At 37.4% G+C, this 60,948-nt stretch overlaps 1 pseudogene; it reads right to left on the bottom strand.

Moving 5' to 3' along the window:
• Positions 1-20,258: 20,258 nt before the first annotated feature.
• On the bottom strand, positions 20,259-20,759 carry LOC113925673 (annotated as a pseudogene).
• Between the last annotated feature and the right edge of the window lie 40,189 nt (positions 20,760-60,948).

The following is a 60,948-nucleotide window of genomic DNA, read 5'->3' as shown; positions in this document are numbered from 1 at the left end:
GGATATGACTATTCTGTTGCACTCATTTTAAATTCAGCTGCTGTCTTAGAACAAAGTGAAAATTTGGACATGAGTAGCATTTTACAAAGAGTTCCAATATTGGTTCAAACTGACTTGAATATCAAAGTGAGTTGGTTCATTTATGAACCATGTAGCAGGATGGGGGCCTGCGTAGTCCAAATGTCAGGGTCCAGAGTTGTGCACACACAGAGTGTGCAGAAGCACAAAGGGAAGGCTGCTTCCCAGGTGTTAACACTCATAGTTCAACACACACACACACACACACACACACACACACACACACACACACCCTTTTGTGCTCAAGGGTGGTAAGGAAGCATCAGAGTTTCCCACTCTCCAGGGCCATGGAGTTTGCCCAGTGTAGACTGATGAATCCCAATGATCTTCCCTTTGTAAGATATCAGAAAAAGCATATCTCAATAAAGACTGAACACACATTTATTACCAATTTAGTAGTAAAGGGCATCAGAACTTATTAAAATTGATTTAGAAACATTTTTTTTTTAATGTGATGTGTCCCGTTTCTGACCATGGTGGTGGTTGTCAAATTACAGCTAATATGTATTAATTATAATAAAATTGTAGAATTGATGACAGAAATATCTAGATAGGTAACGTTTTGGCAGGATAAAAGAAGACTTTTCCTGTTATTTTACATGATGCAGGAGAGGATTAAACAGATTACTTATATTTTTCCTTTAAATTTTATCTTGAAATCATGGTTACAGAAACAAAGCTTTATTTAAAAAAAGTAGAAATAACAAGTTTTCTTCTGTTTATTTTCATATCCAGATGCTGACAATTCAACTTAAAAATGGACTTCTATAAAATAATGAATAAATGATTAAGGAGAAATTATGGTTTCATATTCTTTTAAAATACTAATGATAATATTTACTCTTAAATAACTGAATGCTATGTGCTTACAAAGAGAAGAGATATAAAATTGAAAGAGTAAGAATAAAAGTGAAGGGAAACAAAAAATAGTAAAAATGAAAAATAAAAAGATAGAAATTTTAAAAATTTACGCAATTTTTAAAAAGCGATTGCTTTCAGTTCTTCCAATCATAGTTTGAACTTTCTTCCTATGTTTACCCAAGTGAAATTAAGTGGGAAATCCTTAGTGACCTGTAACACCTAGTATATATTTGGTGTTCACAACCTATCGTCTTTGCCTCTCCTCTCTAGCATGTGCACGTGTGCATACATATGTGTGCGCATGTGTGTTTGTGTGTCTGTTGGTAGAGGATGCTTCAATATCAACATCCATTTTTTTTGCCTGTGTTAAGCTCTGCCCATTCCTTAGGTCATGCCTCTTGCCTAACCACTAATAAAGACAACTGAGTATCAGTTATAGGCTTAGCTGCCTCCCAGTATCTAAGATCAGTTCTGAATTTAGACAAGAGGAGAATCTCTTGTTCAACCTTCTGAGACTCATAGTAAAATTACTCTGGTCACTAGTTATATGATGACTGTCAGATAATTGTAATAGTAAGTTTATTTCATTTTCTACATCTTGTGCCCAGCTCTGGCTTTCTCCCCTAATTGCCTATTGGTTAGTCTTGGTTTAGTAGCCTGCCAAGTATATTTGGAGATACGCTTCACACACCTTTGAAGCCAGCCTGGGCAACATTCTTGATTTAAACCACCTCTACCTGCTTTTCTTCCAGTCCTTCACTTCTCAAAATGGCAACTTACCCATCCAGTGGTTTAAGCTAAAGACTTTTGTGTAATTCTTGAAATCTTTCTTTTCCTTATAAGGCCCATAATCTAGGGACAGTCCCAGTTTACGTTTATGTCCCCAGCAAAAATAACAGTCTTCATTTTCAAGGTGTTCTGACTTGGGTAAAAACTTTTATGTTCACTCAATTCCAATTGAATGGAATGTTCCATATGACACACCAAAAGTCTATTGGCATTGCCTTCAAAATGTATCCAATACCCATTCACTTCTCCCCATTTCTAACACATCATCATAGTCCATGCATAATTCTCTCTTACTTGTATCATGGAAACAGACTTCGATCTGGTCTTCCTGCTTTTATAATTGCTCTGTTATAGTCTGTTCTCCACCCAGGAGCAAGCTTACATCACTCCTTTGCTACAACATTCCAGTAGCTTTCTATCTGAGAATAAATCTTACCATCTTGTCATGCCCTTGAAAGAAAAGGCCAGAAGTGATCTTGCCTCTGTTTGTCTTTCCATATTACGGGCTAACCCTCTTCTTATCCAGTTTTTTTCCCCCCAGCTATAGTAGACTTCTTTCTGTCTTGCAAACATACTGAACTCAACTCCCATTTTCACAGTTTTAATCCTCTCTGCCTAGAGCTCTCTTCCCTGGCTCTTTGCTGGAATACAGCCCTGCCTTCATTCATGTATTTCTCCACTCAATGGTCAACTCATCTGTTAGACTTCCCTGGCCACTATTTTTTAAGTAGCTGCCCTGATTCAGTTCAGGAAACAGAAATAACTGTAGTTATTTCAGGCAGAAAGGAATCTAATTAGGAGCTTACTAAATCATTAAAAGGAAAGAAAATCAAGTCTCACCACTGGACCCCTGGCTTTGGTCATGCTACCGCAGAGTTCAGGAAATGGCTGATGCCAACATTACTTTCATGCCTGCTGCCTCACACAAAGCAGATATTAGGTAGTGGACTCTGATGCCCAGCAGTGCACATGTTCACATCTGCTGAAGTCTGCAATCAGTTGTCACTAGTGCAGGAAAATGGCCTCTACCTCCCTGAATCTTCCATATCTTATGCAAAGGTGTCCCTAACTGCACTTAGTGAGTTAGCTAAAAGGGAGTCCGGGAAATGCATTCTTTATTCTTCAAATCTAGTATAACTAGAGGACATAGAAGGGACAGAACTGGAGGCAGAGTACCAAGAGACTCTATTTAGCACTCTCTTTTTGCCTTGCTTTATTTTTCTCCAGAGCACTTATCACTACCTAAAATATTTATTTGCTTGCATGTTATTCTCTGTCTTTTCTAATAGAATCTATTAGAATTCTAATAGAATCTAAAGTACAAGATGGGGACCAGAAAGATGTCTGTTGGCTCGGAGAACAGCACTTGAGAAATATGTGCTGAATGTATAAATGAATAAAAAAATCAATCAATACATATCTGCTTTGGATGGATAGTCATATTCAAAATGTTGTGAAAATAGTGTGTTCCATGTTGTATAGGAACTATTATCAGAGGATGATTCCATTGGATGGGAAAAGGGGAAGCCATTAAAAGTTAAATAAATTAAAAAAAAAGAAAATTTTAGGACGGCAAGATTTTGTGGGGAATGAAAACAATCAATTAATCATACTTTTGTAACTGTAACTGGAAATTATGTTTACTTCTTTTAGAGAAGAAAAAGGAACAGCTATCTGACACTTGGAAGTATTAGTAACTTTCCATTACTTTTTCTACCTCTCGTTGCTCTCCGGCGGGGTTTGATCTGGTTCATGGGACTGTGAAAACCCTGCCTATGCTGGCCTAGCCTTTTTTCTCTCACTCACAGGATCTGACCACTGTCAAGCCAAACGTTAGAAGCCAGCTGGGCCAAGCTCTGTCCCTGCAGGGAGGAGCCTACAACTGTGTAACTCTTGTGACCATGCCCGAGGAGTTAAGTTCAATTCATGTGCAAAGAAACAGAAAATTATTTTGACTTCAGGGATGAAACTATGTTCTTTAATAACAAAGCAGGTTTTTTTACACTTAGTTGTCTATTGTGTCTATTGTAGCAGTTTCCAAACTTACATACACATAGGAATCACTTAAGAACTTTCAAATATACACGGAGGCCTGGGTCACCTCCAGAGATGCTGATGTAATTGTTTCATGGTGCAGGCTCAAGAATTGGGATGTTTAAGAGCTCCCAGGTGATTCTAATAATCAGCCAAGGTTGCATGCCATTGTTTTATGGAAAGGAGTGTTAATTAAGATCTTCAAAACCCAACAGAACAGATTGACATTGATATGAGTTTATTGCCTATCTTATGTTATGGGTTGAATTGTGTCCCCCACAAAGATATGTTGAAGTCCCAACTCCCGGTACCTATGAAGGTGACCTTATTTGGAACTAGAGTCTTTGTACGTGTAACCAAGTTAGGATGAGACCAACTAGGGTGGGTAATCCAGCATGACTGGTGTCTGTAAGAGAAGAGGCACAGAAAGAAGATTGCAATGTGAAGACGGAAGCAGATGCTGGAGTTATCCTGTCACAAGCCAAGGAATGCCTGGGGCTACGGAACACTGAAAGGGGCAGGGAAGGATCTTCTCTTAGTACCTTTGGAGGGAGGTTTCTGAGTGGACTTCTAGCTTCAGAACTGTGAGAAAATAGATTTCTGTTGTTTTAAGCTACCCAGTTTGTGGTACTTCGCTATGGCAGCCCTAAGAAACTAATACATGTTATTTGAAAGCGCTTTTTCAAAACACTTTCAAAGACTAGCACACACTTAGAGATCTTGTAATTCCAAATATAGCGTTGAGGCAGGCTGTTGGATGTTGCTAAGCTCTTCATTAACCAGAATCTTCTTGTCATCTAGAGTCTACTATAGTTATTCCTCTGAGACTGCACTTGCAGCATCCCCTGGGCTTTCACTAAAGAAGTTATCATACTGCATCCCTCAAAAAAAGAATGGACACTTAAAAAAGGACTCAATTAATAATCCATACTCAAATATATACTAATTGCCTTTTCCCAAGTCCATCAAAACTATTAAATTCCTAATAATAGTGACCCCTATAAGTCTAGGTGGTTATTTTGTATTGATATATATATATACTCAGATATCACTTTTTTTTTTAAGATTTTATTTATTTTATTTGACAGAGAGAGAGAAAGACAGCGAGAGAGGGAACATAAGCAGGGGGAGTGGGAGAGGGAGAAGCAGGCTCCCTGCTGAGCAGGGAGCCCTATGTGGGGCTCGATCCCAGGACCCTGGGATCATGACCTGAGCTGAAGACAGCTGCTTAACGACTGAGCCACCCAGGCACCCCTCAGATGTCACTTCTATAAAATAAATCTGCCCCTCTTAGAATTTATGCTATCTAGGCACATGGTATATATATGTGCCCTCTTCCTACCTACCAGGTGATTGGACCAAAGCATCTATATGATCCAATGATAACTTGCTTAGATAAGCCTATGAAATATGTTGCATGACGAGATATAGCAAGATAATCTGAATGTATTAAATTACCTTGAGACAGTTTGAACTAAAGAAACAGGAACAGGAGAAAGACCATAAAAATCCCTGCATTTCTGAATCTGGCTTCCATGTTCTAGTTCTAGCCTATCTGTAACTTTTGATAGACTCTTTTAAGATAGTATAAGCCTCCATTTGAAACCAAAGGCCCAAATTAGAATACTGTATGTGTGGCAAGTTATTTACTTAAACGTAACCCACTACTCAAGTTCATGTATATGCAGGTCAGTGCCCTTGAGAATTTCAAAAAGGTAATTAACTAGGTATTGTATACCTTGGAGAATTTCTTCCTATTTCCAAAGTATATTGCAATAGTCTCATGCCCAAATCAAAAGTGGAAATGTTCGGCCATGGGTACAATTTCACCCACAGTGATATCTGATTGGTTTATTCTATATTTTAAATTGGACATTTGCACATAAAAAAATCTGGATTTCTGCCTTCTCTTAAAAAATTAGGCCTGAGGAAAATATGCTAACATTCCTGTGGGAAAACTGTTTCCTGGATTAGAATAGAAGCTACCTGTTTTGCATGGTGCTTGTATTTCCCAGTTTGCCATAGTGCATCTGAGTATCTGTTTCCCCTTGCAATTGGTTTAGCACTATTTGTCTTATAGTGCAGAGGCCTGTGTTTGGGTGTCTGTTAAGGATGTGGATATGAGGGTGCCTGGGTGGTTCAGTTGGTTAAGCGACTGCCTTCTGCTCAGGTCATGATCCTGGAGTCCTGGGATTGAGTCCCACATCAGGCTCCCTGCTCGGTGGGGAGTCTGCTTCTCCCTCTGACCCTCTTCCCTCTCGTGCTCTCTATCTCTCATTCTCTCTCTCTCAAGTAAATAAATAAAATCTTTAAAAAAAAAAAAGGGTGTGGATATGAATGTTCCTGAAGCAAAAAGGAGACATGTTTTTATTGTTGTTAGAGTTAAGAATATTTTTGTATACTTAATATGAAGACTGAGTATGCTTTATTTTTACTTTACTCTTACTTTTTAATTATATTAAAATGTAATTTGCAAAAGAATTAAGAAAGTTTGAGAAGGATTGGTATTGATACTTCTTTAAATGTCTGGTAGAATTCACCAGTGAAACTATCTGGTCCTGGACTTTTCTTCATTGGGAGATTTTTGTTTACTGATTCAATCTCCTTATTTGTTTTGGGTCTGTTCAGATTTTCTATTTTTTTCATGGTTCAGTCTTAGTAAGTGGTACATTTATAGAAACGTATCTCTTGTCTTCAGGCAATTGTCTAAAACAGTGTTTTCCAGGAGCTGGAACCAGTTCACAGGCCACAGCAGGATCCCTAGCTGGGACAGAGGTCTATTGGCCTATTACCCTATGCAATAGGTGATGGGAGGGAGGCTCCTCTTGGACCCCTTGGTGTGTGGTACTATATCCCATACCTTCCACAAAGGCACTTTTGTCCATGGATGGATGCCAAATATTTGTTATTGAGGGGAGACAAAAACATGGATGTCTCATACTGCCATGATGCTGAAATCACCTCCTGGAGCTGTATTGAAATCATCCATTCTTTTTTTTTTTTTTAAGATTTTATTTATTTATTTGTCAGAGAGAGAGAGAGAAAGCACACAAGCAGGGGGAGGGGCAAGGGAGAGGGAGAAGCAGATTCCTTGCTGAGCAGTGAGCCCAATGTGGGACTCTATTCCAGGACCCTGAGATCAGGACCTGAACCGAAGGCAGATGCTCAACAGATTGGGACACCCAGGCACCTCTGAAATCATCCATTCTTTTTTTTTTTTTTAAAGATTTTATTTATTTATTTGAGAGAGAGAGAGAATGAGAGAGAGCACGAGAGGGAAGAGGGTCAGAGGGAGAAGCAGACTCCCTGCTGAGCAGGGAGCCCGATGCGGGACTCGATCCCGGGACTCCAGGATCATGACCTGAGCCGAAGGCAGTCACTTAACCAACTGAGCCACCCAGGCGCCCGAAATCATCCATTCTTTAAAGGTTACATAAAACTTGACTGTTAACTCACCTGGTCCTTGTGACAATTGCAATGGATACTTTATGATATTAGATGAATTCTAGTTTCCCAATTATTTTTTGTATTAATTCTTATCATTTATAGTTTATTAGGAAATTGACCATTTCCTCTAGATTTAAAAATTTGGGGCATAGCATTACATTCCTAAACTCATATTATTTTATTCTGTCTCAACTTTTGTGTAATAAGCTTATCACATTAATGAGATTTTAATATTTTATTTATTACCATTTATTTTCCTATTTAATTAAAGTCAGCTTGATAGATGTTCATAATCATTTACCTCTTTGATTTGGGTTCTTTTTTTTCTAAATTATTAGTACTACTTGTTTTTTTTTCTGTCTTGACCTCATTATCAAAGACATCACAGGTTGCACATTTTTACTAGGTATAGATTGTTCCTGTCTCTCAATAGTTGTATTTTCCTTTTCATCCCTCCTTATGTAATTCGTGAACTATCTTTTGACTTCTTTCCTGGTCTAAGGATTATCTTAACAACATATTTATAAAGTTCCTAATAGTTAAACTAGTAATTTTATAATTATTTATTTCTAAGCCATCAAGATCCTGAGCTAAGAATACGTCTATCTATCTATCTATCTATCTATCTATCTATAGTTAAGGGTTCTTTGTTTTCAGGTACATAATAAAATTATGTACATATTGAATAAGCTTATTTATATGTCTGTTCAATCAAATCAATTTGTGGGATTATTCTGTTTGCTTCTATCAGGTTTTTTACATTAAATCAAAACAAGTCTCCTTTTTTATGTTTTCATAAGTCTCTTCTTGTATTCTTAATCATTTTTTTTAAAAGATTTTATTTATTTGAGAGAGAGAGAATGAGAGATAGAGAGCGCACAAGAGGGAAGAGGGTCAGAGGGAGAAGCAGACTCCCCGCTGAGCAGGGAGCCCGATGTGGGACTCGATCCCAGGACTCCAGGATCATGACCTGAGCTGGAGGCAGTTGCTTAACCAACTGAGCCACCCAGGCACCCTGTATTCTTTATCATTTTGCCTTATGTACTTAGTGGGCAAGTTTTAGCGTGTGTAAGTTTATGACTATTGTGATTCCATACATTGTGCCTTTTGTGGCTAATTCTCCTGTTTTGTTTTTTCTTTCAGGACTTTTCTTTTATAGCTTAAATTGTACTCAACCTCAGATTGACACCCCCTAGTTCCTTTTTGCTGTGTGCATTTGCCTGATTCTTTTGGCCTTTATTTTCAAACTCTAACACTTTGTCTTTAGAATTTCCTGAACATAGCATGTTGCTGGGATTTATTTTTAGTCATCCCTTTCAACAGCATATTTCTGTTCAGTCTCATGTTTACTATGATGGTGAATACACTTGTTTTTCTTCCAACTTACTTGGGCTTAGTTTTAATTTTATATTTTGTTTTTCTTTTTCCCTTTCTTGTTTTCCAAATGTGAGCAAGTTTCTATTTATTTCATTTTCTTTCCTTGTTAATTTGGAAACTTAATTGTATGGTTCCATTCTGTAAATGCTTATAGTTCCTTTTCCTATTATCATAATCAAAAATATATGTTAAATACTATTATTTGGCAACAAGATAATGTGATTTTCATCCATGAAGATGCACCACTAATCCCTTACTTATCCTGTCTTTTGGTTTTAGATTATTAGAATTCCCTTTAGAGAAAGTCTTTCCTGTTTTAGAAGGAGCTATTTGTACTTATTTTCACATTCCCCAAATATCTTTATCCACTTATACTTTATTTCATAAATATTACCACCTGAAATATTGTTTGTCCTAAATATATTTCTTTTGTCCTAATGAGTAAATGCATCTCAGGTGAATACATATGTCTTGATCTTAATCTTTTTTCAGAAATTCGTAGATGTGGGGTAGCTGCCTGGCTCAGTCAGTAGAACATGCAACTCTTATTCTCAGGGTAGGTAGTGAGTTTGAAACCCATGTTGCTTGTGGAGCCTATTTAAAAAAAAGAGAGAAATTGGTAGATGCTATTTTACTACCTTCTAGTGTCCAGTGCTAGAGATGAGAAAATAATATTTTTTATTTATAGGTAATTTCATTTTTTGGTCTGCAACTTTGCATTCCTTCTAAATCTTAATGCTCAGGCATTTAACCATTTATGCAGAAGTATGCATTTTTTTTCCTACCAGTTCTGACTGGAATTGAGTGAGAACTGCAATCTGTTTTCTTTCTTCGTTTCAAGGGAAAAAAATATTTAGTTACTTTTTTCTCCTCCATCGATTCCTTTTTATTTTCCTGGAACTTTTATTATTTATATGTTTTGCTTTCTGGATCTTACATCCTAATCATTTACCTTTCCCATCATGATTTTTAGGTCTTTATATTTTTGCACAATGCTTTGAAGGAAGACTTGAATTTAGTCTTCTGAATTATTTATTCAGATCTCAGGAGTGACCAGAATTTTCAAATTGTCTACTAAATTGTTTGGAAAACTGTGTTTTGTTTTATTTTATTTTATTTTATTAAAATTTTATTTATTTTTGACAGAGAGAGATAGCACAAGCAGGGGGAGCAGCAGGCGGAGGGAGAGGGAGAAGCAGACTCCCTGCTGAGCAGAGAGCCCAATGTGGGGCTCGATGTGGGGCTCGATGTGGGGCTCGATGTGGGGCTCGATGTGGGGCTCGATGTGGGGCTCGATGTGGGGCTCGATCCCAGGACCCTGGGATCATGACCTGGGCCAAAAGCAGATGCTTAACAACTGAGCCACCCAGGTGCCCCTGTGCTGTAGTTTAAATTTCCAAAATGTCTCTTTTGGGCTAAATCTCCATAAGTGCTCTTACTATTTTCATTCAAATTATCTCTTTCTAGCAGCTCTAGTTTCCTGGCATGATTCTATTTCTTTTGTTTGATAATGCTCTCTGTGGCTTCTGGGCCCCTTAAACAGACTATTGTATTTTTTCTGTTGGCTCATTGGGGTCAAATCTTGCTGATGGAGAACCCTGAGTGACAGCAGTTATAATGACATAGTATCTCTCCCTTGGCCTGACAATGTAGAAGGTTTGCATCTTGAGGAAGCCTGCTTCCATCCTTGTACCCCTCAGGGGTAGGGAGGGCTCAGTTAGTTTATTTGGCTCCTTTGCTTTTTGGTATCAAAAATATCTGGGGCACCTGGGTGGCTCAGTCGGTTAATCGTCTGCCTTCGGCTCAGATCATGATCCCAGGGTCCTGGGATGGAGCCCTGCATTGGGCCCTCTGCTCAGTGGGGAGTCTGCTTCTCTCTCTCCCTCTGCCCTTCCCTCCATTTGTGCTGCTCTCTCTCATGCTATCCCTCTCAAATAAGTAAATAAATTCTTAAAAAAAATATATCGGTCATACTGATGCTCCAAGGGATCCACTGGATTTCTATAGGCAAACCTTTTCTCAGGATCTGTCACTTCCTGCTTTCTATTTCTTACCCAGGACCCAGTGAAAAAGCTCTGTCCGCTTGTCTCTGTCACCCTTCCTACAAAATCCAAACCTGCACTCACACGCGGCTTCCTGTAGTCACTAGCATCTAGTCCAGAGGAAGCAAGCCGGTTACAGCCGAGATGGAGAGAAAAGAGCCCGATTCATGTCACTGTGCTCAGAAGTCTTCTCCCCACACTCAGCCATATCTGAAGCAATATAGCGAGCATGTGTCATCAGCTAACTATACTATTTACTTGTTTTATTTATTTATTTATTTATTTTTGAAACACAGGAATAGGTAGAGGGAAAGGTGTTCCTCTTTTTCAGCTCAGAAGGAATAAAAACAATACTAATCCTCATAGAGCAATTAATATATTTCAGACATTATTCTAAGAGCTTTGCCCATCTTTGATGTATCCTCAATAAAAATCCTGCAAAGCAGGCTCTATCACTCTCCTCAGGTTACCAATGAGGAAATAGAGGTTAAGTTTCAAGCCCAAGGTCACATATGTGAGTGGGAGATGGGAGACAGAGCAGGATTCAAATGCTGGAAATCTGACTTCAGAACCCACACTCTTAGCCATTATTCTATTGTACTGCTGCCAATGAGGGTATCCTGTCAAAAGGAAAGGGAACAATTGACTTAAGCATCTTTTGTAGAGTGATAGGTCTTCTTTGCTAAACTGAATTGTGATTGAAGAAAGAAGAATCAAGTAAGTAAGAAGAATCAAGAAGAATCATTTACTTACTTACAAGAATCAAGTAAGTAAGATTTCATATTCCATGTAAAGCGTGATGGCAGAACCAGCCCTTGGCAACATTAGGAAACTTTAAGATGTGTTTATATTCAGCATTTTCCCAATTTCCTGAAATCGCACTTCTTCATTCTGGGATGTGGATGACAGGAATGCACCCATTTTGGACCTCTAGGCCAGCAGTTAGTACACTATGGTCTACTGGCCAATTCTTTCCACTGTCTCTCTTTTTGTAAATCAAATTTTATAAGAACACAACCATACCCATTCACTTACTTACTGTGTCTGGCTGCTTCCACACTACAAGGTCAGAAATGAGTAGTTGCAATAGAGACCAAACAGCCTGCAAAGTCTAAAATATTTACTATCTGATATTTACAGAGAAAGTTTCCTGAAACTTGCTCTAGGTTAATATATTCTTTTTAAAAATTATTCTGGGGATTTTATCTTCCTAGCATTGCAATTCACTTAATACGAGTCTTATTTCACTGGACTTTTGTTCTCTGCCTTCCAGTGACAGAGCTAGCTATCTAAAACCTAGGATATGAATATTGATGCTGGTTTTTATTGGTTCCTCTTGAAATTCTTTTATGAATTCACTCTTGGAAGATTGTGTATTTCTAGAAATGTATCCTTTTCTTCTATGTTGTTCAGTTTCTTGGTTTAAAATTATTTATAGTAGTGTCTTATGATCCATTGTATTTTTGTGTTATCAGCTGTAACTTCTCTTTCATTTCTGATTTTATTTATATGAGCCTTCTCTTTTTTTCTTCTTGAGCCTTTAGGTTTGTCAAGTTTGTTTATCCTTTCAAAGAACCAGCTTTTAGCTTCATTAATCTTTTCTATTGTTTTAGTCTCTATTTTATTTATTTCCTCTCTGATTTTAATTATTTCCTTCCTTCTATTAACTTTGGGAGTCATTTGTTCTTTCTTTTCTAGATTCTTTTGGTATAAAGTAATATTATTTATTTGAGATCTTTCTTGTTTCTTGAAGTAGGCCTGTATTGGTATAAACCTCCCAATTAGAACTACTTTTGCTGCATCCCAAAGATTTTGGATTACTGTATTTCCATTTTCATTTGTCCCAAGGTATTTTTTTATTTCCCTTTTGATTTTTTTGTTGGCCCCCAAATTTTCCAGTCTCATGTTGTTTAATCTCCACATATTTGTGATTTTTTTCAATTTTCTTTGGAACTGATTTCTAGTTTCATTTTACTGTGATCAGAAAAGATGTTTGATATGCTTTCAATATTCTTTAAATTGATTGTCTTGTTTTGAGGCCTAACATGTGGTCTATCCTGGAGAATGTTTCATGTACACCTGAGGAGAATGCGTATTTTGCTGCTTTTGGATGGAATATTCTATATGTATCTGTTAAGTTCATCTGGTCTAATGTGTCATTGAAGACTGATGTTTCCTTATTGATTTTCTGTCTGGATGATCTGTCCATTGATGTAAGTGGTGTATTAACATTCTGCACTATTATTGTATTGCTGTCAGTTTCTCTCTTTCTATTTGTGAATATTTGCTTTATGTGTTTAGGTGCTCCCATGTTGGGTGCATAAATGTTTATAAATTTTATATTATCTCATTGGATTGACCCCTTTATCATTATGTAATGCCCTTCTTTGTCTTTTATTATAGTCTTTGTTTTAAAATCCTATTTTATCTGGTATAATACAGCTGTATCAGCTTTCTTTTCATTTCCATTTGCATTGAGTATCTTTTTCTATCCCTTCACTTTCAGTCTGTTCATGTCCTTATATCTGAAATGAGTTTCTTGTAGGCAATATATAGATTAATCTCGTGTTTTTATCTATTCAGCCACTCTATGTCTTTTGATTGGAGAATTCAGTCCATTTATATTTAAAGTAATTATTGATAGGTATGTACTTATTGCCATTTTTTTCATTGTTTTCTGGCCATTTTTGCAATTCCTCTCTACTTTCTCTTCTCTTGCTCTATTCCCTTGTGATTTGATGATTTTCTTTAGTGTTGTGTTTATATTCCATTCTCATTATCTTTTGTGTATCTACTATAGGTTTTTGCTTTGTGGTTACCATGAGGTTCATATATAATAGCCTCTCTATATAACAATCTATTTTAAGTTGATAGCAACTTAAAATTGAATGCATTCTATAACCTCTAAATTTTTACTGTTCCCCCACCACATTTTATGTTTCTGATGTTGTATTTTACATCTTTTATTTTGCATATCCCTTCACTAGTTACTGTAGTTATAACTAATTTCCTACTTTTGTCTTTGAACCTTCACACTAGATTTATAAGTAATTAATCCACTACCTTTACTACAACTACCTCTACCAGTCTTGAAGGAGTAGGCTTGTGTAGGTGATGAAACTTATTGTTCAACCTTGACTTAGCTCTTGGTTGCCTTTGTGATTGTCTAAGTAAACTGATTTATTCTTGACAACCCAATTGTTGAGGGAGTACTAAGACCTGTCAGTGTTTCTAAGGGAGTGATCTTAGTACCTAATTTCAACCTGATTGGAAGCCAGATACTCAAGCAGCAGTTTTTACATACATAAATATGTACAGTCTTGTGGGACTACAGTTGTGGACCGTACTGACCTCTGGACCGAGGAGATCTGGAGGCGTCCCCTGGCCAACATTTGCAAGAACTGGAGCTTCAGACAAGTGTATAAGCTCCTGAGATGTATCACTGAGCTGTGGTATGCATGCCCAAGGCATGCCCAGGGCCAAAGGAAGTTGCAAAGATGGTATATCCCTGCCTATGTTCCCTGAAGGCACCTCTGTAGCCTCTAGATGTGCAGCAAACTTGAATCCTGTCCCTCAGGTTGAAGTTTTAAGACATGGTAATGGGCCCTTTTCACAGGCAGACTGAGGGTGAGTTTCACTCTGCTGTCTGTGCAGTACCCTGGGTGTGGTAACCTGCTCTGAACAGTCTTTCTATTGTTGTAGTCCCATGGCACCCAGGAACCCAAACCTCCTTGGCCACCAGAGCCAGGGAATCAAGAAGCATCCTCTGTGTGGACTGCACTCACCTGCCAGCTTTAGCAAGACTGGGGGAGAGTGTTGAAGGGGGGGTCATGTCCCCAACTTTAGAATAACACTTGGTGCAGGATAAGCCAGTGGCCTCAGCAAGGTAGGGAAAGATTTAGCTGGGTACAGGGCATGCTTTGTGGCTTTACTGATGCTGAAAAGTGCTGGTGGTTGAGCATGTCTGTGGCTTAAGCAATGCTGGGGAAAGAGTATTGAGAATATGGCATGCCCAAGGCTTTAGCAATGTAAGAGAGGAAGATTGAGGATGGGGAACATCTGAAGTATTAGCAAGACTGTGCCCACACACACTCACCTGTGCTAGCAAGGTATATGGAGTGCAAAAATTACACTTACCAGTGTCTCTGTCCCCAAAGAAAGCCCCAACTGGTCCCTGCACCTCTGGCAGAAGCTCTAAAATTAACAAATGTGTACCTGCCTCCTTAGAGCAGTAGGCAGCGTGTCAGTCTCATAAAATTAGCAAATGTGTATCCTTCACATATCATTCAGTCACCAGGGGTGGGGTTTTGGTGAGACCAGATCTTTGCCTCTCCCATCCATCTTGATGTAGTCCTTTTATCCCTTGTTGAGGAGGGGGCGGATGAACTAGTTTTCTGGTTTTTTTTGTTTGTTTGTTTGTTTTTTCCGTAGGAATAATTCCATATGTAGCTGTAGATTTGGTATATCTGTAAGAGATTATGAGTTTAGGGTCTTCCTATTCAACCATCTTGGACTGCCCCCTCATTTTATAATTTCAGAGCCTGCAGCGAATTAAAAAAGATCTTTCTAGTGCCCTTCTAATTACATTACTTATTCCACTTCTGATCTTATTTACCAAACACGTATTTTGTTTGCCTTGTCTAATATTTCATTCTCTGGCTGCTAGACCCTTAAATGAGTTATTATTTTTTTCTATTAGCTCATTGATTTAAGTCTGGTTGTGGGAGGACTATTACTGGCAGCAGTCACACAAGTAATGGAAAATGGCATGGCCTTTGCCTCTATGACCAGCTGTATAAAAACTACTGCCCTGCTGTTCTGTTGATTCCAGAAGAATGAGTTCATGGAATAGTTTTATTTATAATGAAAAAAAAATACGGACTGGAGGATAAATATTACCTGGCAGAAAGGAGAAGAAAAAGCTCTTCTAGTAATGACAGATGGCCTGTAACTGTAAATATTTATATAAAAAATTTTTGAGGTTTACAAAGCACTTCCAATGCTCATTTAATCTTTTCTACATTTTTGCTAATGTATTTGTATTTGTATTCCCACTTCACAAGTGAGATAACGGGCTCAAATTAAACAACTCATAAGTGAAAGAGGTAGAACAAATCTGTTTTTAGGTTCTAAATATCATGCTCTACCAGCATCTGTATTGTTTTTGTTGGAAAAGAAGTAAAGAAGCATGATGGAGAGGAATGAAGAGACTCTGTAGGGACAGGTCCAGGACAGGGAAAAACAATTTTCCTCCCTGCAGAAAAAGGCAATTTTCTTCACTGTAAGAAAAAGAAAATTAATATAATTCTTCAGTTTGTCCTTCATCTATCTGTTCATTTCTTTAACAAATACTTATTGAGAACTTATTATGTGTCAGATGTTGGCACTGGAGACACAGCAGTGAACAAAATATCTCTGTTCTCATGAAATGTATATTTGGGGGAGATGGGCAATGAAAAAGATAAACAAAATATACAGCCTATTAATCAGTGATAAGAACCAAGGAGAAAAAAAGCAGAGTAAGGGGATATAAAGTGACAGGGTATTCATTTAAGGTTTTAGAAAGAGTTGAAGAACCTGGTGGCTCAGTCAGTTAAGCATCCAACTCATGATTTCAGCTCAGGTTGTGATCTCAGGGTTGTGAGATTGAGCCCCATGTCAGGCTCCATGTCGGGCATGGAGCTTACTTGAGAGTCTCTCTCTGCCCACCTCCACCAATTAAAAAAAAATAAAAAAGAGTTTTAGAAAGAGTGGTCAAGAAAGACCTCAATGAGAAGGCAACTAAGAAATTATCTAATATACTGGAAATGTTATTTTGATCAACTTGTCTAATATTATACTTCATTTTTCCATTTTCTCTTGGGAGGTATCTAGTACCCATTGTAAGTATTACTAAAAATAAATCAATTAATTCATTATTGAGTGTTTATGGTAATTATGTCTACTAGTTAATTAATGACTTTCTTTTTTTAAGATTTTATTTATTTACTTGAGAGAGAGAGTGAGTGGGAGGGAGAGGAAGAGAGAATCTGAAGCAGACTCCACACTGAGCTCAGAGCTGGACATGGGGCTCCATCCCTTGACTGTGAGAACCTGACCTTAGCCAATACCAAGAGTCTGACATTTAATCAACTAAGCCACCAAAGGCGCCCCAATCCATGACTTTCTAATACATTATTTTAAGAAGTGACAAACTTGGTTAAGATTGAGACTCTGCATCATATTAATTCAGCAATGTTCCAGACAAACTTTTTTATGACTTTCTGTGTAAGGAGCTTGTATGTGAAAAACTGTAGCTTCCAGTGTTGTTAGAATATTAACTTGGATAAAATGAATCACCATATTGTTTTGTACAGTGGTCTTTGTAATGCCAGGAATACAGAAGTAATAGAAATATGAAAGTTAAGTTTATCACCTTCTCCTATACTAGGAGACAGTTAACACCCCATTTTCCTTCCTGCAATCAGTGGACACCCATATTTACATTCTGGAACATTCAGATAGTTTATAGCTAAAATATATCTGCTGTCCTCTTTGGGGGCTTTTGAAGCAATTTACAAAAAGAGGTAGCTGTTCTTGATATTTGATGGGGTTCACTGAATAAATAACAGTCCCTTTTTCCTATCACCTGAATTTGGAAGCAAATGAAATAGGGGTCAAAAATCCTGGCTTCATTACTGAGAAGTTGTGTGAACAATATAGCCCAGATTTACAGACAAGTATTTTTGCTACTGTTGCTCCAAAGCATTAAATTTATCCCTCAAACTATAGGACTGCCTGCCCTCCCGAGCCTACCACATGGCTGAAAGAAATAACAAATTAACCTCTCTGAAGACAATTAGGCCCCTTAAAGAAGGGCCAGATTCAGGGCCACCAATTGGAATACAATATAAATGGTATTTCCATGGAGTTGTGAAAACAGAACTCCTGTCTTGAGTAAAAACATTTTCTTTATTTCCTTTGGGAAAGTGTGAAATTTCAGGGGAAGAGTGAGTACCAGAACAGAGAGGCTGGAGTGTTACTGTAATGGAGTTCCTTTGATATGGAAACATCAGTACAGGGAAGATTAGAGTTCCTCCCTAAAGGTTTCATGTATTCTAGCAACATTTTCTCACATTACCCTTAGTGAGGGGATAGAAAAAGACTTATTATTTACTCCTGAAATTAATTTGATCTTAGTTTTAACATCATTCAGTCAATTCAGGAAGAAAGAAGATGTGCAAAGATACTTGTAAAAAAAAGGATATGTTAATATTACCCAGCAAATATTGAGTGTCAAAAAATATGCCCAGCACTGTAGTATACTAGCTTCCAAGGATACTATAGAATCAGTCATAACCTTTATTTTCAAAAAAGTTGTAATCCGGTAGTTTAGACAATAATAAATATAAAACAATAGTAAGTAATACAACACAGGGTATTAGCTGTTATTGAGTATGACAAACTAAATGCACCATAGGGATTGAGGGCAGCAGGACATATTGTAGAAAGCCATAGCCTGAGAAGCAAGAGACCAGGATTCCTGTTTTAATAAAATCTGAGAAATTCTCAGCAAGTCTTACTTAATCTCTTTAGGTTTCAACTTCCTATTCTTTAAGATGAAGGGTTTGACTAGAACAGTCTATATTAAAAATTCATTTTTTCCAATATAATAGTACCAAAATAACGTCTGAAAATTTCAAGTTTCAACCAATTAAGTCCCACATCTTTTGTTTTCCATATCAGATGCTATAAAAGAAAAAATGAAAAGAAAATGTAAATTAGTAGAAAGGTAATAAAGAAATACACAAATAAAGATGACTAATCAAAGAAACTAAGGAGGAAATCCAATCATAAATATTTCAAAGGCCCAAATAACATTTGTTAAAAGAATGGTGATGAAGAGTTGTGTATTTTGGGTTTCTGCACTTCAGCCTATGAAGGGAAATGCATCAGCTACTCTGCAGAACAGTGTGCAGGACCCTTTCCTAGAGTGTAACTTCGTATAATCTGGGCTGGGAAGTAGAATCTGATACACAGATTTTTTTTTTGGCCTGAGCCTGGAATGCTAATGCTTCAACAGATCGAAGTGTTGTCCTTATTGTGTGCACCTTAGTAAGAAGTGATAGAAATACAGAAAGACTTTTTCTTCTCATGTCCTCCATTTTCTCTGGCACTGCTTTATATCTTATGGAATGAGGAAATAAAAATTTGGGTTTTTTCTACTGCTAAAGAAAAATAGGCAGTTTCTTGAAAAAAAAGACGATTCTGTTTAGGTGATCTTGAAAATCACTGAGAAAGGGCTGCTGTACCTGAACTTGCTAATACAGGCAGGAGGGACCCTACCATACTCTGACTGATTTGGGGAGAAATGAACCCCTTACTGGTTTTGCACCCCACCTTGCCAGCATCTCTGAGACCAGCCTCAAAATGGAGAAAGTATGTGAAATGTGAGCATTTGAGGGAACCAGGGGAAAAACAGGCAGAAGTCCTCTCTCTAAACAAACCCAAAGTCTTCTTTGTGTTTTTGTTGTAAATCTACTCCAAAATATTTTGCAATAATTTTGCAATATTTTGGACTTTTTGTGGAACTCCTGTCTGAAATCAAGAAGGCTAATATTTCTAATTTGATTTTGTGTGATAGTAAGAAATAATCAACCAACCAAATGTGATTCAGATTTTCTCAGCAAATGAAGAGAGTCAGTTTCTCAAAATTCCTTTATGCTTTCAGAGACTATCAGTGGGACAGTTTGCTGTCAATGGATTTCATCTTACATGAAAGAAAAACTTCAGTTTCAAATGTCTGTTGGTGTATTTCTTACGTTGGAGATCACAGATGGTATCTTTTGTTTAGAGAAACATTTTAATGATCCTTTTGTTATGAAGGACAAGGAAGTCAGGAAAGCTAACTTTGCTTAATAAAGTAACAGACATTTTGAGTTTTGAGTTTTGAGTTGTTGCTGGACAATGTGAAGAAGATATGATGGGATTAAAGTTGTGGAAGATAAAAACACAAAAAATAAAAAATAAGCAAACAAACAGCTTTAGAATAAGGGCAGTTGGTGGGAAGTTTTCTATGGTGGTGATGGTTCAATGCTATTAAGGCATGGATATCTTGTGATAAATTAAAAATTGTTTTCTTTTATGTACTTTTATGTACTCTGCTAGTGTTGCTTCATTCTGCCAAAACCCTGAGTAAAAACTGGTTACACCAAAAAGAATTCCAACGGGGGTTCGAAAGAAGGAACAGAGATAAGATACATCACAGAGCAATGGGACAGGAAGAAAAGAAAGAAACTATAAAAGTTAAGATGGCAGGGATCAAACCATACAGTAATAACTAGATTTAATTTTGGACATAAACATGATAAAGAGAATTACAGCACCTGATTCCAAGAACTTCAGAAATAATTTGGACAGTGATACACTGCCCAGAGTACTTGGGATAAAGGAGAATTGAACTATTCTTTTTTTTTAATTCCCAAGCCAAGGCCCAGTTTTATTTACACTCATCCCGGAGCACATGGTTTGGGGCTACTGGACACGTCTCTGGGGAAATGAGGCTGAACGCCAGAGGGCAGTGATGGGGTGTAGAAGAAATAGACAACAAAGATGGATGGGTCCCCCCTCTTCGAGTGTCCTCCATAGGCTCCCACGTATCCCTGGGCAGAGGCGGAGGTGCAGTCTCATTCAGGATTTGGACTTGGACACAGAAAGTCTGATGAGTCCAGCCAGACCCGCCACGCCCAGGGCCATGCCTCCAACAATGGCCATGCCCACTAGTCCATCTTTATTCATGGCCTTGTCAATGAGCCGTTCCAGTTCCTTGGCCTGGTTGTTCTGGGGCTCTGTCTGCAACAGGCCCCGCACATACTTTAATGCCTTCTCATATTCCTTGAGCCGGTAGTTCCCCACAGCCAGGTAGAAGACATAATCCCGCTATTCCTCTTTGCTCCCTTTGGGCAGCAGCTCCTCCAGCAGGGCGATGCTTTTCCGGATGTCATCGTTGTACTTGCTTCGCACCACGCACCAGGCATACTCAAACTGTGTGCTCTTGGACACGGAGCCTGCTGCCTTCTCAGACTGAAATTTCTTTTCAAACTTCAGCAGGTCTTCCTCGTTCAGTATGGCCTCCATGGCCGCCGCCCCACACCTAGGTCGCTACTGCGCCACGGTCTCCATGGCCTATGGGCAGGGCTGGAGAGAATTGAACTGTTCTGAAAAGGGAAGAATCCCAGGAAGTTGGAGGGCTTGGAGCCACTTGGGTAACACTTTCCCTTTAGTGTCTATGGTATACAGAATCTCTCAGGCTCCAGTGCCCAGATCTCGCTTTTGATATAGAGTTATTTGTTAAGCATAGATAAGCAAACACAATGCAAATTATTGTCAGGAGAATATACATAAGTAAATGCAATATATTCAAAATGACATCTTTACTTTGGGTAATGATTTTGCTCTTCTTGGAGTTACATAAATTTTATCCAACATCCAGTGAGTCACCAAACATTATTGCTAATAGTTCAGAAATTGGGATTTGAATTTTATAGATTGAAATAATTTTGTTTGTTCTTCCTGTATGTGTGCAGGTGAGTGTATATGCATATATACCAGTGTGGGTGCATGCACTTTAGCAAAGAAGAAGTTAAATTAGCCCACTGAACTAGAAAACTCAGGTTCTTCTCTCTCCCACCTAATGTATGGAATGTCAACCTGAAGCCAGGGGTTTTTAATATGGCTAGATGAACCCTTGTGTTGCTTATACATTATTCATGGTAAATTCTGGAATTTCAGTGCTTGGCACTGCTGTCAGAAGAAAATGAAATACATAGATCAAAATGGGCATTAACTATTTTTTTACATTGTTATAGTTGTTCCTTTTTCAATTTTTAAAAATTGTATTACTGAGCTATGTCTCTAATATGAGATTTCCTCAAAAATAATATTCTTTGGGGACACTATTCCCTTTATGGACATATTTGATACCGACGTTCACAGACTGTGGTTTATACTTCCTACTGCTCAGCCATCTCAAATGGCTTTGTTTTCAGAAATGCCATGTAAATGGGGTATATAAACAATACAAAATCTGTCAAGTTGGGTTTCTTTTAACGTATTCTTGCCTACTACATTTAAACTGTATCAGTATTGTAATATGCTTACATATAATACTTTAATTTTAACTTACCTTTAAAAAAATCTATTAACATCTCTTTCATTTTATTATTGTTTTCAAACATAAATATGCAGCTAGTTTCTCCTAATTTGCATTAATGAAGCAACACTGATTAGTTCAGTCTTAATATATCCTTATATATAATATATCTCTATATAACATACCTATTTATATATATTATTTCCATGCTAATGGGTTAATTACATAACTGTAGTTGTATTCAAAGCTATGGAATCAGTTGTGGAGAGAAACAGTCTCAAACAGGGAAGTCATAGAAGAACCTGTCCATTGGTATGAATGAATGATAAAGTTGTCACATGTTTATATTTTTAAAGAAAATTGGACAGGGGTGCCTGGGTGGCTCAGTAGGTTGGGCGTCAGACTCTTGGTTTTGGCTCAGGCATGATCTCATGGGTCATGAGATGGAGCCCTGTGTAGGTGGCCCAGCACTCAGTGGAGAGTCTGCTTGAGATTCTCTGTCTCTGCCCTTCTGCCTGCTCATTCTCTCTCTCTCTCAAGTAAATAAATAAAAAAAATAAAATCTTAAAAAAAAAGAAAATTGGATATAACTGTCATTTTCTCATTGTCCTGGATTTGAGGGTGGAAGTAAAATGATGTAATAAAAAGAGCATGAATGTTGAAGTTTTGAGCTTTGGGTCCAAATATTAGCTCTCTATTTTACCACTTACATTACTTTAGACAATTTGTTAATCTTTTTGAACCTTAATTTCCTCATCGGCAATGTGGAGCTAATACTATTCAAATTATACACTTGTGAGAATTATCTAAGATTATGAAAAGAAAAGGGTCTAATATAATAGAGGCCCTCAGCAGTTATTATTCTTGGTGTGATTTCTTGCCTTATTGGTTTCTAAAGCTCAGCTCCATCTTTGCCTTGGCTTCAACTTGGTTATTCAACATTTCTTCCTGTTGCGTATTATACTAAATATCTGCATACCCCACTAGATTCTTACCTTGGAGTGCAGGGGGCCAGGGTGTTATTGTTTACCTCTGAATATCTGGCACTCAGCACAGTGTCTGATATGTTATACAATTAATAAAAAAATAATTATTTACTTATTGAATGAGTAAACTCAATAAATTTCTATTTTTTGCCTAAGCTAGTGGGGATTTTCTATATTTTTCAAATGAAGGGGTTCTGGAAAATGGAGACATTAAATACTTAGAAGTGCAATATTTAAATGTTCAATCATCAAATGCAGAGTTGCCCGACTTAAGGGAAGCAAGGAGATGGGGCGTTTCATCATGCCAGTCTGCTAAAAATTGGCAATCCTTGATATTTGATAGTGAAGCTGCTGTTTAAACTAGTTGGAGTTTTCAGGAAACATTCTAAGAAAATGTTAGGATATTGGAATTTGTTGGCCACTCTTGCCCCCTGAAGTGCTTTGAGAAAGCCAAACTTCACTTCAAACTCTAAATATCCATCTTAAAGTGGATTGGGGAACGCAGAGCAAAGATATAGGTTTAATTAAGGGAATCTTGTTTCAGGCTATACCTAAGCAATTGGGGGCAACACAGCTTCAGATAATCATTTGTCTCTTCTCATTTTATACTCTCTCTGTAGGCAATTTTATCCATATATTTGGTGTCGATTAACAGCTATATGCAAATAAATTCATATGTTTAGACCTGATTTGCTCTCTGAGCTCCAGATCTATATCAGCCATAGACTATTAACATTTTTTTTACTTGAACTTTCAGTGTACTGAAAGGTGAACTTGTCCAAAATTGAACTCTTAATTCTCGCTTCTCACTTGGCTTTCACTTGCTCACTCCCCAATTTGTTCCTATTTCAGAAAATTATGCCAATTTCCATTCATTTGTATGACACAAACAAGATTGTAACCTCGCTTTCTCTCTCTCCTTCACTCTCAGTATTAATTTTTCTATTGCTAACATAACACATTACCAAACATTATTTTATTACCACAGAGTTTTGTAGGAAAGAAGTCTAGCACAGTATGGCTGGACTCCCTCCTCAGGGTCTCATTGAGCTAAAAGCAAAGTATCAGCCAGTTCTTTGGTCCTCACCTGGTTCTCAGGGTCCCCTTCTAGGCTTACATACCTTCTGCATGGTCTCCTCCTCCTTCAAGCCAGCAATGGTGCACAGAAAGCCCTGCTTATGCATTGGCTCTCTCTGACTTCCTCTTCTGCCACATCTTCCTTCTTTGTCTTGTTCTTCTTATACGAGCCCATGTGATTACATTGGGTAGCCCTGGATAATCTTGGATATTCTCACTATTTTAAGGTCAGCTGATTAAAAATCTTAATACATCTGCAAAATTGCTTTTGCCATGTAAAGTAATGCAACCACTGGAGTAGCACCAAGGGGTGAAGATCATGGGGACCATAATTTTGTCTACAACACTCTAACTTTCAACATGAGACCTGATAATTTTTTTTCTAAATATCTTTCAAATTTGTTTACTTCTGTTGAGTTCTACTACCAATACGCTACTTCAAGTTGCCATCATTTCTCACATGGGCAAGGTAATTACCTGCTAAATTGTGGGATTGTCTCCCAAACTCAGTCTTTTAATCTTTATATTGGTATATCAGTGAAACTGGCAGAGAAGAACCTCCTAAAATTTCTTCTTCCATTGAAGCAATGAGGAAACTGGTCAAAATGGTCAGAATTAACCTTCTCAAAATTCTAGAAATTAGCCAAAAGCTTGCAGCAATCAAGGAGTGTTTATTCAATAAAAATGGCTGAATCTCGGGGCGCCAGGGTGGCTCAGCATCTGCCTTGGTTAAGCATCTGCCTTCCGCCCAGGTCATGATCCCATGGTCCGAGGATCGAGCCCTGCATTGGGCTCCCTGCTCAACGGAGAGTCTGCTTCTCCCTCTCCCTCTGCCTGCTGCTTCCCCCTACTTGTACTCTCTCTCTCTGTGTCAAATAAATAAATAAATAAATAAATAAATAAATAAATAAATAAATAAATAAAATGGCAGAATCTCAGTAAGAACAGTGAGATTTGTGGTATTTTATCTTGCCATATCTTCACCCTCTTCTCCCAAGTACTCTGGTGGCTTTGAAAAACAACAGCCCATAATCACAGTGAAAACCAGAAACCTGGCCACAACTAGAAGAAACAGAACAGGATTGGAGCTCCTTCAAAAATCTTATTCTCAGAGAATTGTCATCATTTGATCTGTGAGGTAGTTCTATGGAAAAACCCACTTTCAGAATTGTTTTTACTAGCTCTGACATGGAGTTCAACCAGTGTGAAAAGCTTCTTCCATGGGGACATTTGTTAAATTGTTAGAGACAAATGGTTTCATTTTATAGCCAGCTGAGGAGATAGATAACAGTTAGGGCAAACAATAGGTTCACCAAAAGCTTAAAAGCAAAAGTTAGGGAAGAAGATGTCCATAGCAAAGGAAAATCTTTGACATATTCCTGGGTATCTAGAAGGCCACATGCATGTGTAGAGTTGGATGCATATCCAAGGCTATGCACATACTCAGGAAAGACCTGAGAAGGCCCCAGGAACTGAACTTTTGCTGACCTTGAGGCTCTGTGCAAGCAGAAAATAAAGGCTAACATAGTATTGTCAGCTACTTGGCTTAGTATTCAAGGTGTGTCCCAACACAGAGCCCCTGGCAGAGGTTAGAAAACTTACTGGTCTCAGTAATTTGAAGAAATCTCTGTCCAATTATTAGGTGATGACTAACCAGTGGCCAGTGGCCAGTGGCTACACACAAGAAAACCATACAAGCTTTATAAAATTAGCTCTTAAAAGTCACTAAGCAAGTAACAGCAACGATAACAAATGGGTGGGGAGGGAGGATGGACTCTGACTTCCAGAGTTTACATTATGTTATCTAAAATTTCTAAGTTTTTAACAAAAATTAAAAGACTTGCAAAGAAACAAGACAGTATGGCCTATATACAGAAAAAAAAACAATCCATGGCATCAGTAGAAATCAATCTCTTGTCCCTAAGGAAGCTGAGACATTGGACTTACTAGAAAAAAAAATATTTAGATCAGCTATTTCACATAGGTTTAAAGAACTAATCTTTGAATAATTTCTTTATTCATGCAATTCACACTCATTTATTTTTTTAAATATATTCTTTATTTTTATATCCCTATACCCTGCTTCAGATTCTCTGCATCCTTGAGGCAAGGTCATTTGTGGTCCTTCTCATTTTTTTCACCCCATTTTACCTAACATTCCTGTGGACTCTTCCAAGATACAATGCTGGATACCCTAGGTACTCTTGGTACTCTGATAGTGCCACCTGATTCTCTCCTCACCCTATGCAACTTATCCTTTAACAATAGTTTTGCACTTTTCACAGTGCCTAGAAGAGGGTGTCCCATAGTTACTGTTCAACAAATGCTTTCAAACTGAAGTAAGATATGAGCTATTTACTTTCTGTAAATTTTTGCCTTTCTGTTTTTTATCACAATTTCAAAATAGAAGCACATGTAGGTGGGAGATTATAGAGGATATATTACTCATAGGGGAATATTTTCTTCTCTCTCTGTATTTCTGAAGTTCCCCAAAGTGTCATTCTCATCCTTTTAGGAATATTCAGAAGTGAACTCCTGCTCTTATTTATTCCTTATTTTCTGTTCTTAATTGGTGGAACAGGTGCATGCATGGCCCTGACTCATTTCTTCCCCTGCTTGCAATCACGTTTGCTCTTCATTACTCTTGCTTCTGCAGTGTACTAAGTCAGTTGGAGAAAATGTGCTTCTACTAGAGATTTCCAGGTGTCCAGCTGTGCCATCTAGGAATGTTTGGACAAGGCCAACTTGGGGAAGAGTTGTAGAACTTAGCTGTGTCTCTCCAATCCAGCTTCTTTAATGTCAAACTCATATTTTGACCTTTATTCAATCTTAGAGAACAAAGAGGCAAGATAAAAGGACACATTTGATTTACAATATTTTTCAGTAAAAATGATCAGAAAAAATTTGGAAACAGGTGAACAAGGAAGAGAAAAAAATAGTTTTTTTATTGTTGTTCATTGTAAGAACAGAAGTATAATGTGTTGCTTAAACATCATTTTTTCTACTTTTTCCCCAATACCAAGCAACAATAAATACATCTTCATCATCATTAACAGTCACACTGTTAAGGAATAGGTCATATCACAACATTGCTGTTTTTTTGTTTTTTTAATTTAATTTAATTTTATTACATATATATATTTAAAGATTTTATTTATGTATTTGACAGAGAGAGACACAGTGAGAGAGGGAACACAAGCAGAGGGAGTGGGAGAGGGAGAAGCAGACTTCCCACTGAGCAGAGAGCCTGACATGGGGCTTGATCCCAGGACCCTGGGATCATGACCTGAGCCGAAGGCAGAAGTCCAACGACTGAGCCACCCAGGCGCCCCAACAACATTGTTGTGTTAATTAAGGAAAGCTCTCATACATTTTGTTAGGCAGAATAATCAACTGCAGAAAGATGCTCTAATCCCTAGACCCTATGAATATGTTACTTTACATAACAAAAGGGCTTTTGCAGATCCAAGATTAAGTCAAGAATATTGAGATGAGGAGAGTATCCCAGGTTATCCAGGTGAGCCCAGTGTAGTCACAGGGTCCTGTCAGTGAAAGAGGGAGGCAGGAAGGTCAGAGTCATAGAAGGAGATGTGGTGATGGAAGCATTGTCAGAGTGGTGCAATGCCACAGGCCAAGCAATGTGGGCAGCATCTACAAGCTGGAACACAGGAGGAACTCAGCCCTGCTGATACTTTCATTTTAGCTGGTGAGACCCATTTTTGGATTTCTGACCTCTAGAATTGTAAGATAATAAATTTTAATTGCTTTTAGATTCTAAACTTGTGGTAATATTTTACAGCAATTGCATACTAATACACTCCAAATTTTGCCTCTGTATGTACTTATGGTCTTACTTTACTAAAAAATCAGAATGACTCAGAAAGTTAGAGAACAGGGTATATATGAATATGTAAATCAGTAATAATTCATTGATAATGTATTGTAGTGGAAACTGAATAGGCTCTGGAGTGACCCAAATCTACATTTGAAGATAATTTTCTTCACTTACCGGCCATGTGACCTTAGGAAATTTACTTGAACCACAGTTTCTTCACCTTGAATTAGGAAGAGTTCTAACTATATGATATTGACATTGGAAAGAATAGACATGATATCCATAAAGTGCATAGAAAAGTGGGCACATAGTAGGTGTCCAGTTACCTTTAGCTTTTGTTAGTTTCATTTTTGTAAAATTTTATTTTCATAAAATTTTCATTTTTTAACTTAATTTTATTTTCATAAATTTTTTTTCCATGAAATTCTGGTCACATATAAGTATGAAAAGTTAGAGAACTATTGAATATATTAAAATGTTGGTTGGTTTATCTATTAGTAATTCATTTATAAAGTCTAAGAAAAACAGCAGAAAACAGAAGGCTACTCTATTTCAAAAATTTCCCAAGGAGATGAGCAGCTGCTGAAGCTGGAGGAAGAAAATATAACATAGAAGGTAAAGGAAGAAACAGTGCTGGGAAAAGAAGGACTGAAACACTGCTAAGACATTCCTGTTAATAGAAAACAACTAGAATGGCCTGAATGTGAATGGTTCTGATGAGCTGGAAAGATAAAAATGAGCTGCGTGGTAAAGATAGGTATTTCAGACAGCTGGTCAAAAACAGTCAGAACTTTAAATCAATTCATTTTTTTTTTTCCCCATGGCTTATCTTCAAAGTTAGGAAATAAAAGAATACATCACCAGAGATTATAGGGATGGAGACAAAGGGGTAGGAGTAAAACAGTCGGAATAGTAATACTGGTGTCAGATAAGTACATTATAAGTCCGGAATCCTAGGGAAACAAAATACAAACTTTAATTATGTAGTTGGGCTGGAAAGAGTAAGTTTTACTCTTTTTTTTTTAAGTTTGACCCTGAAAATGATGCAGCAGGCAAAGTGATGATATCATGTACTTTAGGTTCCTTGCAATTGCAAGGACAGATTGGGGGGATTAAATAGGAACAAAGAAAATATTTGGCACCATGAGAATATTCAAGCATACCTGAAAGATGAAAGGTCTGTAATTTCTTGACACATCCTAAGATATTGTCTAGGAATCCATATAACAATCCATATAACAACATCCTTGTTATATGGATTATGGTGAAATCTATTATTTCACCTAAGAGCCGCTTTATGTCATTCACTGTGTAGTAGAATCCCATTAGGTACCCATCTCATTGTATGCTTACCACCCATTTCTAGAATTTACCTCTTTTCCTCCTCCATCTGCATGATTGCAACTGCATCTGTATTTTGTGCATCTGACCCTTTGGCCATAGTTTATTTTGGGGACAGACATTTGGCCTAAGAGGGCAAATTGGTTTCTGTATTTGTAAATATGGATTGCAAAAAGCAGTCAGAGGGATACGGGATCATGTCACGTTGATTGCATAAATAAAAGAAGCTGGAATAGAGGGAGAGGGAGAGACAGAAGAAGAAGAAGAGAGGGAAAGGGGATTGGAAGCAAAGAAAAATGAAGCGTATCAGGAAGAAGAGGTTGAAATTAAGTATAGTAAAGACCTCCTGAGCAGTCCCAGTTCCAGTTCTATGCTAAAGCCTTGTTTCATCCCTTTTCTCAGACTCAGTAAAATACTTGGAACCCTTCCAGGAAATCCTAGTTTTTCTGGTAGTTACTTGTAACAGTGAATACCAACATTCAGTCTTTCATTTGTTAGTTCCACAAACATTTATGGATCTCTCATGTGTGTTAAGTACCTTGCTCTTGCTGGGAACACAGATACTTGCCTTCGTAGGTACAAGCACTATGAAAGGAAAATAAAGACCTCTTTGGGAATGATGTGTGGGAGACATTAATTTATAGAATTCAGAGAGCATGGTCTATATTTGTGGCTAATCAGAAATTGAAGAAGAAGCAGTACTCCTGTTTTCTTAGGTATTATCTAATTAGTGGATGATTATTCTGATGTTATGGTTTGGCATACAAGAGAAAAGGGCATATCTAATTTGTATTTCAGAGGCAACAATGAAGGGGATGACTTGGAGCAATCAATCACTGACAACATGCTACTTTTCAAGGGATATTGAGCACCATTGAACAGCAGGTGCTAATTAAAAAAGAGAAAGGGAGGGAGGGTTCCAACAGCCTATAGGAGTAAGGGTTTGTGTAAAAAAATAGTGCAGGACAGGACTAGAAAATAGAGAACTTTCTGTACTTGGTTTAATGGCATGAATTTTAGTTTTTAAGCAGTGCAAAACTGTAAAAAATAACTATAGAGTAAAAATGTCTAAGGCCAGTTAGGTCAGGATTTCTTAGGCAATTCAAGCTTTAACTTTTTGGTTAGAAGTTTCACATTTTCTCTTGGTCCCAGTAATGAGACCAATCACTTGTACTTACGTGTTTCTCAATCATATTCTCTAGGGCTAATTTCAAAAAAGGAAGGAGAACAAATAATGACAGGATCCACCTGCTTAATCAATAGAGTGGTGGCCTTCAAGGCATTGTCTTTGTCAAACCTTGAGGAAGTGAATATGCAGTCTCTGAAATAGCTCTAATTAGATACTAGACTTCAAAGTGAGCTGTGTTATTTAACTTTATTAATTTTCAGCAACTACTCCTTACTGTTTAAAAATGGGGTAAAATTATAAGCTCTTTAAAGAACACCTAGAAGGGGAGGGATTTATACAACATTGGGAAGGAGTGGGAGGGCCAGACCAACTTAGATTTGTAAACTAAAAGAAAAATGAGAGAACAGCAATACGAATGAATGAACCAATAGCCAGAAATAGGTCAAGTGATGTAAATTTCAACAACACTGAAAGATAGAAAAACCTTGGATGATTCTCCAAATGTGTGAATTCTTGGTTTTGTTTTAACTCAAGCTTCTAAGCTACAAATACGAATTGGTCATTTTCTGTCTTAAAAAGATCATGTCGGCTTATTCAGAACTTTCAGAAAGAATTAAATTGCTAGTTTTAGGCATTTTTTTAATTACTTAGTCATCTTTTTTTTTTTTAATTTTGCTTTTAACTCCATGCACACTTTGTCAGCTGAATGCATCCCCACATCCCCTTAATTTCAACAAGTTGGCTGTACTTTCTGAGGAAAAACATTTTTATACATCTGAAAATTGAGTCGTAGAATTCATTTTGACTGAGAGCATGACAGTAGGAGCTTAGTCAATTCAACCAGGCATCATCAAGCAGAGTATGTAGCATGCTGCTCTCAATGGGGAGTTAAGATAGTAGAACCAGGGACCCCTCTCACGATCTGCCATTTATTGTCATCTGTAATATTTCTATAGCTTGAGCATTAGAATCCTTTTTTTTTAAAGATTTTATTTATTTATTTGACAGAGAGACACAGCGAGAGAGGGAACACAAGCAGGGGAAGTGGGAGAGGGAGAGGCAACTTCCTGCCAAGCAGGAGCCCAATGCGGGTCTCGATCCCAGGACCCTGGGATCATAACCTGAGCTGAAGGCAGATGCTTAACAACTAAGCCACCCAGGAGCCCCGAGCATTAGAATCCTTTTGAAAGCCATCTCAGTCTTCTGAGGTTATGGGCCACATGGGTTGTCAGGGCATCTGAAAGCTCCTAGCAACAGTGGCAGCATCTGTTGGTACTAACAGTGAACTGAGTCACATAGTTTAGGAATTTCTCTTAACATCTGAGATTCAAATGGAGATATCTACTTGGAAATTGTGTTTATGAGTCTAGAGCTCTCAGATGACATTTTGGCTGAAAGTACAAATTTTGAAATCAGTAGGCTTATCTACAGCCTTGGGAGTTGATAAAGTTACTGAGGGAGCAATCAGACTGAATTAGACAGAAGAGGTACTTGAACAACTTCTGCACATTCTAATATTTGGAAATTGTATAGAAGAGTCAATAGTGAAGAATTTTATGTATTTTTATTTTTTTAAGATTTATTTGTTTGAGAAAGAGAGAATGTGAGCAGGGGTGGGGCATGAGGGGCAGAGGGAGAGAAATTCAAGCAGACTCCCTGCTGAGCAGGGAGCCTGACATGGAGCTTGACTCATGACCCTGAGATCATGACTTGAGTCAAAGTCAAGAGTTAGACGCTCAACTGATTGAGCCATCCAGCCCCCTGTAGTGAAGAATTTTAAAAGAGCTTTCAGTGAGGTTGGATAAATGTGCTGTATTGGAAGATGGGATACGGAATATTTCAAGAAGGAAGGAATGGTCACCTGTGTCTAGTGCAGCAGAGGTACAGAAAGTTGAGAAAATAAAATATCTCTTGAAAATGGTAAAAGCGCATTGTTGAATTCATGATAAGGAAAGGGACAAGCTCCAGATTGTAGTCTATTGGAAAATGAGTATGAGGTGAAGGAGCATAACCTGTATGGTCAGGGGAGAGGAGAAATATGGGTATAGACAAAGAGAGATGAGGAATGTGTTTGCCTGTTTGTCTCGATCTGTTTTCAGATTGGATAAGTGTGATTGTGAACTTATGGAAATAATTTAGGAGAAAGGGAGTTATGAAGGTGAGGAAAGGTAAAGAAATATTTAGTAGATAGGAAGGGAACAGAGATAAGAGCATAAGATGATGAATTTGAGTTACTTCTATTTTAACAGATGCAAATATATATTGACAATGTTAGGCTTTATGAGTTCTGTGCTCCTAAAAAAAAATGATGGTTAAAAATTCCCCCTACCTTTTTGTGTTTCAAAAGATGGGGTTTACTGCAAGAAACCACCCTTTTGCATATAATTTAATTACTAATGATGTCCCCCTTGTTTACCTATAATAAGGTCAGACAAAGACACTCTAAATTCCCGTTCTTTGTCTCACAAAGGATTAGTTGAATTATGTGTCCCCTCTGATAAATTGAAAAAAAATTCTTATTAATTTACATGAAAAAATTTGCTTCTCTACTTCCTTCAGGTCCCTGATCTTTGACTTAACCTTCAACCTTAGCTAGCATACGATTTCTCCTTAAAGGCCCCTCCTGAGGATCAGCTGACCATAAGGGAAGACATTTTCTGATCAACTGTCTCATTACAATCATGCCACCCACTTGCTCACACCCAGTTCTTTCTCACCTTGTCTCTAGCCTTTGTAAAAGAAATTTCCTTTCTGTCCGACCTCTTAGAAACTTGCAGGTTTCATGGTCTGAGTATTCTTCCTATTACAATAGGTCCCACTGCCTTTATTTCAATAACCCTTTTAAATAAAGTCTCTCTTTACCTAAGTCAGATTTGTTTTTTATTTGACAGAACAAGAGATGAATAGGGATACAGAAAGATTATAGACTTAGTGTATGGACATAATTAAATTTCTGTCTGACGATTTTTATTTTCTTAAGGAAGTGAAGATCAATTGAGCTTCAGAAAGCATGAGTAGGTGTTGGTAGTATGAGAAGAGAGAATGCCATGTGAAAAACACATTTTTGAGAATGAAAATTGAGCTCACTAAGGAAATGTAGTAGGATTACAGGGTAAATATGACTTGCCCATTTATAATTTGTGATCATAAACTTAAGTCAACCAGCTTATTGGTATGATATTCCCTATTAATGTTTAGTTTCCTGGGTGCTAATAATAATAATAATAATAATAATAATACAGAAAAAAATAGGATTCAAGGTTGAAAAAACAAGCATATTAGGGTGGTATTCACATTAATGAGTTTATAGCACTACTCTCATGAAATAAGATGTTCTCCTCATTGGTCTTTGTTCAGACTGTTTTTGTTTTGTTTTAAGATTTTATTTATTTATTTGTCAGAGAAAGAGGGAGAGCGCAGCATGGGGAGTGGGAGAGGGAGAAGCAGACTCCCCACTAAACGAGGAGCCCAATGTGGGACTCGAACCTAGGACCCTGGGATCATGACCTAAGCGGAAGGCAGACACTTAACCAACTGAGCCACCCAGACATCCCTATTCAAACTGTTTTATATAAATATATATAAATTTATAAATATGTATATATGTCTCCAAATAGTTTCATCTTATCTACTATGATATCTAAGTGAGCAATACTCATTTAAGCTGTATACAGTTTTTCAAACTGTTTATAAGAATCTTCACTAATAAACTGTTTCAAAAAGTTTACTGATCCCCAAATTTATTATTTGTCTCCTGTTTCTTTGGCAATTAACAGGTGTTAGCTTTATTTTGCCTCAAAGCTTAGTTTAATGAAAGAGTGCTTTATTTTGGCTTCTTTTTCAAATAAATCTTTCTTTTATGTTTTTCTAGTCCTTTAGTCATAAATGGCAATAATTTAAAAAGAAAAAATTCAAACTAATCTCTTGAAATCCTTTTTGCTTTTGAAAAGGGCTGCAAGTTTCATTAGCATGGTTATATCAAGACTCAGAATTATAGTTGACTGTTGGAATCTTATACACTTAAAAGTAATTGTAATCTAGGCATAATGACTTCCAGACAATTCTTTAGGATGAGATAAAAACTCTGTTTGGAGATGAAAGCTATTAAGCTTTCATTTAGATTTGAATTAATAGGTATAGAAGCCCAAAGGACTATAGGTGGTTACCAGCTTAAACAAATAGCCAAATCAGAATGGTATAAGATCAAGAAAAAATACAAACTTAACAATGTAAATGAAAAGGTGTTTTAGATGTCTCTATTATTTTTAAATTATGTGTAATTAATATAACTGTAAGAATCTAAAGAAATCCATGGAAGATTGCTCACTAAGAAATAAAACAATTAATCCTATTTGATGTTTACAAATAAACCCCAGATAGGATGTACTTTATATTACTTTTAGCTGCTTTTTAATGATAAAAATAAGTAAGGAAGGAAAAGGAACACTTTTTTTTTGGGTAAATTTTGATTCGTTCTAATTACAACCAGAATGACCTTAATATGTTAGAAATAAAATCCTTTATATAAATTTTAGGGCATTATGAAAGTATCAATACAGATATTTATTCATTTAAAATTGTTTCATAGTAAAAACAGTATTTTTAGCTGATAAAAATACCACCCACAAAACCAACTAAAATACAGATGAAACGTGTAACACGCTATTCCAACATGAATTAAATATCTTTAAACATACAATTGCAAATATTGAAAAACTTAGAATAAAAATGAAAAAAGCAAAAGAGTAAACACAACTGAAAAAAATGAAAAGATAAAATAATTTCAGAAGTAAATACCAAAGTACAAGGTGACAAAAGTAAAATTTATTTAACATTAAGTACTGTAAGAATCATTGAAAACAGAATTAAGATAGCTAAGAACAAAACCAAAATAAAGGAAAAGGTAAAAACCACTAGTGATAAAGTGATATATGTGGAAGATTTAAAAAAAAAATGAAAATGTATCTACAATTGGAGTCCCTTAGGAAGCAAACAAAACTGATATTTAAGCTGTAATTCAAGAACAGTTTCTAGAAATAAAACAAGACCTAAATCTACATATTATAAAGGCCTACCATGTACCAGCAAAAATTGACCTGGAAGGTCAAGTTTACAAAGTAGGCTAGTGAATCTTTTGGACTTTAAGTATAGAAAAAAAGACATTCTTCAGGCATCTAAGAAAAGATTTCTTCCAATGGAAGGGGAAAAAACAGTCAATTTGGCTCAAACTTCTCATTAGCAACATAGAAAGCAAGAAAACAATAAAGCAAAATTTTCTAGAAATCCAAAGAAAGAGTGAGTCAAGGATTTTAAATCTGGTCAAGATCTCTTTGATATTGCTAAACTGTAGAAACGCAATAGTCAATTGTGAACATATAAACAAAACTTAAGGATTATACTTATAAGCCCATTCTGAGGAATCTATTAAAGCACAAACTTCAACACAAAATATGATGGGGAAAATTGGCCATGGAGAACTGGATATATTTAATAACTGATCTAATACTAAAACAAAGGTAGGGACACAGGTAGAAAAATAATATATCAATATTATGAACTCTGACAAAGTGGAAACAGAACAACTGAAAAATTAGAAGATGAAACAAGAAAGAAATGTGAGAGTAGAATACACCTATTACTTGGTGTGCAGAGAATAGTTGGCAGTCAAAGGATAATAGAAGCCCAAACAAGGAAAAAAGAAGACTACAGACATTATACAAAATTATTTCTATCAATGATACCCGTAGAATAAAACTATGAACTTTCATAGGATTGGCTAGGCTGAACCACATTTACCGGTTATTCAGTCAAACACTAATTTACGTGTTACTATGAAGGGAATTTGCATATGTGATTTAAGTCCCTACTCAGTTGACTTTAAGGTAATAGAAAGGGACATTCTGCTGGATGGGTCTGATCAATCAGATGAGTGCTTTAGAAATAAATTAGGCTTCCCTGAGCTCCAGAGAGTCCACAAAGGTCTTGCCCATGAAATTCCAGTCTTCCAGCCTATTTATTATTTTTCTTCTGATTGCCTGCCCTATACACTTTGGACTTGTTTAACCAAACTCCATAATTGCATAGTCAATTCCTTGTAGTAAATCTATTATCTATCTATCTATCTATCTATCTATCTATCTATCTATCTATCTATCATCTATCTATCTATCTCCATCTCTATGTATATGTATATATATATCCTTCTCTGGTTGAATCCTGACAAATACAATGATAAATCCAATGGCATTATTTATTTTTAAATGTATCACAATTAAGTAGGATTTATTCCAGGAATGTAAGAATGATTCAATATTAATTACATTAAAAAAACTCATTGTGTTAAGACATCTAAGGAGCAAAATTATATGAAGATCTCCACTGATGCTGAAAAATCTTTCATCAAAATTCAATCCCTATTCCTGATAGTGACACTTATATATAGGAACTGATGGAAAATTCATTAACATAATGTGTCTTAATCTCAATGCTAATCCAAAGGGAAAAAAACTAAAGGCACTTCTAAAGTCAAGAACAAAGAAGGAATATCTACTTTTTCCATTACTCTTTGGCATTATATTGGAGGTACTGGTCAATGCAAAATGATAAAAGACAACACTTTCGTGTTTCAGAATTGGAACAGAAGAGGTAAAAGTACCTACATTTGTAAATAACATCCTACTATAATTGAAAACTCAATGGGATCAATGTTAAAGTGTATACAAACAATGAAAGAATGCAGAGAGGGAACAAGATATGAAATTAACATACAAAATTTAATTAGTATTCATATGTGTTTATAATAACAGTTAAAATATATAATGGAATATATATAATAATTTATATATATAAAATATATAATGAATAAAATATATAAAATATATATTTAAAATATATACAATATATATGAAATTAGCATATAAAATTTAATTAGTATTTGTATGTGTTTATAATAACCAGTTAAAATATATAAATGGAAGATAACATTTACAATAACAACAGAAGGACAAACTACTTAGGAATAAACTTAGCAGTGGCAAAACGATCCAAGGAATACTTTAAAACACATATGAGAGAAATCAAGGTAGATTTGAAAAATGGAAAGACAATCATATATATATATCTACACACACATATATATTCATATGTATATATATATATATATATATATATATATATATATATATATATGGACATATATATAGCCAACAAGTTAATTTTTTTCCTGGATTTAGGCAAGTTTATTCTTAAGTTCATATGGAAAATCAAACATGAAAGAATAGGTAAAGGCAGTTATTAAAACACACTAAAAACTTCTATTATTAAAATAGTGTTGAATGGACACAAATAGACAGATTAACAGAACAGAATAGAAAAGCAGGAGTCTACTCAGGTGCTCATGGACATTTTGTTTATGGTTAAGTAAATGTCTCAAATCCCTCATGAAAACAGACTTTTAAATGAACGGTGTTAATACAACTAGTAACCATTTGGAGAAAAAGTGAAACTTGGATCTATAACTCACACTATATACCAAAATAAACTAATACCCTAGATATGAGGAGTGTCTTTCAAACTATGACTCAAAATACAGAAGTAATAAAAGAAAGAGTTGAGGGCGCCTGGGTGGCTCAGTTGGTTAAGCGACTGCCTTCGGCTCAGGTCATGATCCTGGAGTCCCAGGATCGAGTCCCGCATCGGGCTCCCTGCTCGGCAGGGAGTCTGCTTCTCCCTCTGACCCTCTTCCCTCTCGTGCTCTCTATCTCTCATTCTCTCTCTCTCAAATAAATAAATAAAATCTTTAAAAAAAAAATAAAAAAAAACTTTAAAAAAAAAAAAAAAAAAAAAAAAAAAAAAAAAAGAAAGAGTTGATAAATTCAGCTATATAAAGTAAGAAAAGTACTTTTAAGTGACAACAAATTAACAAAGCAAAACAAAATCATAGCAAAATAAAAAGTAAATCACAAAATGGGAAAATTATTTGCAATTTACACCTTAAATCACAGAGGACTAATCTCCTTAATATATTAAGGATTCTTAAAACTCAAGAAAAGACTATAAACCTAATTAACAAACTGGCAAAAACCATCATCAAACAGAGCATGGGAAAAGACATACAGGTAGCCCTTAAACATATGAAAGGAAACTCAGTTTCACTCAGAATAAAAAACATACAAATCAAAATCACACATTTATATTTTTTTCATATCTAAGATTGTAAGTAGAAATGGTTTTTCTACCCACTTTGAGGACAAGGTTGTGATGAAATGGTGCTCTACTATTTTGCTAATGCAAAATGAATAACCAACAACACTACACATACATGTATTTACTTTTTTTTTTGGTAGTTCCATGTCTTTATTTAAATTCCAGTTAATTAATATAGTGTAATAATAGTTTTAGGAGTAAAATTTAGTGATTCATCACTCACTTACATACAACACCCAGTGCTCATCACAAGTGCCTTCTTTAATCCCCATCACCTATTTAGCCCATCTGCCTCCCACCTCCTCTCCAGCAACCCTCAGTTTGTTCTCTATCATTAAGAGTCTCTTATGGTTTGCCTCTCTCTTTTTTATTCCCCTATGTTCATCTGTTTTGTTTCTTAAATTACACATTTGAGTGAAATAATAAGGCGTTTGTCTTTCTCTTATTGACTTATTTTGTTTAGCATAATAATCCATGTTGTTGCAAATGGCAGGATTTCATTCTTTCTGATGGCTGAATAATATTCCACCATATATACACACTACCTCTTCTTTATCCATTCCTCAGTTGGTGGACATCTGGGCTCTTTCCATAGTTTGGTTATTGTGCCCCTCCAAATCAGTATTTTTGTATCCCTTGGGTAAATACCTAGTAGTGCCACTGCTGGGTGGTAGGGTAATTCTATTTTTAACTTCGAGGAATCTCCATATTGTTTTCCAGAGTGACTGCACCAGTTTGCATTCCCACCAACAGTGTAAGAGGGTTTCCCTGCATCCTCGCCAACATCTGTTGTTTCCTGTGTTGTCAATTTTAGCCTTTCTGACAGATGTGAGGTGATATCTTATTGTAGTTTTGATTTGTATTTCCCTGATGATGAGTGATGTTGAGCATCTTCTCATGCGTCTGTTAGCCATCTATATGTCTTCTTTGGAAAAATGTCTATTCGTGTCTTCTGCCCATTTCCTAAGTGGATTATTTGTTTTTTGGGTGTTGAGTTTGTTAAGCTCTTTATAGATTTTGGATACTAACCCTTTATCAGATATGTCATTTACAAGTATCTTTTCTCATTCCAAAGGTTGCCTTTTAGTTTTGTTGATTGTTTCCTTTACTGAGCAGAAGCTTTTTATCTTGATGAAGTCCCAGTAGTTCATTTTTGCTTTTATGCCCCTTGCCTCCAGAGACATGTCTAGTAAGAAGCTGCTACTTAGGTCAAAGAGGTAAAAGAGAAGTACAAATCAAAACCACAAAGAGATACCACCTTACACCAGTTAGAATGGCAAAAATTAACAAAACAGGAAAAAAATGTTGGCAAGGATGTGGGGAAAGGAGAACCCTCTTACACTGTTGGTGGGAATGCAAGCTGGTACAGCCACTCTGGAAAACAGTATGGAGGTTCCTCAAGATATTCAAAATAGAGCTACCCTATGACCCAGCAATTGCACTACTAGGTATTTACCTCAAAAATACAGATATAGTGAAAAAAGGGGCACATTCACCCCAATGTTCATAGCAGCAATGTCCACAATAGCCAAACTATGGAAGGAGCTGAGATGCCCTTCAACAAATGAATGGATAAAGAAGATATGGTACATATATACAATGGAATATTATGTAGCCATCAGAAAGGATGAATATCCACCATTTACACTGACATAGATGGAACTGGAGGGGATTATGCTAAGTGAAGTAAGTCAAGCAGAGAAAGACAATTATCATATGGTTTCACTCATATGTGGATCATAAGCAATAGCATGGAGGACCATAGGGTGAGGGAGGGAAATCTGAAGGGGGAAAATTCAGAGAAAGAGATGAACCATGACAGACTATGGACTCCAGGAAATAAACTGAGGGTCTCAGAGGGGAGGGGTAACAGGGTGATGGGTATTAAGGAGGGCAGGTGTTGTGATGTGCACTGGGTGTTATACGTAACTAATGAATCATTGAACACTACATCAAAAACTAATGATGTACTATACAGCAGCTAACTGAACATAATAATAAATAAATAAATAATAAATAATAAATAAAAATTAAAAAATGAAAAAAAAGTGGTCCAGTTTCATTCTTCTGCATGCTGCTGTCCAGTTTTCCCGACACCATTTGTTGAAAAGACTGTCTTTTTTCCACAGGATATTCTTTCCTGCTTTGTCAAAGACTAATTGACCATATAGTTGTGGGTCCATTTCTGGGTTTTCTATTCTGTTCCATTGATCTATGTGTCTGTTTTGTGCCAGTACCATCCTGTCATGATCACTACAGCTTTGTAATATAGATTGAAGTCTGGAATTGTGATGCTTCCAGCTTTGCTTTGCTTTTTCAAGATTGCTTTGGCTATTCAGGGTCTTTTGTGGTTCCATACAAATTTTAGGACTATACAATCTAATTCTGCAAAAAATGCTGGTGGTATTTCGATAGGGATTGTATTGAACGTGTAGATAGCTTTGGGTAGTATAGACATTTTAACAATATTTGTTCTTCCAATCCATGAGCGTGGAATGTTTTTCCATTTCTTTGTGTCCCCTTCAATTTCTTTTATAAGTGTTCTATAGTTTTCAGAATACTGGTGTTTTACCTCTTTAGTTAGGTTTATTCCTAGGTATCTTACAGTTTTTGGTGCAATTGTATATGGGACCAATTCCTTGATTTCTCTTTTTGTTGCTTCATTATTGGTGTATAGAAATGCAACAGATTTCTGTATGTTGATTTTCTATCATGCAACTTTACTGAATTCATGTATCAGTTCTAGGATTTTTTAGGTGGAGTATTTTGGGTTTTCTATATAGAGTGTCATGTCATCTGCAAATAGGAAAAGTTTGACTTCTTCCTTGCCAGTTTGGATCCCTTTTATTTCTTTTTGTTGTCTGATTGCTGATGCTAGGACTTCCAGTACTATGTTAAATAACCTTGGTGAGAACGGGCATCCTTGTCTTGTTTCTGAGTGTAGAGGAAAACCTCTCCATTTTTCCCAATTGAGAATGATATTATCTGTGAGTCTTTCATATATGGCCTTTATGATGTTGAGGTATGTTCCCTCTATCCTTACTTTGTTGAGAGTTTTTATCAAGAACAGATGCTATACATTGTCAGATGCTTTTCTGCATGTATTGAGAGGATCATATGGTTCTTATCCTTTCTTTTATTAATGTGGTGTCAATCACCATCAATCACATTGATTGATTTGTGAATATTGAACCACCTTTACAACCCAGGAATAAATCCCACTTGATTGTGGTGAATGATTCTTTTAATGTACTGTTAGATTCAATTTACTATTTATCTTGTTGGGAATTTTTGCATCCAGGTTCATCAGGGATATTGGTCTGTAGTTCTCTCTTTTAGTGGAGTCTTTGCCTGGTTTTGGAATCAAGGTAATGCTGGCCTCAGAGAATGAGTTTGGAAGTTTTCTTTCCATTTCTATTTTTGGAACAGTTTGAGAAGAACAGATATAACTCTTCTTTAAATGTTTGGTAGAATTCCCCTAGGAAACTATCTGGCCCTGGACTTTTGTTTTTGGGGAAATTTTTGATTACTGATTCAATTTGTTTGCTGGCTATTGTCTGTTCAAGTTTTCTATTTTTTCCTTTTCAGTTTTGGTAGTTTATATGTTTCTAGGAATTTATCCATTTCTTCCAGATTGCCCAATTTGTTGGCACATAATTTTTCATAATATTCTCTTATAATTGTTTATATTTCTGTGGTATTGGTTGTGATCTCTCCTCTCTCATTTGTGATTTTATCTATCTTGGTCCTTTCTCTCTCTCTCTCTCTCTCTTTGATAAGTCTAGCTAGGGGTTTATTAATTTTATTAATTTTTTCAAAGAACCAGCTCCTGGTTTCATTTATCTGTTCTACTCAGGGTTTTTGTTTCTATATTATTTTTTCTGCTCTAATCTTTCTTATTTCCCTCATTCTGGTGACTTTAGTCTTCAGTTGTTGTTCTTTTTCCAGCTTCTGTATGTGTAAGGTTAGGTTGTGTATTTGAGACTTTTCTTGCTTCTTGACGATGGCCTATATTGCTATATACTTCCCTCTTATGACTGCTTTTGCTGCATCCCAAAGGTTTGGGGCTGTTGTGTTTCCGTTTTCATTTGCTTCCATGTATTTTTTAATTTCTTCTTTAATTTCCTGGTTGACTCATTCATTCTTTAGTAAGATGTTCTTTAACCTCCATGTATTTGTGGTCTTTCTGAATTCTTTCTTGTGGTTGACTTCAAGTTTCATAGCATTGTGGTCAGAAAACATGCATGGTAGAGCTCAATCTTTTTGTAATTGTTGAGGCCTAATTTGTGACCCAACATGAGATCTATTCTGGAGAATGTCCCATGTGCACTCAAGAATGTGTATTCTGCTGCTTACCATGAAATATTCTGAATACACCTGTTAAATCCATCTGGTTCATTTTGCCATTCAAAGCCATTGTTTCCTATTGATTATCTGCTTAGATGAACTGTCCATTGATGTAAGTGGGGTGTTAAAGTCTCCTAGTATTATTGTATTATTATCAGTGAGTTCCTTTATGGTTGTTATTGTTTTATATATTTGGGTCCTCCCAAGTTGGGGCATACATATTTAAAATTCTTAGATCTTCTTGTTGGATAGACCCCTTTATTATGATATAGTGACCTTTTTCATCTCTTGTTACAGTTTTTGGTTTAAAATCTAGTTTTTCTGATATAATTATTCCTTTCTTTTGATGTCCATTGACATGAAAAATATTTCTCCATCCCCCCACTTTCAATCTGGAGGTGTCTTTAGTTCTAAAATGAGTCTCTTATAGGCAGTATATAGATGGGTCTTGTTTTGTTTTGTTTTTTTTTATCCATTCTGATACCCTATGTCTTTTGATTGGAGCACTTCATCCATTTACAGTCAGAATAATTATTGAAAGATATTAATTTAGTGCCATTTTATTACTTGTTTTGTCACCGTTTTTGGAGATTTCCTTTGTTCCTTTCTAGTCTTAGTCACTTTTGGTCTTTCTTTCCCACTCATGGAGTCCCCTTTAATATTGCTTGCAGGGCTGGTTTAATGGTCATAAACTCCTTTAGTTTTTGTTTGCCTGGGAAACTCTTTATCTCTCCTTCTATTCTAAATGATAGCCTTGCTGGATAGAGTATTCTTGGTTACAGATTTTTCCCATTCAGCACATGGAATATATCATGCGACTTTCTTCTTGCCTACCACATTTCTTTGGAGATATATGCTTCTAACCTTATTTGTCTTCCCGTGTAAGTTAGGGACTTCTTTTGTCTTGCTGCTTTTAGGATTTTCTCTTTATGTCTATGTTTTGCAAACTTAACTACAGTATGTCTTGGTATTGGCCTGCTTTTGTTGACTTTTATGGGAGTTCTCCTAGATTTGGATGTCTGTTTCTTTCCCTAGATTAGACAAGTTTTCAGTTATAATTTCCTCAAATAAACCTTCTGTCCCCTTTTCTCTCTCTTCCTACTCTGGGACTCCTATGATACAATTGCTATTGTGCTTTATGGAGTCACTGAGTTCCTTAAGTCTACATTTGTGATCTAATATTTCTCTTTCCCTGTTCTTTTCAGCTTCATTATTTCCCATAATTTTATCTTCTATATTGCTTATTTGTTCCTCTCCATCTCCCATCCTTGTGGTCATTACATTCAGTTGGTTTCAATCTCGGGTATTGCAGTTTTCAGGTCTTTTATCTCTGCAGTAAGAGATTCCCTGGTGTCTTTGATGCTTTTTTCAAGCAAGCACAGCTAATATCTTCATGGTTGTTGCTTTAAATTCTGGATAAGGCATATTACTTATATCTTTTCAATTAGATCCATAGTCATGACCTTTTCTTTCTTTGGGGATAAATTGCTTCATCCTGGCATTTTTGTCTAGGTCTCTGTCTTCTTCTCTGTGTTAGGAAAGCCTGTTATGTTTCCTGCTCCTGAGAGTAATGATGAATAATGTAATTATGAAGAAGAGGTCATATAATGTCCTGGGCCTGGCATTTCAGGAAGGGTCTCTGGTGTATGCTTCATGCACTCTGCTGCTGTGTTATGGCTGCTCTATCCCTCAGGTTTCTCTTTGCCTGCAGTGAGGAGTGTTTGGAGCTTGACCAGAGTGTGGAGAGTTTTAACTAGGCATGCTCTGGTCTGCTTGTTAAAAGGGAGCTGATGTTATTTCCACTACAGGTGAAGCTTTGCAGAACTCTATGGTCAGTAGACATGGTGCATGCAAGTGTTTGTGCTGGTTTTCTGGGGCGGCGGGGGGAGCACTGTGCTGGTTCTTAGGCACACTTGCCGGAGAAGAACAACACCAGCAGAGCACAGGGGGTTGGGATTTGGTGTAAGCGGCTTAGGCCACCACTGTTGGCATTGTGCTCTTTACTGAAATTAGTTTATGCTGAGGGGCAGGGGAGAAATATGGCACCAGTCTCCTACCTCATCCCCAGAGAGGGGAGTTCAAGGTGATTGCTGTCAGGGAAGCCCTCCCAGAAGAGCAAATAATTTCCCCTATGCATCATAGATGTTTTTCAGGTCACTGTTTTCACACTTCCTGTGTCCAGGTTGCTTGCCTCCCTGGAGCAGTGCAGCGCACTTTGGGCTCTATCCCAGCCATGTTGGCTGAGTTTTAAAACTCCAAATTTTAGGGACATGGTGTGTCAGGGACCTGTACTGGTCTTCTGGGGCAGGGTTCTTGCTGTGCTGTGACTGATGCAGGTTTGACTCAGGAAGGTGGTTGTACCACAGTGCAGGGGCATGGAGTTTGGAGTAAGGCACAGCAAAGAGGCAATGTCTAGGTTAGCTGCCCTTAGAAGGTGTCTCTGCACCTATGCTGAGGGGTAAAGGAGGGAAATGGCACCTATTGCCTCCTTTTTCCCCAGAGAGGTAAAGTTATCTTTTTCAGGTATGTTCCAAGAAAGGGGGAACCGTCTCTCTCATTGTGTCTCTGGTGATCCACAGATTGGGCCATCTGCAACCCCCCCCCCCCCCCCCCCCCCCGCCGACACACACACCCAGGTTACCTGCTTGCCTTCTCTACAGGAGGACTGCAGAGCCCTCAGGGCTTTGTATCAGCCATGCCAGAGACCTCTAAGAGAACTCCAGTTTTTGGGCCCCACTGGTTGCAAATACTAACAAAAATCAGTCCTCATTTTCCCTGTCAGTGTCTTTGGGGAAGTGTTTTCCTTGTGTGATTCCCTGTGCACTCCACTCTCTCTCATCTCTCTCCACAATCAGGGCTTCCTCCCCTCCGCAGCACCCGCAATCCATTTCTTCCCCAAACCACACCTCTGTACTTCCTACCTTCCACGATGTGGCTTCTTCTCTTCCTCTAGTTGTGCAGTTTGTTCTGTCAGTCTTCAGATTGATTTCTTGGGTATTCAGAATGATTTGATTTTTATCTATCTGTGTTCGGGGAATGAGGCAAGCATAGGGTCCTCCTACTGCTATGCCATCTTAGCTCCTCTCTTATTTACTTTTTTGCCCACAAAAATCACACTTCTTTGCATCTACTGTGAAGATATTCTTTCAAAAAAACAAAATAACATAAGAACAAATTATTTATTGCAGCATTAATTGTCATAACAAATTATTAATATCACAAATATCCATCAGTGGAAGATTGGTTCAATGGATTATGGTACAATCTCACAATGGACCTCTGTGCAGCTGTGCAAAAATGGAAAAAAAATCTAAAATCTTATATGTAGTGATTTTCATATCATATTGTCAAGTGAAAAAGATGCAAGGAGCAGAGTATATAATTTATGCAACTGATTTCGGTAAGAAAGAGGGAAAAGAAGAATATCTATCTGTCATCTATCTATCTATCTATCTATCTATCTATCTATCTATCTATCTATCTATCTAATCTACTTATCATCTATCTAATTTATAATTGCTCATTTCTCAAAGTGAAACACAGGAAGGACAAGCCAGAATCTAAACCAGGACCAACTGGAAAATGTTACTTACAAAATGTTGATAAGAATGAGTGGAGGGGATGAGAATGAGAGCCTGAATTCTCTTTAGTTCTGCTATAATAAGATATATGCATTCCAAAATATCACTGTATTATACAAAATTGCATAATAAAATCCACAGGGCTTTTTGATTTATTATTGCATAATAAAATATGGGGTTAGAGACACAACACTCAAAAACTTCATCAATGACACACAAAAAAGTAGGAATCCAATTAGAGTGGCAGCACAGTTATACACATGTCAAATGGTTGAGAAATAGCTAAATATTATAACAAACATGGGACTGTACATGAAACAGACCTAAATTTGCTGGTGGAAGTGAGCATCACAACTCTTTTTCTCAGGAAAGTTGCAACCCCTGATGTGGATGTGTGTGGCTCATAACATGCAGTGACCTGAGGGAGCTGGTAGATGTTTCAGGGGTGTGCATGTATGTTTTTATTCATTCTTATTCAACCTGGGTCACTTGGGTGAAGTTTCCTGGTGACAATATTATGCATAAGCAAATTTGCATTATACTCAAATATGTAAATGGTGCTGGAACAAATTAGTATTTTCCAAAATAAACATTACACAATTTTCACTGATGAATATTACATATTAAAATATAAAATCATCTCAAAAAGGGGAGAAGGCACTCCTAAAATGTAATACAAAGAAACAAATGCATATGTGTCTCACAATGATAGCAGAACCATGTGGAGAAAAGCATTATTTTGGGCAATATATGGAAGAAACCTCCCTGGCTGCACATTCTTACTCTCCAAAAACACCTTAAACATTACTTATGGGATACTTATGGATTTATTATTAATATAAATGTTGCTAATACAATTTTGAGTCTGTTCTGTTTGTATTATAAAATACAGCAAATCAACGGATGTATTGATGTTATTAGGAACTAGAATTTTTCACAGTAGGGAGAAAAATTTATGAATTTAAACGAAAATAAGAGAGAAAACCCTTTCTGATTTTGATTTTGAATTGGAAATATTAATGAAATCTTATGCTTGCTAAACCATATATTTCATAATAGTTATTTTTTCCTTCACAAAAAAGGTCTAAAAGAATACCTTAGTGGCAATTAACATACCAGTTGCTTGGATCTTGGTTTCTAATGAAAATTCCTCATGAAAAGAAACGAGAGTTCTTCTTAGAGAAATGACTGATTTCTGGCCTGAGACAGGAAAGCACACAGTGAGACAGATATCTTGTGCCAGAAAGAAGGTAATATAAAAAAAATGACACAGGATCCATCTGGAAGGGACCCCCTCTTGACAAATTTGATCATTTGAGCACCAGAAAAGAATAATGGCAGTAACTGTTATGTACTGAACAACAAAGAAAAATCCATTATTCCAAGTGCACAAAGTATAAACCATAAAGGTTAAGATTCAAATGAGCTCATCAAACCTAAGAGCTTCTGTGTATCAAAAGACACCATAAAGAAGTGAAACAATAAGCTTCAAAGTGGATGCTATTTGCTTTATGTGCAACTGACATGACTGGAGTCCCAAATACATTTTAAAAAGTCTAGATATTAATGGAATAAAGAAAGCAACCCAATGGTAAACTTAGTTATGAATAAGTAGTTCAGAGATGAGAAAGCACAAATGGTCCATAAACATGTGAAAAGACTTCATATCATTACTAAGTAGTGAAGTGCAAACTAAAGCCTCAGACTTACTATCACCTATTGACCAGACTGGCAAAGTGAGAGTCTGATAGTACAGAATGTTTTTGAGGATGTGGAGTAATGATACCCCTCACCTGCTGCTCATGGGAGTTCAAATCTGTGCAGTTTCTTTGGAAAATTTACATTACCTACTGAGGTCGATGACACATTCCCTATGATTCAACAAAATTCCTGATGCATAAGATTGATCATGGCAACATTGTTCACTGAAGCAAAAAAATGGAAAAGACCAACAGCCTATTAATACTAGAATACATCAATAATTTTTTATGTTCATATAATGGAGTATGGAATAAGAGGAAAACGAAATAACTATATCTTTGGATCAACATATTTGAATTTTGTTAATGGACTAGTGAGTGAAAGAAGCAAGAAAAATACACGCAGTTGAGTCAATTTAAATAAAGCTTAAGAACAGGCCATTAAACAATACATTATTTTGGGGTTGAATATGTAGATAATAAAAGATGATAAAACTGTTGAAAAATCAAGAACATAATGAACACAAAGTCAAGATAGTTATTTCTGGAGAGAGACAGGGAAATAGAACTGGGCAGGAACTTACAGGAAACTTCAGAGGTCATGGTGTTTTATATATACATATATTACATATATATATATGTGTACATATATGTATATATATTTCTTAGGCTGTATAGTGAATACATGTCTGCTTCTTGTAGACCAAGTGGAAGTATGAATTTTAATTTTAATTTTACTGGAGAAAAAGCCACTGTAATGATTTGCAGTTAAGATAATAGAACAGCAGGGGAGTTTGGGTGGCTCATTCAGTTAAGCAGATCCTTTCAGCTGAGGTCATGATCCCAGGGTCCTGGGATCCTTGCTCAGCGTGGAGTCTGTTTCTCTCTCTCCCTCTGCCATTCCCCATGTTCATGCTCTCTCCAGTGTGCTCTCTCTCTTTCTCTCAAATAAATAAATAAAATCTTAATTTTTTTTATTTTAAGGAAGATAATAGCATAGCAAACAAAAAGTTGTGGTTGATCTGGATAGAATGTCCATACTGGTCACTTTACTTTGCATTTTCAATATGTTTTGTTGTTTGTAATATAAAAAAATAAGCCCTGAGAATAATTATTTATTAATTTCTTGATCTTGATACTTTAAAAAAATATTTTATTTTTTAAGTAATCTCCACACCCAAGGTGGGGATCAAATTTCACAACCCCAAGATCAAGAGTCCCACAATCTACTGACTGAGCCAGCCAGGCACGCTGATCTTGATACTTTTTGATACAGAAATACAATGTCAATTTTCTTTCTAGTTATAATTAGTCATATCCTTTCTAGTTATAATCAGAAATACTGACAACTAGGATGGGGAGTCAGCTCTTTTTTTTTTTTTAAGATTTTATTTATTTATTTGAGAGAGAGAAACACAGTGAGAGAGGGAACACAAGCAGGGCGAGCAGGAGAGGGAGAAGCAGGCTTCCTGCAGAGCGGGGAGCCTGACGTGGGGCTCGATCCCAGGACCCTGGGATCATGACCAGAGTCAAAGCCAGATGCTTAACAACTGAGCCACCCAGGCACCCCGGGAGTCAGCTCTTATCCTTAGAAAGTCTTGTAAGTACTTAAAGAAAAAAGTAGCAGCTTTATTACGTAAATATAAATTACTTTTGAGGCACCTGGGTGGTTAAGTGGTTAAGTCGGTTAAGTGTATGGACTCTTGATTTTGGTGTAGGTCATGATCTCAGGGTCATGGGAATGAGCCCCATGTCGGGCTCCCCACTCAATGGGAAGTCTGCTTGAGATTCTCTCCCTCACCCTCTGCCCCTCCCTCTGTGCACTCTCTCTCTCAAATAAATAAATACATCTTTAAAAAAATAAATTACTTTTAAAAAATCTGAAAAACAATGTGTTGCCATTTACCTATCAGGATGTTACACTTGCCATGCATGTATCTTTTTAATTTTTTAAAGTTTTATTAAAGTATAATTGATACACAAAAAATTACACACACTTAATGTATATATACATCACAATGAGCTTGGGCATATGCATACACTCATGATACCACCATCACAATCAAGACACTAAACATGACTATCACTTCCAAAAATTTTCCTGTGATATGTGTGCGCCTGCGCGTGTGTGTTTGTGGTGAAAACATTTAACATGAGATCTATGTTTGTAACATATTTTAATGTGCATAATATCGTACTTTTAACTAAAGGCACTGTGTTGTATAGCAGATCTTTAGAACTTATTCATCTTGTATAACTGAAATTATATACCTATTGAACAAGTCCTATTTCCCCCTCCTTGCTGTTACAGGCAATCACCATTCCATTCTCCGCTTCTGTGATTTTGACTACTTTAGATACCACATATAAGTGGAATCATGCAGTATTTGTCTTTTGTGACTCACTTATTTCACTTAGCATAATGTCTTCTAGCTTCATCCATGTTGTTACAAATGACAGGATTTTCTTCTTTTTTAAGACTAAATAATATTTTTGTATATACTACATTTTCTTTATCCATTTATTGCTGATAAACATTTGGGTTGTTTCCATATCTTGGCTATTGTGAATAATGTGGCAATGAACATGTAGATCAAAACCACAATGAGATATCACCTTACACCTGTCAGGATGGCTATTACAAAAAAATGAAAAGATAACAAGTGTTACTAACTCAAAAAGATAGCAACACCCCCACATTCATAGGTAAATCCTGTGAATTCTCATTACGAGGAGAACATTTTTTCTTTATTATTTTTTCTTTCTTTAACTTTTTATTGTATTTATATGAGCAGATGGATGTTAACTGAACCTAACATTACTGGTAATCATTAATCATAATGCAAGGTAATAATTTCAAAATACATGTAAATCAAACTATCATGCTCTACACCTTAAACTTACATAGTGATGCATGTCAATTATTTCTCAATAAAACAGAGGGAAATTTTTAAAAAGAATGGCCTCATTAGTGTCATCAGTATCAGCTAAATATATCTCTTCACAGTGAATCTCATAGTCTCAATTTGTCATCCCTTTTTACCTGTAGATACGTGGTTTTTACCAAAGCCTTTCCAATATCCTTGGGTTGGAAAGTTGCCTCTGTACTGGTATCTGTGACTCATAATTTGCAGACCCTTTCAGAGAAATAGATGGTCTCCTTCCATTAATTTTCTAAGTATCAGGACGGGTGCTAACAGTAGTTCCTCCATTATTAGCCTTTGCATTGTATCACAGCACGATTTCTGATGAGGGCTCTTTGAATCCACATTCACTAATGTTCTCAGCATGAAATTGGGAGTATATGTCTTTTTTTTGTCTGTGTCAGATTCAATGCTTCCCAAACTTTCTCCAGGCTACTTTTTAGGTGTTATTTCATGGTAAAATAGAGATAAGAGGTTAAAAAAATGCAGGTCACCTGTCAATCATGCACCTTACAACACAGCTAATTTCTTTGGTTACAGATTTGGGGTCCATTGTAGGCAGGGGTGGCAAAATTTGACCAAGTTTCAAGGTTAAACAGTGCATTTGAAATGGATACTTTATATTTTTTGTTTAGCCAGTCAAATTTTTCCTATTTCAAAAATGTGAGCTATGAGACACAAAACTTGAATGAGTCTGGTGCTTTGGGACATAAGTTTGTCTGGAGCTGGGTCCAAAATTGGCACTGGGCAAGCCACATGACAATCAATTTTATAGGAAATCAGAAAGGAGCTCTTTCAAAAAAAGGCTAGCCTACAAATTTTAAAATAGAACAGATAGAAAAAAAATACATTATGACCTAGTGAGAAAAAGAGACAGAGAAATTTGCACACTGATTTTTGCAATTCTTGGGACATACTTAGTCACATTTCTTATGATAGATTTCATGAAATTTTCCTGTATCCTGATCACCATCACCCCCCCTTGTTAGAACCTCTTTCAAAATTCTGTTCATTGAAACTAAATGATCTCTGCCTTTGAATTGGGTCTCCCTGTCTTTCCCTCTCAAATCATCTAGTCACCACCACCAAGCTAAGGTTCTGAATACCTGAATTTAGTATTTCTTCTGTCCATTATACTGTTGTCTCCATCCTTAGAGATTAGAGCCAGAAAATGCTAGCACGGGACAGGACCTTTCTTTCATTTACTTCAACTCCTCCCATTGTATACAATGTCAGTGACAGATGACAATGATACAGGTAGAACATTTCAATCCTAGTTGTTTTCTCTACCAACCATGTGATTACCTCATGTATATTTGATTTTTTTTTCTGAAAAAATAATGTGTAGTACTGTCCCTTCCTCACAGTCCTTTGGCCATCAGCAGCAGCCCCCAAGCCTATATCTATTGTGTGTGATGCTGTACCTTTGTCTGAGTCCCCTCAGTGAGTTGGACTCTCCCCAAGAGCTGCCACCCCATTTGTGATGCTGCTAGCTATCACTTCCAAGCTGACGCTTTGCTGGAGATTGTGCTGCTCTTAAAGCATTCCCTTTGTTGTTTTGTTCTGTTAGCTCCATGTGTGGCTGCTTGCTCTTCTTCAGCACACTGCACAGTTTCTGTTTGGTATGGCTATTGTCATTTCTGTCCCTCACATGACCAGACTAGGAAGAATGAAGCATATCAGTTGAACTGATCTTATTATTCATGTTCCTACATGATCAGTGAGGATGGCTAAACTTTGTTACTTAAGATCTCTTGCTGAGATTTGGATTTAGTAAATAGTGAGCAAAGTGTCCGAATATGTTTACTCTAGCGTCATCTGTATTTGAAAAGAAAATATAGCACCAGTTGGAAACAGGTTCTGAGTTGTAATAAATATCCAGAGACCAGAGCATCCTGCCATCAATGCCCCAGCCCATCTCACTCTCTGATGGAATGCGGCTGTATTGCGGCGGATAATAGATGGATACAGAGCCAAGGTTTGGCTTACAGTGGGTCTGTATGTTCTGTATACCCACTTGGTGGTCATTTCTGATGTCCCTCAATGTATAATTGTGCCACCCTCACATTGAGCATTTGACCCAGATAGTAAAGTGACATCATAGTGTGGAAGGTTGAGCACAAACCACTGAAACAGGCCTGCACCTGTGCCCTCGAGAAATGCATGCCATCTCTAAGCACTTTAAGGAGCTAAAGGATATAGGAGTGGTGCTCCCCTTCCCGTTTTCAGTTAAGTCATCAATATGCCCCTAAAAAAACCTCCAGATGAATCCTGAAGGATGACTGCAGGCTACCACAGACTCCACTGAATAGCAGCCTGATTGTGGCTGCTATCTCAGACATGGTGCTGTTCTAGACTGGATTAATCTGGCCTCAGCTCCTGCTAATGTGGATTTGGCAAATATGTTATTTTGTACTCAGATCAGATAAAACAGATCAGAAACAGTTTTCATGCACATGAAATGTACAAAATTAGGCATTTACAGTTTTTCTTCAGGGTTCTGTTAACTTACTTTCCCTCTGTCAGAATATAGTCCTAAGATATCTGGACCACCTGGTCGTCCCACAGAACATTACATTGATTTACTACATTGGTAACTCTACATTGATTTACTACATTGATAAGTCTATGATAATTAAGCTGTTGAGCAAGAAGTGACTAGCAAACTGGGAGCCTTGGTAACTATGTACATTCCAGAGAAGGAGAGATAGGCCAATCCCGCAAAGATTCGGGGAGTAGCCCAACACATCAGGATAATCACTCGCAGTCCAGTGCCCAGGGACTGCAAGGACATACTCTCTAACTTAGAGGATAAATTAATGAATTTTGTGTCTCCTACCGCAAAGAAGGAAGCACAATGCCTGGTAGAACCCTTTGGGTTTAAGAGAGAATATCCCACACCTGGTGACATGGAAAGCTGCCACCTTTGAGTGGGTCCTGGGGAAGGAAAGACTCTGCAGCAGATCCAGGCTTCAATTAAGGCAATCTTTCTACTTAAGCCATATGAATGTCATATAGCACTCTCCAGTGGGAGACGTATGGGCTTCTGGAGGAAGGTGGTGCCAGATGCAGTGGAGAATTACACACCTCTGAGAAACAATTCCTGGCACGATATTGGACCTTGGTAGTGATGAAGTACCTGGCAATGGATATCGTGCCTCTGCAACTTTGCCAAACCCACTAAGTCCTAAAGACAGGTGAATCCACCAACTCCATTATGACCACCTGGGAAGATAAAAGCCTACTCCTGGTTTACAAATGGGTTAAATTAACAGGTGGATGAAAGTTGAAAATGGCAGCTTCACTCAGGAAAGTCCTTGAAAATAGTGGGAAGTGGAAAACAAAATCCTCCGAATGGACAGAGCTTCAGGTAATCTACCTGGCCATCCAATTTGTGTACACAGAGTTCGGGACGTATGGTGCTCTAAGTAATGTTGAATTCCTTGCTTACAGGGGCTCAAAAGGAAAAAGACTGGAAAAATTTGGATAAGAGCATTTGATGTACAGGCATAAGGATGGAGATAGGGGATTAAAGCTACAAAGTGGGAATGACTTTTTTTCACATAGCAGTTCTCACAGGAGAGTATCAGGTAATAAGATTTGGCCAGTCAATTTCATGTGTGATTGGTCACATCAGCACAAGTATGATGAGCACATGAATTCACTTAATTCAGGGGTCACAGTGGGAGTGATGAAGGCTAAGCATGGGTCCAACAGCATGAGATTCCACTTACCAAGGCTCACTTAGCTGCTGCTGCAACTGAATATCCAAACTGGCAGCAAGAGAGAACAATGCTTGTACTCTAGGTGGAGTTATTTATCAAGGAGGCCAACCGGCCATTTGATGGTGAGTTGAATAAATCAGTTGGTTCCTTTCAACCTGGAAAGAACAAAAACTTGATTTAATAAAAATAAATACATATCATGGGGGAGATTTTTCATTCCTGTTCATAGGACCTCACCAGTACAACTATCCAAGAGTGGATGTAGTGTTTAGTTCTCCAGTATGGGATCCCACATAGCACTGGTCAGATCAGAAGACCTTCTTTATAGCAAAGGAAGCATGGGAGTGGGTCCATAACTATGTGACCCAATAGTTATATCACATATGCACTAACTGAAGCCATTGGCCTGAAAGAGCTGAGGCACGTTAGCCTAAAGCGCTATTCTATGAAGATCATGCTTCAACCTCTAAGATGCAGTGTATATATTGCATCAACAACTTGATACAGTATCATGTAGGAAGAATACTTACATCTGAGAACCAAGGAGTAGAGACAGGAGAAGCTCCACTAATTATCATTCTTCATAACCCACTGGGGTGTTTATGTCTCCCATCCCCACAACTCTAGGCTCTACGTGGCTGGAAGTCCTAATCCCCAAAGGGTACAAAGTCTTGCCAAGGAAAAATGATGAGAATCCTATTGAGCTACAAGCTATGGTTGAAACCCAGGCACTCAGGCTCTTTGTGCCCAGAGACTGCAGGAAAGGAAGAATCATAATCTTGACAGGAATAATTGAACAACAATCACCAAGAGGTGGTAGGGTTTCTGTCACACAGTGGGATCAGGGAGGAATATGTGTGGCACCTGGTGATCCGCCTGGGTGTCTGCTTCTACTCACTTGTCCAATTGTAATGATAAATTAAAAGGGCCAGCAACCACAATGTGAAAAAGTTATGGTAACCAGAGGTTCAGGGTCTTCAGGGATGGTCCAGATCATACTACCAAGCCAACCATCAAGACCATCAATGGTGGTCTGAGGATGAGGGGAATCCATAATGGACAGCTGAGGAAGAAGATGATGGGTATCATTAGATGGGGTCCAAGACCAGCTGCAATAGTAGGGTTATAGTTCATACAATTTACCTCCCTCTCTGTCCTTCCCTTAAAAATAGAGCCCCCTGGAATCCTGGACTAACTTCTCTCTCAAACGTCTTTGAGGAAACCGAGACAATCAGTTCAAGGAATAGACAAATGTGAACATGGAGATGTATTCAGAACCCACTTAAAAGAAAGATTTGTTGCTCCAGCACATGGGTGTGTTAGCCCTTCTGAGTTTGCCTCAGCTTCAGAGAGCAGTATAATCCAAGAAAGAGCATGATCTTCCTGGGGTGACCCCACCCCCAGTAACTGATTGTGAAGGAATTATAAAGGCCTAGCCATTTCCCTTACTGGAAGATATCAGCTCATTACAAGTAATACATACTTCAGAATCCCCTGTGGTGTTAGCTGAGGCTTTGTTGTATCTGCACCATTTGATTTCTCTCTCTGCCCAGTGCTATTTTCTCCATATCCACCACAACCATGGAGGCCTTATAATAAGGTTTCCATTTCTAGTGTCTGCTTTTCACATTTCTAATGATATTCCAGTAAAACTTGGCCTTTTAAAATAGTCATCATAATTATACACAAAAGCCTGAAATTGCCACTTAGTGAAAGCCAACTATCAGAATTTGAGTTTCTTTTTCTTAGGACCGAATTTAAGATTTAATTTGTGGCCTAACTAGAAAACAAAAAATAAAACAAAGCACCATCTATGGAAAAAAATGTCAAATGATGGAAACATCCTATTGTTTTTCCTCTTGAACTCAAGTTCTTATTTTAAAAATCTGTCAATCAATAAATACAGTTTGCCTCTGATAGGGATTTTGATTCCCCAAGGGAATATATTTCACTTATAGTAAATTCAAAAAATTATTCAAAGGTAGCTAGGGTGTGATTACTGTCCTGGGAAATCATAATTCCTGGTTATTTGCAATCTATTTATTGTATTTTTGTGTGGCAATATTGAATAAACTACTGTTGTATGCCTCCTAGAGTTTTTATGAGAGACAAATTTAACATAAGTAGATTGCCATTTCAGGTTAGCTTTTGATTCTGTTTTCTTTTATATTGATCTTATAATGATAATAACATTTCTTAAATGGCTAAAGTTAAGTCTTTACATATATTTATTGTTTTACTTCTTCCTGCAGTCATGATAAACACCTATATATTTATATATAAATTAAGTAGTTTCCATAGAATCCTAAATTGATTGATGATTCATTTATTTTGCTTCAACAATATTTACTAGGTTCCCACTAGGTGCCAGACCCTTGGCCAGGTGTTAGGGATATAGTTGAATAAGATATGGTAATTCCCTTAAGGGAATTATTCCCTAAGAAAACATGGTATGAATGGTTTCTTAAATGGCTTTTATTTTTCTGTCATCATCATCTTAAATTCAGTTTGTCAGTGTTATGGACTGAATTGTGGTCTCTCCAAAATGCATATGTTGAAGTCTAATTCCCAATGTGACTATGTTTGGACACAGGGCATTTAAAGAGGCAAAGTTAAGTGAGCTCATAAAGCTGGGGCCCTAATCCAGCGGGGCTTGTGTCCCTATAAGAGGAAGAAACATCGGGGTGCCTAGGTGGCCCAGTTGGTTAAGTGCCTTTGGCTGAGGTCATGATCCTAAGGTCCTGGGATTGAGCCCTGCGTCGGGCTTCCTGATCAGCGGGGAGTCTGCTTCTCTCTTTTCTTCTGCCCCTCACCAATGCTTGTTCTCTCTCTCAAATAAATAAATAAAATCTTAAAAAAAAGGAAGAAACACCAATAATTCATACACACAGAGGAAAAAGGCTGTGTGAAGACACAGAGAGAAGGTGGTCATCTACAAGCTGAGAAAAGAGGCCTCAGGAGAAACTAAACCTGCTGGAACCTTGATCTTGGTCTTCCAGTCCCCAGAACTATGAGAAAAATGAATTTATGTTGTCTAAATCACCCCATTTGTGGTATTTTGTTTGGGAAGCCGTAGCCCACTAATATAGTCAGATTTTCCCTTTTTGCAAATTGACTGAGAATTTACTCTATTAAAGTGTGATGATATGTGGTCACTTTACCACTAAGAGCACTTCATTTTATTTTATTTATTTATTTTAAAGATTTTATTTATTTATTTGACAGAGAGAGACACAGCGAGAGCAGGAACACAAGCAGGGGGAGTGGGAGAGGGAGAAGAAGGCTTCCCGCGGAGCAGGGAGCCCGATGTGGGGCTCGATCCCAGGACCCTGGGACCATGACCTGAGCCGAAGGCAGATGCTTAATGACTGAGCCACCCAGGCACCCCAAGAACATCCTCATTTTAAAGCATTGAAAATAAAATCCCACTCCCCCCCAAATATTTTACTCAAATATTCTTTTTCTCCATCACTTCCTTCTCCAGTGGAGGGGGCAGGGCAGCAGCAGGGAGGGAAAAAGGCATGTTCTTTCCTCTACTCCTCCCCTACCTGAGCTTCTGCCCCTCCTCCTCTGCTTAGCTCTGATTCTTCTGATCCATCTTGCCTTAGGGCCAGAAAAGGGGAGATGAAAGAAGGACAAATGTCACACGTCCCTTTCTATCACATCCCATAGTTGAGGCCCTCTTTCCTGGTGCTGTAAGGAGTAGCACTGCTGGGCTCTTCGGGGAAACTCAGAACTAGCCCTGGGCACCTCCCAGCTCCCTTGTCATGGACAGTGATGATGTGCTTTCAGTCTGACTTCTGTTAACTTCCCTCATGCCTCTCAAGCAGGCATTCCTCTTGAACAGGGTTCTTTCAACAGGACCCGGTCCTTGCTGTTCTGTGTAGGATCACTTAACTCAGGCAAACCCATATATCCTCGACCCCCCCATCTGTGACTATGTGGGCCCCTCTGCTCCCTCTGCTGTCATTCCCCCCCACTCCCTCATGGACAACCCCAGCTGGCAACCACCTTCAGAACCCACCAGGTGAGATGCTGACATTGGGCTTTCTCCTCATCTGTGCCTCCAGTCTCTGGGAAAATATTCCAGGTTCTTTCTGCCGAGAACTCTCACGCAGTACCAATAGCAGCACCAGGTAGGCCTCCTTGTCTCTGCTGCTCATCAAGCCTCACCTGAAGAGTGAGATGTTAGCCAGTCCCTCATTACACAGAACACCTATCTCTACAGGTGACTCTCTTGCTCTGCCCACACCTCATGTGACTCAAAGTGGCAAAGGTGAAGCACTTTCCTCTTCTTCTTCATAAAAGAGGGAAGGAATCAATACCATAGTGTTTCTACTCAAATGAATTCCCTTCAAAGGCTCCCCAGCATGAATCTTTAACCTTTTCTGGTATGAGTTGGAGATTTCACTTGGGGATCATTAGTGTAGGAACCATTTTGGCTGCCTCTTGGCAAGACCTGCATAGACATGTCCAGCATCCCTCTTCAGAGTGTCCTTAGCCCGTTTCACCGCCAGCGTCTTCAACTTGTATGGCTTAGCTAAAATTACACAATGAAAAGTCACATCCTGCTATAATACAACTTAAAAAAACATCATACATTATCCTGACATAAAATGTAGCTATGGTTCCATTTACAAATATAACCATTAAACTTTGTAGTCAACTTGGAAGAAGCAAATGAAGTGAAACATATACTGAACTTCTGATAATTTCTAAGTACCAAAATCTTTATTTTAAGAAATCAGCTGTTAGAAGTTATCAGGGAAATTTTATATGCTTTTCCTTCATGTTATAGAACTGTAAATACATTTTAAGTGGGCATCTCCTAAGCTTTTTATTATTATTTTCTTTGCCTCACATCTCAGGAGGTCTCTCAACCTTCTCCTCTACTTAGGGCAATTGCTTTCCTCTACTTTCCCTCCATTCAGCTTTAATATGGAACTCGGTATCCCCAACACCCTCCCTCTTTGTTCTGCAGAAGGCAAGGACGGCTCTTCGAGTACCAGGTTAGTCACTACATGGAGCAAACAGTCAAATGACAACGACTGCGGACAGGCTCTTAGATTTTTTTCTGACAGCAAAGGCCTCTATTTTATAGATCCTGAGTCTCATTCTGATAGCCTAACTGAACCGTTTCTTAGACTTCTGACCTCTGCCTTTATCCTGAAAATGGACCTCATGCAAAAAACAACAAAAAGCAAAGCAAACAATAGAAAACACTTTCTTTTTTAATCCTACATCTTCTTAAGGAAAGGGCATAGACCTTGTGCAGCCTTCCATGAACTTGGCAGAACACAGAGCAGAGAGCCAAACTATAGAGTGGGTCAGCTCTGTTAATTCCAGTTATAGAAACTTACACAAATATCCTAATCTTCTGAGGCTCCTCACTTTCTTGGCCATGAAAATGGGGAAGATAACATCTACCTCTCTGGGGTTGTGAGAATTAAATCAGATAATAAATAAAGCTCCTTTAGGTAGCAGTCGGTTAAGCATCTGCCTTCTGCTCAGGTCATGATCCCAGGTCCTGGGATCCCTGAGTTGGGCTCTCTGGTCAGTGGGGAGTCTGCCTCTCCCTCTTTCTCTGCCATTACCTCTACCTCTCCCCCTGCTTGTGCTTTTCTCTCTCTCTCTCTCTCTGTCAAACAAATAAATAAAATCTTTAAAAATAAATAAATAAATAAATAATAATAAAACAAGTTCCTAGATCATTGTATGTAAGTCATAAACATCTGGTTATTGACTAAAACCCCCAAGAAAAATTGGGCTGTTCCTCACCTCATAGGCAGATATAATTAAGGTATAATAAAGTTGTCCACTCACTAGAGTCCATTCCTGACTTTCTCCACACTAGCCGTCCTTAGTTTCCTGTGTTTTGGCTCAGTCCAGGAATGAACCTTCTCGGCATTTCAGCAACCCAGCTGAGAACCTCAGATCTGCTCCTGAAGCAGTGGGGGTAAATCTGTAAAAGTTCTAAGTATGGAGACAAAGGCCTGATTTTGAACCTTCTTTCTGGCTTCTCAAAACCATGTATGTATGAGTCATTTGATTTCTATGGGCCTCCTATACCTCTCCTGTGAGTACAACATAGAAGGTACAAGAGCATTAAAACATTACATATGCACAATATGTGATTAGTACTAGAACTAGCTTTGTGGTCTCAGTAAATAATTTAACCTCTCTGGGCCTATCTCCGCACCTGTTAAATAAGGATAGTAAGCTTGATGATCTTGACATTATTTTCTACATATTTTATCATTACCTGAAAGGCTACTTTATGAACACCTATTTTGCTTTGTAACTGTAAACAAGTGAATGTCATTAGTGGTTTATTGGGAT

The sequence above is a fragment of the Zalophus californianus genome, chromosome 2, assembly GCF_009762305.2.
Source record: "Zalophus californianus isolate mZalCal1 chromosome 2, mZalCal1.pri.v2, whole genome shotgun sequence".
Classification (NCBI taxonomy): Eukaryota; Metazoa; Chordata; class Mammalia; order Carnivora; family Otariidae; genus Zalophus; species Zalophus californianus.
This window is presented reverse-complemented; position numbering and strand designations above follow the sequence as displayed.